Raw genomic sequence first — 72,089 nt, 5'->3', positions numbered from 1 at the left:
AGCACACCAGCTCAAGCACCGCATGGCATCTTTTGGCCTGCGTACTTGCGTAGCCCCTTAAACGGCTACGGAGCACCGCTGGTTCCGAGGACAAAGCACAGGAAGAGGCCATGGAGGAAAAAGAAGAGGAGGGGGTGGAGGAGAGAGGTATGTCACAATCATTAGCATTTTGGAGGCGTGGTGGCGGAACAACCCCCAACACTACTGCACCTTGTCCTGCATCCTTCCCAGCTGCCAACAGAGTCACCCAATGCGCCGTAAAACTTAGGTAACGTCCCTGTCCATGCCTGCTGGACCATGAGTCAGTGGTAATATGCACCTTACCGCTGACCGCCCTGTCCAGCGAGGCATGGACATTGCCTTCCACATGGCGGTAGAGAGCCGGAATCGCCTTCCGTGAGAAAAAGTGGCGTTTGGGTACCTGCCACTGAGGAACCGCACATTCCACAAATTCACGGAAGGGGGCAGAGTCTACCAACTGAAAAGGCAGCAGTTGAAGTACTAGCAATTTTGCCAAGCTAGCATTCAACCGCTGCGCATGTGGATGGCTGGGAGCAAACTTCTTTCGGCGGTGCAGCAGCTGGGGCAGGGAAATTTGCCTGGTACAATCTGACGTCGTTGTACCAAAAACAGATTGCCCACAAGTACTTGGCTGTGACACACCTAATTTTACACCTTCATTCCTCTCAGTGCAGGTCTCAGAGAGGACTGAAGGTATAGTGGGGTTGGAGATCTCAGCTGATGAGGAGCAAGGAGAGGTCCTCTTTGTTCTTTGGTGTGGGTCTTTTAGATACGCTTGCCAATGAACTGCATGGCAGGTCAACATATGTCTGGTCAAGCATGTGGTACCCAAGCGGGAGATGTTTTGGCCACGCGAGATACGCTTGAGACATATGTTGCAAATAGCAGCGGTGCGATCTGATGCACTCGTCTTAAAAAAGGCCCACACCAAAGAACTTTTTGAATAACGCGCAGAGACTGCAGCGCCCTGCACATGTGGAGCTTTGGGGTGTGATGTAGTCAATGTGCTGCCCTTAGGCTGGCCCCTGGAGGGCATCTTGCCTCGTTGGTGATGTGCCGCCTCCTCCTCCTCCTCTTCCTCTCTCCTATCAGGCACCCACGTTGAGTCAGTGACCTCATCATCCCCTCCCTCCTCATCACTGGAGCAAACCTGGCAGTATGCTGCAGCAGGGGGAGCATGACTGCCAGATTGCTGTCCTTCTTGGGCACCCCCTCTGTCCGTGCTCATGTTACTGCCTTCATCGAGCTCAGTATCATCATCAGAGCCTTCCAAACGCTGGGCATCCTCCTGGAGCATGTACCCAACACTGTGGTCAAACAGTTCGAGGGACTCCTCAGGAGGACATGGTGGGGCTAGGGAAGGAGTCACTGATGACATTGAGCCGAGGGAAGAGGCCGCTGCTTTGCCAGACAAAGTACCCTGGGCATGGGTGAGAGAGGATGAGGAGGATGAGGTGGATGAGGACGGCTTGGTCATCCACTCGACCAAGTCTTCCGCATGTTGCGGCTCAACACGGCCAGCTGCCAAAAAAAGGCCAAGCGTGTCCCACGGCCACGTGCTGATGAGGATGCACCGTCTCCACGACCAGCACTAGACACAGAGCCTGCTTGCCCTCTCTTATTGGCTTGTGACTGTCTGGCCCTCCTTCTTGGCCTTCCAGACATACTAATGGCCTGTAGCTGCACTAAGCTGGGATATATATATATATATATATATATATATATATATATATATATATATGTACTGATACTGCAGCTAGCAAAATCAACTGCCTGCCTGTAGTATGAGAACACCACCAACCTTCTACAGGTAGCTTTAGCTGAACACTGTGCAGAGCTCGCAAAAAACTAACTTGTAGCTTTTTTAGCTGCCTGCGGTAGTGATAGGATCAGGAAAACATCACCAACCTTCTACAGGTAGCTTTAGGTGAACACTGTGCAGAGCTTGCAAAAAAATAACTTGTAGGTTTAGCTGAACACTGTGAGGTGGATGCACCACACTAACTTGTAGTTTTAGCTGAACACTGTGAGCAGGACGCACAGCACTAACTTGTAGTTTTAGCTGAACACTGTGAGCAGGACGCACTGCACTAACTTGTAGCTTTAGATGAACACTGTGCAGAGGTCTCACTACACCAACTTGTAGGTTTAACTGAACACTGTGAGCAGGACGCACAGCACTAACTTGTATTTTTAGCTGAACACTGTGAGCAGGACGCACAGCACTAACTTGTAGTTTTAGCTGAACACTGTGAGCAGGACGCACAGCACTAACTTGTACTTTTAGCTGAACACTGTGAGCAGGACGCACAGCACTAACTTGTAGTTTTAGCTGAACACTGTGAGCAGGACGCACTGCACTAACTTGTAGCTTTAGATGAACACTGTGCAGAGGTCTCACTACACAAACTTGTAGGTTTAGCTGAACACTGTGAGCAGGACGCACAGCACTAACTTGTATTTTTAGCTGAACACTGTGAGCAGGATGCACAGCACTAACTTGTAGTTTTAGCTGAACACTGTGAGCAGGACGCACTGCACTAACTTGTAGCTTTAGATGAACACTGTGCAGAGGTCTCACTACACCAACTTGTAGGTTTAGCTGAACACTGTGAGGTGGACGCACCGCACTAACTTGTAGTTTTAGCTGAACACTGTGAGCAGGACGCACCCCACTAACTTGTAGGTTTAGCTGAACACTGTGAGCAGGACGCACTGCACTAACTGTAAATAGTCTAGCTGCCTGACTGTGGTACTAATATGATCAAAAGAACACCAGCAATTTTATTCAGGTAGCTGTAAATACTGTAGCAAGACAAGCCTGCCTGTCAGTAAGAAGATAACAGGAACGGATCTAGCTGAACACTGTGAGCAGGACGCACTGCACTAACTTGTAGCTTTAGATGAACACTGTGCAGAGGTCTCACTACACCAACTTGTAGGTTTAGCTGAACACTGTGAGCAGGACACACAGCACTAACTTGTAGTTTTAGCTGAACACTGCGAGCAGGACGCACTGTACTAACTTGTAGCTTCAGATGAACACTGTGCAAAGGTCTCACTACACCAACTTGTAGGTTTAGCTGAACACTGTGAGCAGGACGCACAGCACTAACTTGTAGTTTTAGCTGAACACTGTGAGCAGGACGCACTGCACTAACTTGTAGCTTTAGATGAACACTGTGCAGAGGTCTCACTACACCAACTTGTAGGTTTAGCTGAACACTGTGAGCAGGACGCACTGCACTAACTGTAAATAGTCTAGTTGCCTGACTGTGGTACTAATAGGATCAAAAGAACACTAGCAATTTTATTCAGGTAGCTGTAAATACTGTAACAAGACAAGCCTGCCTGTCAGTAAGAAGATAACAGATCTAGCTGAACACTGTGAGCAGGACGCACTGCACTAACTTGTAACTTTAGATGAACACTGTGCAGAGGTCTCACTACACCAACTTGTAGGTTTAGCTGAACACTGTGAGCAGGACGCACCCCACTAACTTGTAGTTTTAGCTGAACACTGTGAGCAGGACGCACCCCACTAACTTGTAGGTTTAGCTGAACACTGTGAGCAGGACGCACCCCACTAGGTTGTAGTTTTAGCTGAACACTGTGAGCAGGACGCACCGCACTAACTTGTAGGTTTAGCTGAACGCTGTGAGGTGGACGCACCACACTAACTTGTAGGTTTAGCTGAACACTGTGAGCAGGACGAACCCCACTAACTTGTAGGTTTAGCTGAACACTGTCAGCAGGACGCACTGCACTAACTGTAAATAGTCTAGCTGCCTGACTGTGGTACTAATAGGATCAAAAGAACACCAGTAATTTTCTTCAGGTAGCTGTATATACTGTAACAAGACAGGCCTGCCTGTCAGTAAGAAGATAACAGGAATGGATCTAGCTGAACACTGTGAGCAGGACGCACTGCACTAACTGTAAATAGTCTAGCTGCCTGACTGTGGTACTAATAGGATCAAAAGAACACCAGTAATTTTCTTCAGGTAGCTGTATATACTGTAACAAGACAAGCCTGCCTGTCAGTAGGAGGATAACAGGAACGGATCTAGCTAAACTGAATACAGTGTATATATATATATATGCAACACCTGGTATGCATATATATACACAATACACTGTAAGTGCAGCTAAACTGACTGACTGTTCTGCCTAATCTTTCTAACTCAAATCAAATGACACTGTCTCTCTGTCTATCTCTTTCAACGCCGGAACACACACTACACAGGGCCGCCGTGTAGGCGGCCTTATATAGTGTGGGGCGTGTACTAAATCCCCTGAGCCATAATTGGCCAAAGCCTCCTTGGCTTTGGCCAATTACGGCTCTCTGTTCAGACGGCGCTGTGATTGGCCAAGCATGCGGGTCATAGTGCATGCTTGGCCAATCATCAGCCAGCAATGCACTGCGATGCCGCAGTGATTTATGAGCCGTGACGCGCCACACGAATTTGACACGAACGGCCCATATCGTTCGCAATTCGGCAAACGATCGAACAGCTCATCCCTATTTCTAATACACTTCACACAGTGTACACAGTATCTAATACAGTGTGTACAGTGTCTACTACCCTTTTGGTGGTGTAATACAGTGCAGCTGCTGTACAGTTTCTAATACAGTGCAGGCGGTGTACACAGTATCTAATACGGTGTGTACAGTTTCTCCTACACTTCTGGTGGTGTACACAGTACACAATACAGTGCAGCTGTAATAAATATATATATATATATATACTCTGCATCCATTGATCCAGTGTAGCCTATATCTACAGTGCATTCTGTGGTGTACTGTTTCTAATACACTTCACACGGTGTACACAGTATCTAATACAGTGTGTACAGTTTCTACTACACTTCTGGTGGTGTACACAATACAGTGCAGCCGTAGTACGGTTGCTAATACAGTGCAGGCAATGTACACAGTATCTAATACAGTGTGTACAGTTTCTACTACACTTCTGGTGGTGTACATGTTATAAAATACAGTGCAGTGCAGTATATATATATTTTTTTTAATACACTGCCTGAATATATAGTCTATGCTAAATTCCGAAATATATATAAGGGATCTGAGAGAAAGAATAAAACAAATGACGCTGCAAAAATCTAAACTTAGCCCACCTTAGTGGATATTGTCAGGCAGTAGAGCAATGGACAGAGTCCCCATTTCGCATCAGAGTCCTCATTTCACATCAGAGCCCCCATCATCACATCAGAGCCCCTTCCATCACATCAGAGCCCTCTCCATCACATCAGAGCCCCCATTATCACATCAGAGCCCCCATTTCACATCAGAGTCCCCATTTCACATCAGAGCCCCCATTATCACATCTTGGCCCCCTCCATCACATCAGAGCCCCCATTATCACATTAGAGCCCCCATTTCACATCAGAGCCCCCTCCATCACATCAGAGTCCCCTCCATCACATCAGAGCCCCCATTTTACATCAGAGCCCCCATTATCACATCAGCACCCCCATTATCACATCAGAACCACCTCCATCACATCAGAGCCCCCATTTCATATCAGAGCCCCCTCCATCACATCAGAGCCCTCATTATCACATCAGAGCCCTCATTATCACATCAGGATCCTTAACATTACAAAACTTTTCTGTATGTGAGTCTGTGTTGTGTCTGTGCTGGCAGGCCAGATGCAGTGTCAGTGTGCCTGTTCTAATCTGTGCCCACAGGAGAGAACACTCCTCTGTAAAGGAGCATGTCTCTTACCTGGGTTACAGAAGCTCCTTTCCTGGGCTGCTAATTAACTCAGACTTCTCGCCTCCAGACATTGAGAGCAGGGGAGGGGTGTGGTCTGGGGTCTAGGAAGAAGGCAAACTAGAAGTTGGTCTGGGGTCTAGGAAGAAGGCAAACTAGAAGTTCTGGACTGGATTACAGAGCACAGCTGGGGCCCTGGGCGACACAAGCTGGATCGGACCTGGATTCTGTTTCCAGGATTTTGTTGAAAAAAACAGCATGTACAAAGAGAGCAGGGAGCCAGGGGCCCCCTGGAGCTAAATACAGGGTCGCTATGGCAACTCCGGCACCCCTTCATGCTACGCCAGTGCTCCAGTCCACATCTATGCTCTGCAGTCTTGCACTAAGCCAATGTGCACACCTTGTGTCCCCCCAAACTACCAATTTTACAGTGACAGCATCTCCTACTGTCTCAATATATTATTTGTCATAACATTAATAATTTGAGTCACGTTTAAGATTAGGTTATGTATTAGTGACTTCCGCCTATTGGGTTTCACTGAATGTGGATTTGTAGTCACAGACATGGGGGATATACCTTTTTCTATAGAGGGACGAGAGGGGTGGAGATAGCCATGCTCCGCCAATCACATTCCACTCTGAAGGTATTTAATCTAATCTGCCTAGCGACCGGGACGCTTCCTGATGATGTTGTAAAATGAAACGTACGTCAAGGCGCATCCCAGTCATGTAATTTCTGTTCATCGACTTCCTGTTTCACAATACCACAGTGGTGGAACACACGCCAGTTACCGAGCAGAGGCTGGGAGGCTGCGGATCTCATCACTTGGTGTTTTTTTGCTGTTATTCTCAGTGCTGGGACAAGGCACTACATAATGTGAGCAGCCATTTTTGGCATTGTTTTTATAATATTGTTTTTAATAAACTGTATTTCGCTATGGTCCCGCTTTATATTTGTTTCATAACGGTATACCTATGGTGGAAAGGAGGATCTTAAAGGTTTCCAGCTACAACAGTGCGCATGCGCGGGACTTCCAACATGGCCGTGTAAGCCGGGAGCTCCGCTCTGCCTGAGCCATCTAGCCGACCTAGCTCTGGATCCAGGCCAGCGGGACGCCCGTGCACAGGGGGGATTTGACTGGGGAACACCCTGGGAACATTCCTATGCCAGGCAGCTCAGTCCGCCATGATCTGGGACCGCTATTATCAGCCAAGAGAACACAGGCCGAATCCAAGCTGGCGGCCGCATCTCAGGCACGAGACACACACGCAGGGGGACAAACGGATTACAGGCAAGTCATTGCCTCAGCTACTTTAGCTTTCATCCCCCAAGCTAATCCCAGCGGCTCCCTTAATGCGACCCCATCACCTGCATCCACAGAATCGCTGATAGAACGATCGATAAACAATTACATGCTGACTCCTTTGAATGCTACTCCAGTGCATCCAGAAGTCATTATCCCCTCAGGTGGCCCAGACCATGATATACCCCAAAACGCAGGAGACTTATTCATCAAATTACAGTTACTGTAAAGGGGTCTGTCTATTACGGCCAGCAGGATCACAAATGACATTCAAGCTGACTTTCAAAATCTGGGCTCCAGGATGGAAACAATAGAGCATAAGCTTGATATCACGGTGTCCAGGGCTAACCAAAATACTGACCACATACATGTAATACAAGAACAACTAGATGTGACACTTAACAGAATCGACGATCTTGAAAACCCTTCCAGGAGGGACAATTTCAGGGTCAGAGGTATCTCGGAATCTACCACTGACGCCGCCAAAGCTATACAGAACCTCATTCAAACTCTCATCCCTGCCATATCTCCACACAAATTGGAATTGGACAGAGCACATAGGTCACTGGGCCCCCTCAGAAAGGATGGGACACCCAGGGACATAGTGGTGAAACCGCATTACTACAGTGTGAAAGAAGAGACTATGAAAATCTCTCGACAAAAATCCCATATATCCTCCCAAGGACAGGAAATCCAGATCTTTGCGGACATTTCCCCAATGACTATTCAAAGGCGCAGAGCACTGAAACCACTGCTGTAGGTCCTGTCACAGAAGGAGATCAAATATTGGTGGTCCTTCCCCTTTGCACTTAAATTTAATTTCAAAGGCAGAACATACTCCTTCACCACCCTCCCAGAGTGCGAGCAGGTTCTACTTTCCCTAAAACTTATTTCACAAGAATCGGCAATGGACACCTCTAACACTCAAGCAGGAGCCTCCAAACACCCTACACCTCCAAGTCCAATTTCTCCCACATGGAAGATGAACAAAAGCGAAGGAACCCATGCCTACCTGAGGATTGTTTACTTACTAACTTACTCTCCTTTCCTCCCAGGGCACAGCCCTGCTATGCAAATACTACTGGGTTCTCCTTCTTGACCCGGGAGACCCACCTGACACCACTACAATATCCCATTCAAACCCCTTGACAAGAGCGAATTTCCACCCCGTCGCTGATTCTGCATTTTCTTTATATACAGGTCTGCGGGCAAATGGATCCCATCCTACCAAATGACTCACTTGAGAGGGCTTGATCGCTCCACATAAGAGAACTTAAACTGAACTCTTGTTGATCAGCTTTAAGGGCAGTCACCAATGCCTCAAGTTCATGAAGGGCTATCCTGGATCATTCCTCTCTGGGATAAGGGGCCCCCAAGGGCATATCTCGAGGTAGCCAAGCGTCATGCAATATTTGGCGTCAACCTCCTTAACCTAAGTGCCTTGGACCCCCCTTTCCTAACTCCCCAGTCCCACCCGGTTCAATCCCTTTCCCCACCCGATCCTTCCCCGTCTGGTTTCAAAAGACCAAGTTCGAATTGTCCTGATGGCTTTGTTCCGCTTATGCATTATCATTATGGTTTATGAATCTGTTAAGATTTTTAATTGTTGTCTGTTTTAGCTCCAAGGTTGGCTATTGCTAGGGCAGCAGTCATGTGCCTCCATCCACCTCTCGATAATGTGTTTTCTATCTTCGAGTGATGGAAAGGTAGTCCTCCCGGAGGGCTGCCTAAATTGGTTTCCTGTTGACAAAGGAAGGAAGCTTTTCCTCTCACTTCGCAAGCGGCCTCTGTTAGGCCTATTTGCACTTGTTCTTTCTCTCTACCTCTTCCTTCTCTCTAACCTCTTCTCTCTGGTTGCCAGCCCTCAGAAGACAACAATCCTCCCGGAAGCTCCAGGTCCCAGGTTCCTCACCAACCTGCACCCAAGATCGATCCAACCCATGCAAAAAAGGGTAAGTGATATCCATTTCGATGCACCCCTTCTCACACAAGATCATGCCTACTAAAACCACAAATCCTCTGTTACTCAGAATAGTATCCCATAACGTGCAAGGATTTAACTCGGCAATTAAGAGAAGGATAATTCTCCAGTCATACCACTCCCAAAAAATGGCAGTGGTGTTGCTGCAGGAGACACACTTTCTGATACAATACAACCCCCCTTCCTTCATGCCCAATACCCCCAATTTTATCTAGCAAATGCTAACAATAAAACAAAGCAATATTTGCTAAATCCTGCCAATTTAAGACCATACAGGTTCACAGGGACACCGAGGGCAGATTTATCAAGGTGAAAGGATTGTTGTAAGATCATATGTATTCTTTCATCTCTTACTATACTCCCAATAAGGGACAAGCTCAATTCTTCCGAACAATGTTACAAACTATAGAGCCCATTTTAGAGGGTACAGTGATCTATAGAGGAGACCCCAATATCGCGTTTGATCTAACCCTCAACAAATCTAGACCCCCCACAACCCAACTCACACTCCCCAAGAAAATTAGCACCAGAATAGCAAAAATGATATACCGCTAGGGTCTTGCCGACATTTGGAGGGAAGGAACTTAGCCCATCTAGCAGGGACTACACACATTTCTCGAACCCCCATCAATCTTACTCCAGGATTGACCACATTTTTATCTCTGCAATACATATTCCCACAGTTATGAAACACAAAAAGCCTACATCAGGGACTCAGCCCTCTCGGACCATTCCATGGTTATCCTAGTTTTACAGGGCCACCTTTCCAAACCCCCCTTTCCCCAGTGGAGACTTAAGGAATCTTTACTTAAGGGTCCAGTCCAGGTGGCAATCATTGATAAAGCACTGAAAGAATACTTCCTCCTAAATGACGTAGAGGGAACCTCGGCTGAAACTTTATGGGTGGCCTACAAAGCTACGATCAGGGGAAAGCTAATCCAAATAACAACACGAATTAAAAAAGAAAAAGCCTCAGATGTAGAGAAACTTGAGAATGACTTTTCAGCTTTATGTAAACAGCACAAAAAGGACCCGACAAAGGTCCAAACTTCCCAATTAGACCCTGCGAGAGTGGCAATAAACTTGGTTAATATAGTGACAGTGTAGCGCTACTAAAAGGTGTAAATAAATCACAGAAAGGAAACTAAATAACAAATCTAATGAAACCAAAAAAGTATATTGGCTAGACTGGATATGAGCCAGTGAATGTGTAAGAAAAAATGTCCACAGGAGTGACGAATGGTATATCCCTCAGGTGAAGGTAGTCCCAATCATAGAAAAATAGGTGTGAGGCTTGTCTGTAGTCAATAGCAACGAAACTCAAGAGATAAATGGATACTCTTACCAGCTATAATGGACCCCAGATGTCATACGACAGAGGGGTCAGACAGGCTTAGGATCTTATGCTGTGTTCATCAGATGTTGCTCAGGTACTGGACACAGATGGGTGGAACCGGTTCAAGGTGATATCCTCAGCTCCTGGTCCGTAAAGATTCCAAGTATTCCCCAGCCAGATAGCTGTCTCCCAAGTTGTTCCGTGAAGGCTCCAGGAAATAATCATATGAAAGCAGAAGGAAGGAGAAGGACTCCAATGGTGCAGGTCAAAAACCAATTAGGTTTATTAATAATAAAAGGTTGAATGGTAAACACCAATGTAATAAAAGTGATCACAAAAACAAGTGATAAAATAAAGTAAAAGCAATGTGGGATACAAGAAATGCTAGCCCGACTGGTTTCGACACTAAGGGGTCTTCAACTGGGGCAAAAACAGGAAGACAGGGCTCCGATCAAATTAGGAGGGTGATAGACATCAGCTCTATCCAATCCAGCTGGGACGGAAGCCCCCATCAGGAAGGTCTCCACCTATCATTAGATTTATGAAAGGCCTTCGATTCCCTCTCAAGGACATACTTATTTACAATCCTAAGGTGTTGGGGGTTTGGGGAATGCTTCCTGGGGCTATTACAATCCCTGTATTCCAATCCGGAAGCTAGGGTCAAACTTCAGGGCTTTTATCCCAATCCCATCAAAATTTTCAGAGGCACTAGGCAAGGCTGCCCTCTTTCTCCACTAATCTTTGCAATCAAAACTCTGGCCATCGCAATTAGATCAGACCAAAATATCAAGGGAGTGAGGTGCGGACAATCAGTCTACAAATAAACTTGGTGCTCATGGTCAAAACCGAGGTTTCCCTGCGTTGGAATGTGTCACGGAACGTCCTACACTCCGCTTGAATGCTTCCGTCAGTATACCGCTTCCTAAGTTCTGGAACACGAGTCCAATGGATCTGGCTATAGGAACCCCCAAGAACTAGACAACACCAGTCTTGGAGTACATCAGAACTGTTTATTTGAGATCTCACACACATTTATACACCAGGATGACTCAAAGCTAACCTAATTAACATGAGCTAATTTACTACAAAATTTACCCAGACTAGATGACAGACTTGTGGGCACCGAGCTTCACACAGTAATATAAACACAATAGCTGGAGCTAATTACAATTAACAATACAAACAAAACCTAATTAACATGAGCTCCAATAGGAGTCGTCCCGTCTCCTACATTGTATAGAGGACAATGTGATCAGCTCATTCAATTAACATACATCCTGGTAAATATTGTGGACAAATATTACTGTCCCATTTTAAGTAGTCCAAGATATATTTTCTCACTCACCCTGTGCCAGGATGGCACAGGGTGACTTAGACATAAGATGTATTCTGAGTTCCACGGGCCCTCCCGTCACATCTCTTCCCTTTCGGCAGAAGACTAACACAGGAGGAGACCCCAGACGGGTTGACTCCGAAGTTAGTAAGTAGTTCCAGTCCTCTACTGCCTGTACCCACACAGTACCCCAAATAAATTGTTCCAAACAAAGCATTACTCACCCAGCCAACCTCTGCCTCTCTCAGAGAACATATCTGCCACTGGGGAGAGGCCTGGACTGGCCCTTCTCCCTGGAATCCTTTCTGCCGCTGGAGAGAAGACAGAGTGTCTGGGCTCACTCTGTCATGCTGTTGGGGATCTGGGCCCACTGCCCAGCATCCCTGGGGTATACAGGTGGAGACTGAAGTCCCATCCACGTTCACAGGAAATCCATCCTCTGTTAGTTGAGGGCAGAGTCCAGCAGTCCTCTGCCCTGTTGCCAGCCCTTCTGCTGGAAACCCCACACCATCTGTTCCAGCTAACTGTTGGAGAGGGAGGCCGACTGCCCCGCCTCCCTGGAACTCTGTAGTTGTTGCCGGTGCTGGGCAGAGGTTGGTAGCACTCTGCCCTGTTGCCAGCACTTCTGCTGGGGACTCCGCATCCTCTGCTCCGGCTAACCGTTGGGGCAGGAGGCAGGCTTCCTCCACTCCCAAACTGTGTAGCTGCCATTGGGGAGGTGAGCCAGCTGCTTCCTTTTCCATTCCCTCATCTGGCTGCTGGGACGACATGTCGATGGTACTGTCTCCCAGGTGCATGGATCTTTGCTGGGGAGGAAAGCCCGCTTCCTCCACCCTGGCCAACTGTTGGGGAGGGACAACACACACCTCCTCTCCCTTCTCCCCCTGTATCTGCTGCTGGGAAGTGATTGCCATCTTCTCACCCTGAGCCTCCACAATTGCTGCAGGTGTGGGGCAGAGGTCTTGGACCCTCTGTCCGGTTGCCAGCACTTCTGCTGGGGGTTTGCCAGGTGGTTCCTCCTCTACAGAAACGTCTATTAAATCCCCAGTCTCTGGAATTGGTAAAAGTGTGGGACAGAGGTCTTGGACCCTCTGTTCAGTTACCAGATCTTCAGCTGGAGAAGTTTGTTTTAACTCCATAGATGCTGCTGGCAGAAAATCACATGTCCCTGTCAGTGTTGTGGGAGAAAGGCCAACTACCTCTTCTCTCAAGAAGGCCGAAGCCACTGTTGGTGCTGGGCAGAACACAGTGAACTTTGGCCCTGATAGCAGCTCTTCTGCTGGAGGCTCATCAGGTTGTTCTTCCTCAGCAGAAAAGTCTATCAAATCCCATGTCTCTGCAACTGATGTCTGGGGATAGAGGTTCACCATCTCCTGTCCATGGAACCCAGAAGATGCTATCATTGGGCAGAGGTTAGCAGAGCTCTGCCCTGTTGTCAGCACTTCAGGTTTGGGGACGGCAATCTCGGGATTTTCCACTGCCGATTCTCTGGCATGCTGCTAAACTTGTTCTAGCAGTTTCCTGTATGCCCTTACCAGATGCTGTTCCTTCCTTAGCAAATGGTCCAGATCAGGTTTGAGCTCTGAGACCCCTGCAAGACCGAGCATAGACTCTTTATATTCTCTCAGGTCCTCAAGGTCAGGTTCCCCTTCATCGCCAAACATAAAAAGATCTGTAAGGCTCTCCCACAGCAATCCAGGGCCGCCAAAGTCATATCCCTCCGGAGAGTATTCTGTTGTCTCCCCTAAATATCCCTCCTCTGCGTGCCATTGCAGAGCCCGATAACGATTGTCCAGCTCTATCTCCTGCTGGACCAACCTGTCCAACTCAGTCACCCATTGCTCCTGGGGCTGCTCTCCCAGGAATGCCATCCGCAATGCCCGTTGGTCACTGGCCCGTTGCTCTTGGGTTGGAAAGCACTTGCCCTGTTTTATACCAGCGAGACGGAGGGCTGCAATCCAGAGCTCCACCCGAATTTGCTGCCTAAGCTCCAGGTATTCATCCTCAGACACAGTCCTGGTGTATGTTGAAAGGATGATCCGCAGCAGCCCCGGGAATTCTGATGCCAGGTCCATATCTCCGCTGGGGTGACTGAAGTCTGCTATCCTGATCTTGGATCCAGGTGGAGGTTTAGATTTCCCAGACTGCAGGAAGCTTTCCCGCTGCTTGCCACCAATGTCACGGAATGTCCCACACTCTGCTTGAATGCTTCCGTCAGTATACCGCTTCCTAAGTTCTGGAAAACGAGTCCAATGGATCTGGCTGTAGGAACCCCCAAGAACTAGACTACACCAGTCTTGGAGTACATCAGAACGGTTTATTTGAGATCTCACACACATTTATACACCAGGATGACTCAAAGCTAACCTAATTAACATGAGCTAATTTACTACAAAATTTACCCAGACTAGATGACAGACTTGTGGGTACCGAGCTTCACACAGTAATATAAACACAATAGCTGGAGCTAATTACAATTAACAATACAAACAAAACCTAATTAACATGAGCTCCAATAGGAGTCGTCCCGTCTCCTACATTGTATAGAGGACAATGTGATCAGCTCATTCAATTAACATACATCCTGGGAAATATTGTGGACAAATATTACTGTCCCATTTTAAGTAGTTCAAGATATATTTTCTCACGCACCCTGTGCCAGGATGGCACAGGGTGACTTAGACATAAGATGTATTCTGAGTTCCACGGGCCCTCCCGTCACAGAATGGAGCAAAATTTTATCAGCAGAAAGATAAAATGAGTACTATGTTAGCCTCCAAACTATCTCCCAAACCCCATAACTATTCACTCCCTAAAATCACACAACAGGATCACTTAACTACCTTAAATCCCCAACGAATTCTACAATCATTTCAAGATTTCTATGCTAAATTATACCAGAAAGGCAATTTGGCTGACGAATCTGCTATGGAGGCCTTCCTAGAAGACCTAAATATCCCCTCACTTAGCAAATACCATACAGACCTTATGGAAGCCCCCTTCTCCACAGAAGAAACCCTGGAAGTGATTAAAAATCTAAAAAGTGGCTCAGCTCTGGGACCAGACGGGTTCTCTACCCTCTATTACAAAATCTTTGCTGCCACCCTAGCCCCACGCCTCACTAAATTTTTCAATTCCAAACGGCAGGGAGATGCCATAGGCACCCATCTGAACACGGCTTTCATTTCAGTTATCCCCAAACCAAATAAAGACCCAACACAAGTAGAAAATTATAGACCCATCTCTCTAATTAACAATGATTTGAAAATACTCACCAAAATACTGGCCAAGAGATTTAGCTCCTTTATAAACCAATACATCCACAAGGATCAAGTGGGTTTCATCCCAGGAAGACAGGGCCCCGATCAAATTAGGAGGGCGATAGACATCAGCTCTATCCAATCCAGCCTGGACAGAAGCCCCCATCAGGAAGGTCTACACCTCTCATTAGATTTACAAAAGGCCTTCGATTCCCTCTCAAGGACATACTTATTTACAATCCTAAGGTGTTGGGGGTTCGGGGAATGCTTCCTGGGGCTATTACAATCCCTGTATTCCAATCCGGAAGCTAGGGAAGCTAGGGCTTTTATTCCAATCCCATCAAAATTTCCAGAGGCACTAGGCAGGGCTTCCCTCTTTCTCCATTAATCTTCGCCCTAGCGATTGAAACTCTGGCCATCGCAATTAGATCAGACCAAAATATCAAGGGAGTGAGGTGCGGACAATCAGTCCACAAGTGCGCCCTTTTTGCAGATGATATCCTGCTCTTTGTCACCTCTCCAATAACCTCCCTCCCTAACATAAATAGACTTTTGGAATCCTTTGGGAACATTTCAGGCCTAATAGTGTATATGAACAAATCAGAAGCACTGAATATATCACTACCCCCCTCTTTGGCCAAACAATTGAAACCTTCATATAAATTTAAGTGGAGCAGTACATCAATACGTTATCTAGGAATAAACCTTACCCCCGAAGATTGACCAACTCTATCAGGCAAACTTCCCCCCATGTATCGCAAACTGGAAAACGACCTTCAATCATGGTCCCTACACAACATTTCATGGCTAGGCAAAATACATTCCATTAAGATGACCCTTCTACCTAGGCTTCTTTACTTATTTCGATCTCTCCCAATAGCAATTAGGAAAGATCATCTAAAGTCGTTCCAGGGAAAGATAATCAAATTTATCTGGGGCAAAAGGGATACAGATTGCCAAGATGTATCCTTCCTATACAGCCCCAAAGGCCCCAGGAAGGCCCAAAGAGGCCTCCTGGAACTCTTTAGATACTATCAAGCCGCTAGACTAGCACAACTTTCATTGGTCTACTCTAGACATGAGAAACTGGACTGGATCACTATAGAGAGACAGGCGGTCCCCACATACACATTAGACTACCTGTTATGGTGCCCCCAAAAATCTAGACCCCCAATAATGTCTCCTACCCTATCCCATTCCATGCAATTATGGGATGACATGAAACATTTATCTGCTCTGACATCAGACATTCACCCGTTAGCTCATATATTTCATAATCCCCTCTTCAAACCAGGTATGGAAATCAAATCCTTCCAATGGTGGTTGGATAAGGGGATGTATCGTATTGGCCACTGTTTCTCCCCTTCGGGCCCGATCTCGTTGAGATACTGCAAGTTAGATCTCCCCAATTCGGAGAAATTCAGATTTTATCAGATTTTCTACTTCCTAACCTCTATCTGGAAAAACAAACTATGAACGCTGGTGTGGCCAGGGATCAGAGCAAAAGGGGGGTATATCCATAATCTACACTTCACTATCAGAACCCTCCTCCAAATTCTCATATATGGAAGCTTGGGAAAAGGACTTGCAGGAAACCTGGGACCTGGAGGAATGGCATAGAAGAGGAATGAGAGCATATAAAGGTATTTTGAACATTGCAATGATAGAAGCAAATTTGAAAGTTCTAACCAAATGGTACCGACGAGATTAGCTAAGATGTTTCCCTCTACCTCCCCACTCTGCTTTAGGGACTGCCAAGCCCAGGGATCCATGCTTCACATATGGTGGGAATGTCCAAGAATTAGAGGATTTTGGAATAAAATATTTAAAGGGGTTGTAAAGGTAAAAATTTTTTCACCTTAATGCATTCTATGCATTAAGGTGAAAAAACTTTTGACAGTACCGCCGCCCCCAGGCCCCCCGTTTTACTTACCTGACGCCTCGAATCTTCGCTGCTCGTCCTCGTCATCTTCATTGCAGCTCAGCCTGGTCGCTGATTGGCTGCAGTGGATGGATTGAAAGCAGCGCAGCCATTGGCTCGCGCTGCTGTCAATCACATCCGATGACGCGGCGCGCCGGGGGGCGGGGCCGAGTGATACAGCGAGCGGCTATAGCCGCCGGCTGTATCACGGGAGCGCGCCCGCAAGCACTCACCACCATGCGAGGGAGCTCGCATTAAGGTGGTAAATGCTTGCGGGGAGGAGCTGAAACAGCCGCCGAGGGACCCCAGAAGACCAGGTTCGGGGCCACTCTGTGCAGAACGAGCTGCACAGTGAAGGTAAGTATAACATGTTTGTTATTTTAAAAAAAAAAAAAAATTACCTTTACAACCCCTTTAATTTTATCCGAAGAGTCACAGGAATCACGATCCCAAAAAACCCGCAAATAGCATTACTGAATGCACACATCCCCAAGATTCCTAAATACTCCCAAAGACTGATAGCATTTATGCTTTTGGGAGCAAAAATCACCATCCCTAAGGCATGGAAGACACCAACAGTTTCCCTCTTAGCAGCTAAGAGGAAGATCTCTTGGATCATGTCCCAAGAAAAACTGGTCAGCACCATCCTGGATAACACAAAAGTATTTGAAGCAATCTGGGAACCCTGGGCTGGGCACTTAGACATATCCCTCATACCAGGGAACAACGCAGTTTGAACATTATACACGATTTGGGTACTGGCAACCTCCCCCTTAACCTCCCTTCGTTCTGTTCTTTCCTTCCTGTTCCTTTCTCTTCGATAAGATTAACCCCTTCCCGCCAAGCGTACTCAGATGTGAGTACTTGGCTTTCGGGGGTTATACTGGGATGATGCCTGCAGCTGCGGGCATCATACCGGTACCGTTGTTTAGAGCCGGCGATCGGCTATCCGAATATAACAACCGATGTGGCTAAAAGCCGCTCGGCCGTAATACCGGAGGAGCGTGAGGGGACGTCCTCCCTCCCGCCGCCTCCCGCAGCTCTTACCGGGCCTCCCGTTCGATTGGGAGGCCCGCTGACAAATCCCCCCAGCCTCCGGCGGCTGGGGATGGGCTGAAACGAAGCTGTGGGTGGCTTCGTTCCAACCTTCTAATTGTAAACGCGGAAGCGATGTCAGTATTCAGAATCACCATTTTTGGCGATCTGAATACTTTGAAGTGCAAAGGAGGGTCTAAAAGACCCCTGATCCCTCCATAAAGAGTACCTGTCACCACCTATTACTGTCACAAGGGATGTTTACATTCCTTGTGACAGCAATAAAAGTCATCAAATTTTTTTTTTTTGAAACACAATTTTTAAATATATAATTAAATAAAATAAATAAGAAAAAACATTTTTTAAAGTGCCCCCGCAGCAAAGAAAACGCATATGGAAGTCGCGCCTGCATATGTAAACAGTGTTCAAATCACACATGTGAGGTATTGCTGCGATCGTCAGAGTGAGAGCAATAATTCTAGCACTAGACCTCCTCTGTAACTCTAACCTGGTAACTGTAAAAAAAAAAATTTAAAGCATTGCCTATGGAAATTCTTAAGTACCTTAGTTTGTGGCCATTCCACGAGTGTGTGCAATTATAAAGCGTGACATGTTTGGTATCTATTTACTCAGCGTAACATCATATTTCACATTATACAAAAAAATTGGGCTAACTTTACTGTTCGCATTTTTTAAAATTCATGAAAGTATCCCTTTTCCCAAAAATTTGCGTTTAAAACACCGCTGCACAAATACCGTGTGACATAAAATATTGCAACAATCTCCATTTTATTCTCTAGATTCTCTGCTAAAATATATATATATATATATATATATATATATATATATATATATATATATATATATTTATATATATAATGTTTGGGGGTTCTAAGTAATTTTCTAGCAAAAAATACGGATTTTAACTTGTAAACACCAAAATTCAAAAATAGGCATAGTCATGAAAGGGTTAATAAATTTCAAGATAGATTTAACAGGTTTTATATCAACTGTTAAAGAATACTCATCCTCCATCTTCACTCGGTCAAGAGCATCTGAGCTCTAACCTCATACCATTGGGGTAATTCTTGCATTAAATTACAACAGCAGTTTACAGAACTCCCCCCAGAGGACAGTCATGCTTCTCGGGAAAAGCACTGTTGTTCCCGGGAGTCAGGACAAGTCCTGTCCTCGAAAGAGCACTTATCTGGTCATCTGATAAGGCCAGCACCTGGCACAGTGTGATCCCTTACGGGGTGTCAGGTCTGACCCAAATCTGTAATGCTCGACTGTACTTTGTGTTTTTAATTTGTATTTCTTTTTTGTTTGTTTTCTCTCTTTTATTCAGCGGTTATGTTATTCTCATGCGAAGAATTATGATGGTAATCCGTACTGATTCAGAGTGAAAAGATGGAATTAAGATGTATTATACCGATTTTCAATAAAAGATTTAAATAGAAAAAAAAAAAAAAAAAAGGTTTCCAGCTACAGCTCCACTGGCAGACCAGCAAGCCCACAGTTACATATAACACACAGTCTGTTATGACCTTCTTTTTAACTAAAAAGGTCATGTCCATCTGGTGAGTAGGCAATTTCCATTGGGTAATATTCACAAGATTTTCCTTGGTGACAGTGTATGGATAAGATTCACAACACTCAAAATAATTATTGATGGACTTTGGATTAATTGATTGTTTGATATATGAATTAATCACCAATATTATGAATTATTAAAATTTTTTATATATTATTAGCACAATGCACTTTAATATATTTTGATTTATTACCAATGTATATTATCTAATAATAATATTTTGGTTAGCTCTTTTTATTGCAATCTGTGCCAGAAAAAGAATAAAAAATAGATGCTGAAGCATGGGGGCAATCCGCCCCTAATGTTAGGGACAAATCACCACTCCACCCCTGCCCCCATGCTTCAGCATGTATGCTCTGTTTTTTAACAGTTTTTTTTATAGCGCTGGAGTCGCTGATTTATGCATCGTGAGAGCAAACGCTGTTGCTGTCAAGATACATAAATCAGTGCTGCAGCTGAATGGCGTACCTACAAAGAAAATAATGATTAACAATAAACCACAGTAAACAGTAAAGTATAAAAGAATTACATATCTGCAAAGCAAACATGATAAAACATAGTAACAATAAAACATTGCAGTTAAGCTTAAAATATAGTAAAACAGAGCAGAACAATAGAGAGAGAACAAGAGAGAGAGAATAGAGAGAGAGAAGAACAAGAAAATTACAACTATTTTTGGCTTTTTCATTTTCTACTGTATATATATATATATTTTTTTTTTTTACTTTTTTTTTTACACTTTTTTTTGTAACTGTAAAGGTTCAAGGTTCGGGTTTCTAAAAATGTGATGGCATCTTTGGAGACCCTATGAAAGTGTGCCCTAGGACTGTGCAGTGCTGTTCCCTATGCTAATATTGTGTGGTAGCGTTGGAAACATTCACCAGTGCAAAGACCAGATTGGTCAGGATAGGAGAAGAACAAGAAATTGACAACTATTTTTGGCTTTTTCATTTTATATATTTTTTTCTTTCACTTTTTTTTTGTAACTGTAAAGGTTCCAGGTTCAGGTCTCTAAAAATGCGATGGCATCTTTGGAGACCCTGTGAAAGTGTGCCCTAGGACTGTGCAGTACTGATCCCTGTGCTAATAGTGTGTGTTAGTGTTGGAAACATTCACCGATGCAGAGACCAGGTTGGTCAGGACAGGAGGGACAATAAAAGCGTGTGTCACTTCTGTATCCGTGTTTCCTACAGACACATCTTCTTTGGGGTGCTCGTTGGGTAGGGGTACCAGGGAGGACATACAGAAAATTAATCTCATGCAGCCAGCTCAAGTTGGGGCACAGCACCGTCTGGAAACAGAAGGGCTGTGATGACCTCTTCCTGGAATTAAAAAAAAGAATCCTGTTCATCCTGACGCTTTGTATAGCACATAAGCATTTAGCAGAGCCAATTGAAATAGGTATACAGACACTTTTTTATACCAGCATCTGGCTCTACAATTAAGTACGCCTGTACGGGCAATTGGTCATTGAAGTCCACCCCTCCCATATTAGGTTGTATTCGTGGACACAGAGGGGCTTCACAACAACTCCAGTCGCCATTGGAATTTGGACAGTCGTATCTGCGTGAAGGGAGGACAGAATGAAAACATTCCGATTATCCCTCCACTTCACTTCGAGCAAATTATTACATCTCAAACAGGCTCTCTCCCCCGGGAATCTGCAAGCCATTGGGGCCAATTCCAAAATCAAAAAGGTGACTAAAAAGTGGCACGCTTGTATAATAATTGTCCATGTAGAAGTGGTACCCCTTTCCGAATAAGGGTGACACCAAGTCCCAAACAATCTTGCCAGCGCTCCCTATGTAGTCTGGGCAGTTCTCAGGCTCTACCTGACTATCTTTTCCCTCTTAAACCATAAAATTATATGTATAGCCTGTTGCCCTGTCACAGAGCTTATACAACTTGACCCCATATCCGGCACGCTTGCTAGGAAGATACTGTTTAAAAGACAAGCAGCTAGAAAACATAAGTAATAAGGCTGCAAACTGTTGGTTGAAGTGAGGGGCTGAATTTTGTGGAGCCGATCAAATCCAGGGTAACCCCAAGGATGACAGAGTTCACTGTTGTTGAAGTGCATAAACCACAAGATCTGCTCATATCTATCCCTGGTGATGGAAGCAGAGAACATGGGCATATGATGAATTTGGTCAGTGGACCTATATGACCACAACTCACTCTTTTTAGTTATGACCATGATGAGGGATAGGCCCAGAAAGGTCTTAAATTCGGAAGCCGTAATAGGTTTCCAATATCTGGCAAGACTCATCTGGGGATTAGCGGTGATGAATTGACCAGCATACAAATTGCTTTGGCCCACAATAGAGCTATAGAGATCTTCCATGAAAAACAGCGAATAAAAATCAAGTGACTTAAAATCAACTGTGTCCACCTGAATTCCAGTTTGGCCAGTGAATAGGGGAAGTACGGGCTCTGCAGAAGCGGTGGGCTCCCAATTAGGATTGGCAAATACAGCAGGAAGGGCACTATGGGCTCGACGGGCCTGTCTTTGTCTTCTTGGTGGCTTCAGGACACTACTTGTGCTAGCCACTGCACCAGTTGAACTGCACTTATGGGACTCACCATGTCACCACGTGATACTGCAGTGCTGGTTTGACTACGACCAGGGTGTACTAGGCCGCTGGTGCTTGCCAGTTCACCAGAAGGATGAGCGGCACTAGTACTGGCTCTTTGCTCCATACGAGAGCCCATGCGGTTCTTGCACCTCAACAACAGAAGAACGGGGTCGGGTACACCTGACCTCAGAAGGGATAACTACTCCATCGTCAGAGCTATCTGTCAGGGTGCCGCTGCTGTCTACTGGTTTGTATACTGAGCCTGAATCTGCCAGTGAGGTGGCTTCCCTTTTGCTCTTGTCTGTCATGCTCAGCAACATGTAGGCCACTTCACTAGTGTACCTCTGATTGCAAATTTTGGCCTCTGAATTTAAAAGTACAACTAGTGCAACTCATATGCAAAAAGAGCACCTGATTGTCAGAGCCTGCTTCAATCGCTACCAAAAAAACTGTTAGCATTCGCAGGGATCAGGCCTGACTCTGCGAACACTGCAGTTATGTGTGTTGTGTTTTGTGACAGTGATCGATTGATACTGCACTTGGGTGGGGTGGGCTGGGCTGGGGCTATCAGGTATCTGGGCTGATCCCCCTAACGCTGCCTTTTTGGGAACCCTAAGCTACTGGGGAAACTAGTATAGATCTGATCAGATCAAATATATTGATCCGTTCAGACATTATATTAGTAAGGGAGTTGTATGATGCATGCGTCAGTGTTAGCGCTACTGGCTCTAAGCTGACGCTGCCTGGGACTGACACTAACCCTAACTGATGCTAAAACCTAACTGATGTCACCTGCTGGGTGATCAGGGGGTTAAACCTTTATTAGGTAATATATGGCGGGTGCCCTGATGCTATAAAAAAAAACTAACTAACCAGTGTCACACGTGACACTAATACGATGATCACTGGTGACAGGGGGTGAAAGGGTAACTGGGGCGATCAAGGGGTTAAAACCTTTATTCAGTAATATATGGGGGTACCCTGACGCTATAAAAGACTGACAGTGAAACTAACTGGCTAACTAGCATCACCCGTGACACTAATACGGTGATCAGAACATAGATCTATACACTATATTAGTGATACTGATGCCAGGGGGTGAAAGGGTTAACTGGGGGTGATCAAGAGGTGAAATCTTTACTAGGGGGGTTTAGGGGAGAAAACTAGAACTACCTGGGCCTACTACTAGCTTCCCTAACACTGATTAGTGTCACAAATGACACTGGTACAGTGATCAGTGAAAAATCTGAAAACTGCACTTGGTGACACTGTGACAGGGAGTTAAGGGGTTAACTGGGGGTGATCTGGGGGTGAAATGTGTGCCTACATGTACTGCTGTAAGTGTAGTGTTGGTGAAACTCACTTTTAGATGTTCTCCCTCCTCTCTCTGGAACTGAAAAGGATTCAACGAGGGGAGGTGACATCACTGTCAGAAACCATGAAATCAGACCGAGACAGAAGTACAGTTAAATCACACTTGTTTAATAATAAAAGTAAATAGAACAAAATGTAGTCAAAATATAGCCAGAGTTCAGGAACCAGAATGGATAGTCAGACAAGCCAAACATCAGGGAGCATGATCTGGAGCCAGAAGATATGTCAGCCAAGCAAGTTTTTTAACAGTCTTCTCCTCAGTCTTCACAAGGGAATCGGATGGCTTCGGTAACCAAAACTGCAGTGTTTATCCTCATGACACATCACAGGAAGCACCTCCATGGTTAACAAAGGACAGAATTAAAATTAGGCTTGGGTAACTTAACATTAATAAATCACCGGGACCAGATGGCTTGCACCCGAGAGTACTTCGGGAACTCAGTCAAATAATTGCCAGACCATTGTTCCTAATTTTTACTGACAGTCTGCTGACTGGAATGGCACCAACTGATTGGAGAGAAGCCAATGTAGCACCAATATTTAACCACTTCAGCCCGGAAGGATTTTCCCCCTTCCTGACCAGAGCACTTTTTACAATTTGTCACTGCGTCGCTTTAACTGCTAATTGCGTGGTCATGCAATGCTGTACCCAAACAAAATTTGCGTCCTTTTCTTCCCACAAATAGAGCTTTCTTTTGATGTTATTTGATCACCTCTGCGGTTTTTATTTTTTGCGCTATAAACGGAAAAAGACCGAAAATTTTGAAAAAAAATGACATTTTCTACTTTTTGTTATTAAAAAATCCAATAAACTCAATTTTAGTCATACATTTAGGCCAAAATGTATTCGGCCACATGTCTTTGGTAAAAAAAATGTCAATAAGCATATATTTCTTGGTTTGCGCAAAAGTTATAGCGTCTACAAACTAGGGTACATTTTCTGGAATTTACACAGCTTTTAGTTTATGACTGCCTATGTCATTTCTTGAGGTGCTAAAATGCCCCCCCCAAATGACCCCATTTTGGAAAGTAGACACCCCAAGGAAATTGCTAAGAGGCATTTTGAGCCCATTGAATATTAATTTTTTTGTCCCAAGTGATTGAATAATGACAAAAAAAAAAAAATTACAAAAAGTTGTCACTAAATGATATATTGCTCACATAGGCCATGGGCTATGTGGAATTGCACCCCAAAATACATTCAGCTGCTTCTCCTGAGTACGGGGATACCACATGTGTGGGACTTTTTGGGAGCCTAGCCGCGTACGGGGCCCCGAAAAGCCTCACCTAAAGATTGGAATAATATATGACGCGTGAGCTGGGATGCAAGAAAAACTTCCCTTTAACAGGACCGTAGGTCAAGAGGGTCATACAAAGCCATGAGAGACGTTAATATTTCAAGCATCCCTAGAACTGGGATCCTGGGTGCGTAACAAAGGAGTCACAATGGCTGTGTACAGTGATCCTCGGCCGGCTCAGCGTCAGGAAGCTCTAAGGCTCGATCGCTGTACACATCCATTGTGACTCCTTTGTTACGCACCCAGGATCCCAGTTCTAGGGATGCTTGAAATGTTAACGTCTCTCATGGCTTTGTATGACCCTCTTGACCTACGGTCCTGTTAACGGGAAGTTTTTCTTGCATCCCAGCTCTCGCGTCATATATTATTCCAATCTTTAGGTGAGGCTGTCTGTCACCCCCTGTGTCCGCCGCAGGGGGAATTTTATGGGGTCCCGCATGCCCACAGAGATTTCCTGAACTGGATATGGTTCTACTGAAGAAGCGGTGTTAACCGCGAAACCGGTCGAGAAATAAAGTTGTACACATATGTGCCATCTAAATTGTGCGGAATCCACTTGTTCAGACTATGTGGTACCTCCCCCTTTTTATGGTTATATGTAGTGTTGTTGCTTTTGTCGTTTACAATCGCAATTGTATGCGATATTGTAATTTTATGAAAATTGTTTCTATTAAAATTAAACTTTTATAAAACATTTCATTTTTTTTATTCCTTACCCTTACTGTATATCTATACTGAGTACCGTAATAGTCCCCTTCTTTTCCCCTGTTGGGGGGCGGAGACGCTGGCTGACAGTAGCAGCAACTGCGACCATCGCCCTACCCTCCCCTTTTCCTTGATCTACAAGTTGCGGGAAAGTGACACATTTTTTTTTTTTTTTGCACAAAGTTGTCACTAAATGATATATTGCTCACACAGACCATGGGAATATGTGAAATTACACCCCAAAATACATTCTGTTGCTTCTCCTGAGTACGGGGATACCACATGTGTGAGACTTTTTGGGAGCCTATCCGCGCACGGGACCCCGAAAACCAAGCACCGCTTTCAGGATTTCTAAGGGCGTAAATTTTTGATTTCACTCTTCACTGCCTATCACAGTTTCGGAGGCCATGGAATGCCCAGATGGCACAAACCCCCCCCAAATGACCTCATTTTGGAAAGTAGACACCCCAAGCTATTTGCTGAGAGGCATGGTGAGTATTTTGCAGCTCTCATTTGTTTTTGAAAATGAAGAAAGACAAGAGAAAAAAATTTTTTTTCTTTTTTCAATTTTCAAAACTTTGTGACAAAAAGTGAGGTCTGCAAAATACTCACTATACCTCTCAGCAAATAGCTTGGGGTGTCTACTTTCCAAAATAGGGTCATTTGGGGGGGTTTGTGCCACCTGGGTATTCCATGGCCTCCGAAACTGTGATAGGCAGTGAAGAGTTCCCACAAAGTCGCACACATGTGGTATCCCCATACTCAGGAGAAGCAACAGAATGTATTTTGGGGTGTAATTTCACATATTCCCATGGCATGTTTGAGCAATATATCATTTAGTGACAACTTTGTGCAAAAAAAAAAAAAAAAAAAATTTGTCTTTTTCCCGCAACTTGTGTCACAATATAAAATATTCCATGGACTCCACATGCCTCTCAGCAAATAGCTTGGGGTGTCTACTAATGCACTAAAACACACTATATTGCCCAAATGTTTGATGAAATAAAAAAGATGATCTTAGGCCGAGTACATGGATACCAAACATGACATGCTTTAAAATTGCGCACAAACGTGCAGTGGCAACAAAATAAATACATTTTTAAAAGCCTTTAAAAGCCTTTACAGGTTACCACTTTAGATTTAGCCCGGGTTCACACCTATGCGTATTAGGTGTGCGTTTCCGCACATCTAATTCGCATAGCAGGAGAATGTGACCGGCTCCCTATGGAGCCAGTTCACATATCTCCGGGGTGGCTGCGGAGCGCACTGCACAAAAATGTTGTGCGTCTTTGGCTCCGTTTCAGGGCCGAATTCAGGTGTAGAATCCGCCCTGATTCATCCCTGAAATGGGGAACAGGGACGCACAGCGCTCCTGTGCGATCCGCAGCCCGTTGTAGTGTGAACCCGGGCTTACAGAGGAGGTCTACTGCTAAAATTACTGCCCTCGATCTGACCTTCGCGGTGATACCTCACATGGTGCTGTTTACATTTGACGCCAGACCGACGCTTGTGTTCGTCTTAGCGTGAGAGCAAGGGGGGACAGGGGTGCTTTTTTTTTTTCCTTTATTATTTTTTTGCTTTTTTTCTTATTTTTAAACTGTTCCTTTCATTTTTTTTTTTTATCATTTTTATTGTTATCTCAGGGAATGTAAATATCCCCTATGATAGCAATAGGTAGTGACAGGTACTCTTTTTTGAAAAAAATTGGGGTCTATTAGATCCTAGATCTCTCCTCGGCCCTCAAAGCATCTGACCACACCAAGATCGATGTGATAAAATGCTTTCCCAATTTCCCAATGGCGCTGTTTACATCCGGGGAAATCTAAGTCATGAAATGCTTGTAGCTTCCGGTTTCTTAGGCCATAGAGATGTTTGGAGCCACTCTGGTCTCTGATCAGCTCTATGGTCAGCTGGCTGAATCACCGGCTGCATTCTCAGGTTCCCTGTTGAGACAGGAGAGCCAGGGAAAAACACACGGAAGATAATGGTGGGGGGGGCATTCCCTCCCACTGCTTGTAAAAGCAGTCTAGAGGCTAATTAGCTGCTAGGATTGCTTTTACATGAAAGCCGACCTCTGGCTGAAAAGAATGATACCAAGATGATACCTAAACCTGCAGGCATCATTCTGGTATAACCACTCAAAGTCGTGAATTGTGTACCTGAAGACAAAAAAATGGTTAACAATAAAACACAGTAAACGGTAAAGTATAAAAAATTGCATACCTGAAAAGCAAACATGATAAAACATAATAACAATAAAACATTGCAGAATAGAATACAGTAAAAAAGAGCAGAACAATAGAGTGAGAATAGAGAGAGAAAACGACAACTATTTTTTTTTTATGTTATATATTTTTTTGTGTTTTTTTTTTTTACACTTTTTTTGTAACTAACTTTTATAACTGTAACCGGTTCCAGGTTCAGGTCTCTCAAAATGCGATGGAATCTTGGGAGACCCTGTGAAAGTGTGCCTAGTCTGTGCAATGCTGTACCCTACGCTAATACTCAACTAGTGAATGGTAGCGTTCAAAACATTCACCAATGCAAAGACCAGGATTGTCAGGACAGGAGGGACAATAATAGCGGGTGTCACCCCTATATCCGCGCTTGCTGCAGACACGACATCTTTTTGGGGGGGTTCGTTGGGTAGGGGTACTCGGGAGGACATAAAAATGCCTCTCATGCAGCCGACTGCATTTGGTTGGGGATGTGAATGGGGGAAGTACGGGTGCTGCAGAAGTGGTGGGTTCCCAATTAGGATTGGCGAATGCAGCAGGAAGGGCACTATGGGCACGACGGGCCTGTGTTTGTCTTCTTCTTGGTGGCAGCGGAACACTACTTGTGCTTGCCACCTCACCAGCTTGAGCTGCACTTATGGAACTCGCCACGTCACCAAGTGTTACTGCAGTGCTGGTTTGACTAAGACCGGGGTGTACTAGGCAGCTGGTGCTTGCCACTTCACCAAAACGCTACCAAAAAAAACCTGTTAGCGATCGCAGGGATCAGGCCTGACTCTGCGAACGCTGCAGTTATGTGTTCAGTGTTTTGTAAGTGACAGTGATCGATCGATACTGCACTTGGGTGGGCTGGGCTGGGCCGGGCGGAGGGGCAAAACGCAGGTGCTAGTGGGTATCTGGGCTGATCCCGCTAACACGGCATTTTTGGGAACCCTAAACTGCTGGGGACGCTAGTATAGATCTGATCGGATCAGATATTGATCCGTTCAGATACTATACCACTAAGGGAGGTGTACGGTGCGTGCGTGGGTGTTAGCGGTACTGGCGCTAACCTGACGCTGCTTGGGTCTAGTGCTTGCCAGTTCACCAAAACGCTACCAAAAAAACTGTTAGCGATCGCAGGGATCAGGCCTGACTCTGCGAAAGCTGCAGTTATGCGTTTAGTGTTTTGTAAGTGACAGTGATCGATCGATACTGCACTTGGGTGGGCTGGGCCGGGCGGAGGGGCAAAACGCAGGTGCTAGCAGGTATCTGGACTGACACTGCATTTTTGGGAACCCTAAACAGCTGGGGACGCTAGTATAGATCTGATCGGATCAGATATTGATCCGTTCAGATACTATACCACTAAGGGAGGCGTATGCTGCGCGCGTGGGTGTTAGCGGTACTGGTGCTGATCTGACGTTGCCTGGGGCGACACATATCACCGCCGGGCGATCAGGGGGCTAAACCTTTATTAGGTAATAAACAGCGGGTGCCCTGACACTATAAAAAATAAACGAACTAACCAGCGTCACCAGTAACGGTTATACGGTGATCACTGGTGAAAGGGTTAACTAGGGGGCAATCAAGGGGTTAAAACATTTATTAGATAGTATATGGGGGTCCCTGTCGCTATAAAACGCTGACGGCGAACCTAAATATTTACCTCACTAACTAGCGTCACTAGTGACACTAATTGCTTAGTGACACTGGCGACGGGGGGTGATCAAGGGGTTAAAACTTTATTAGGGGGGGTTAGGGGGGTACCCTAGACCTAAAGGGGGCTAATACTAACTGCCCTACCGCACTAACTGTGACAAACTGACACCATGCAGTAATCAGAAGAAAAAAAAACTGCTTGGTGTCAGTGTGACAGGGGGGGAGGGATGATTCGGGGGTGATCGGGGGGATCGGGGGGGATCAGGGGTGTAATGTGTGCCTGGCATGTTCTACTGTGTGTGTGTGTTGTGCACTCACAGTGAAGTCTTCTCTCCTCGGCGCCGGAACAGAAAATACAGAGCCGAGGAGAGATGACATAATTTCCTATCGGACCCCCCGCCCGCGGGAGGCAGATCACGTACAGGTACGTGATTCTGCCTGCCCGTGCCATTCTGCCAACATACATCGGCGTGAGGCGGTCGGCAAGTGGTTAAAAAGGGCCCAAAATACATACCTGGGAATTACAGACCAGTTAGCATAACATCAATAGTATGTAAACTCTTGGAGGGGATGATAAGGGACTATATACAAGATTTTAGTAATGAGAACGGTATCATTAGCAGTAATCAGCATGGATTCGCGAAGAATCGTTCTTGCCAAACCAATCTATTAACCTTCTATGAGGCGGTGAGTTGCCATCTAGATAAAGGAAGGCCCGTGAATGCGGTCTATCTGGATTTTGCAAAAGCATTTGACACAGTCCCATATAAACGTTTACTGTAAAAAATAAGGTCTGTTGGCATGGACCATAGGGTGAGTACATGGATTGAAAACTGTCTTCAAGGGAAAATTCAGAGGGTGGTGATAAATGGGGAGTACTCGGAATGGTCAGGGGTGGGTCAGTGGGGTCCCCCAGGTTTCTGTGCTGGGACAAATCCTGTTTAATTTGTTCATAAATGACCTGGAGGATGGGGGAAACAGTTTAATCCCTGTATTTGCAGATGATACTAAGCTAAGCATGGCAATAACTTGTCTGAAGGATGTGGAAACCTTACAAAAATCTGAACAAATTAATGGGGTGGGCAACTATACGGCAAATGAGGTTTAATGTAGAAAAATGTAAAATAATGTATTTGGGTGGCAAAAATATGAATGCAATCTATACACTGGGGGGAGAACCTGTGGGGGAATCTAGGATGGAAAAGGGCCTGGGGGTCCTAGTAGATGATAGGCTCAGCAATGGCATACAATGCCAAGCTGCTGCTAACAAAGCAAACAGAATATTGCCATGCATTAAAAAGGGGATTCATTCCAGAGATAAAACGATAATTCTCCCGCTGTACAAGACTCTGGTCCGGCCGCACCTAGAGTATGCTGTCCAGTTCTGGCCACCAGTCCTCAGGAAGGATGTACTGGAAATGGAGTGAGTACAAAGAAGGGCAACAAAGCTAAGGGTCTGGTGGATATTAGTTATGAGGAAAGGTTGCGAGCACTGAATTTATTCTCTCAATTTACAATTTTCAATTTACAAATACTGTACTGGTGACCCCACAATAGAAACTTGTTTGTGGAAGGGAGTTTAACAAGATTTGTGACCACTCATTAAAATTAGAAGAAAAGAGGTTTAACCTTAAACTACGTAGAGGGTTCTTTACTGTAATGCCCCGTACACATGGTCAGATTTTCTGATGGAAAATGTGTGATAGGACCTTGTTGTCGGAAATTCCGACCGTGTGTAGGCTCCATCACACATTTTCCATCGGATTTTCTGACACACAAAGTTTGAGAGCAGGATATAAAATTTTCCAACAATAAAATCCGTTGTCGGAAATTCCGATCGTGTGTACACAAATCCGATGGACAAAGTGCCACGCATGCTCAGAATAAATAAAGAGATGAAAGCTATTGGCTATTGCCCCATTTATAGTCTTGAAGAACGTGTTTTACGTCACCGCGTTTAGAACAATCGGATTTTCCGACAACTTTGTGTGACCGTGTGTATGCAAGACAAGTTTGAGCCAACATCCGTCGGAAAAAATCCTAGGATTTTGTTGTCGGAATGTCCAAACAAAGTCCGACCGTGTGTACGGGGCATAAGAGCGGCAAGAATGTGGAATTCCCTTCCACAGGTGGTGGTCTCAGCGGGGAGCATCGATAGTTTCAAGAAACTATTAGATAAGCACCTGAACGACCACAACATACAGGGATATACAAGGTAATACTGACATATAATCTCACACATAGGTTGGACTTGATGGACTTGTGTCTTTTTTCAACCTCACCTACTATATATGTAGCAGGAATGCAGGAGAGCATCTCTGTGATGTTGACTAAGGTGAAGGGAGAGATCCACTGGGCTGAACAGTTTAAGTAGGCAGGAATGACGAGCAGGATATCATCAACAGCTGAGTAACTGTGTAGAGATAGGAGCTGGCAATTAGCCAACAGCTGAGTGGCCAGCTCTGAGAAGGAAGGGCTGAGTCCAGCCCTGACAGTACCTCCTCCTCAACAACCCTTCCCCCTTGAAGGACCACCAGGCTTGAGGGGAAAACATCTTTAGAAATCACAGAGGAGGACAGGATCATGTACGTCCGAGGATGAGCCGCAAGAGCGTTTCTCCGGACCATACCCCTTCCAATGTACCAGGTACTGTATGTGCCCACGGTACCTATGGGAGTCAACAATGGACTGTACTTCATACACCTCATGGTTCTCAACCTGTACAGGGTGAGGACGAGGCATCAAGGAGGTAAAGTGGTTGCAGACCAAAGGTTTTAATAAGGAGACATGAAATACATTCGAAATACGCATGTTAGAAGGACGGTCTAATGTGTAAGCCACTGGGTAATCCTGCAAAGAATACAGAAAGGCCAATAAACTGAGGTGCGAACTTCAGTGAAGGAACACGAAGTCAAAGGTTGTGAGATCACAGCCAGACCCTGTCCCCAACCTGGTAGGAAGGCACGGGCAGGTGTCTGCGGTCAGCATGGAGTCTGTACCTATGCTTAGCATGTCGCAAAGCCTCCCGGACATGTGCCCAAGTGGAACGAAGAACAGAGATGCTCCTCTAACGCAGGAATACTCTGCGGAACAAACAAGTCCGGCAACATGAAAGGTTGGAAACCATAGTTCGCCATAAACAGGGACAATTGGGAAGCAGAATTCAAGGCAAACTCTGCCCACAGTAATAGATCTGACCAGTTTTTATGATGGTCAGAAATATAGCAATGTATGAATTGCTCCAGGGACTAATTGGTTCGTTCTGCGGCCCCATTAAACTGTGGGAGATACACAGAGGAAAAAGCAAGCTGAATTCTCAACTGTGCACAAAAGGCTCGCCAGAACCGGGACACAAACTTACTACCCCTGTCCAAGACAATCACCTTGGGTAGTCCATGTAAGCGAAAGATCTCCCGAGCAAAAATGTAAGCCAGTTCCTTAGAAGTGGGCCACTATTTAAGTGGAATACAATTAGACTTTTTTGAGAACCAGTCAACCACCATAAGGATAACTGTGTTGCCCTGGGAGTCGGGTAACTCCACAATCAAATCCATAGACAGGTGGGTCCAGGGCCTCTCTCCATTGGTTATGGGTTGTAGGAGGCCCACTGGAAGACATTGTGGAGTCTTGCTCTGAGCACACACGGAACAGGCAGCTATGAAGGCAGTTGCATCAGCACACCAGAATTGGCCACCAGAATTGTTGGGAAATGGCTCAAAAGAGTTGATTCTTCCCACGGTGGCCAGCAGCCTTGGAAGAATGGTAAGTCTTGAGCACGGCAATACGGAGACTCTCTGGGACACAGCAATTGTCACAAGGTTTCTCAGGAGCATGGACCTGAGCAGCAATAATTTTGTCACCTGAAGGAGAAGTGAGACTGATGCGAATCGTAGCCAGAATATGATCAGGAGGAATCACAGGAACCGAACCGACTCCAACTTGGAAGTGGAGGAAAATTGTTGTGACAGGGTGTCAGCCCTTACATTCAATTACAATGTAATTGAAACTAGACAAGAAAAGAGCCCATCGCGCCCTTCTGGGAGAGAGGCATTTAGCCTTTAGACAAGAATGTGAGATTCTTATGGTCAGTAAAAATGAGAATCGGCACAGTGGTACCTACGAGGAGATGTCTCCATAAAAGGTAACATAGGATCAGGATTTGCCAACACAGGAGCAGAAACAAAGGCAACCTTGAGATTCTCAAAAGCTTTAATGGACTCTGGAGACCAACTCTGTGGGTTACCGTCCTTTCTGGTCATATCAGTCAGGGGCTTGACCAGAGATGAGAAGTTACGAATAAACTTCGGATATTAGTTGGCAAAGCCCAGGAAATGCTGCAGAGGACGTAAACCCACGGGTCAGGGGCCACTGTAGGACTGCTGAAAGTTTCTCTGGGTCCATCGGAAAACCAGCAGTGGAAATTACATAACCCAGGAATTTAACCTGTTCATGATGGAAGTCGCACTTCTCCAATTTACAATAGAGATTGTTCTCTCTTAGTTTCTGAAGCACACAACAGACATCTGTGTGATTTCTCTCCAGGGACTTGGAAAATATAAGGATATCATCGAGATAAACCACCACACATAACTGCAACAAATCTCGGAGGACATCGTTAATGAATTCCTGGAAAACTACCGGGGCGTTACAAAGGCCAAAAGACATTACGAGGTACTCATAATGGCCTGTTCTGGTATTAAACGCAGTTCTCCACTCGTTGCCCTCCTTAATCCTCATGAGATTGTATGCCCCTCTCAAATCAAGCTCCGTGAAAACCTTTGCTCCCTTGAGGTGGTCAAATAACTCTGTAATAAACGGAATCCTATAGGCATTCTTAATCGTGACACGATTGAGACCCCTATAATCAATACAAGGTCTCAGTTCACCACTCTTCTCCTTCACGAATAGGAAACCAGCACCAGCAGGGGACGAGGATTTGCAGATGAAACCTCGAAAAAGTGCATCTGCAACACACTCTTCCATGGCTTTATTCTCCAAGACCAACAAAGGGTAAACCTGGCAACAAGGGTGTATGGCACCAGGTTGAAGGTCAATTGCGCAATCATACGGCCGGTGTGGAGGCAAACAACCGGCTTGACCTTTGTCAAAGACATCACTAAAATTGCGGTACTCCTCCGGCAGGGAGGAGAGTGAAGAGAGTGCACAGAACCTTGGCTATCTTCTGGAAGCATGTCTTACTGCACTGTGGTGGCCAGGAGAGAACCTCAGCATGGAGCCAATCCAAAGAGGGGTTCTGCCTCTGTAACCAAGGATAACCAATAACTAGTGGAAACTTAGGTGAGGAAATAACTTAGAATTGGGTTATCTCATGGTGAAGAGCCCCTACGGCCATGGACAATGGAACCGTCTCATGAGTCACATGGGCAGGCTGTAGGGGTCTCCCGTCAAGAGCGTCAATGGCAAGTGGAATGTCACGCAGCTGCAGCGGAATCGAGTGCTTTGATACAAAGGCAGCATCAATGAACAGGCCTGCAGCCCCAGAGTCGATTAGAGCCTGTATCATGTACCTGATCGGAGGCTGAAATGCTGGGAGGGCTTCCCTTGCGACTAAGTGTAGAGCGCCCCCTGAAGGTGGCACAGGGGGTGCTATACTCAAAGCGGCAGGGGTTGCTGGCTGCGGCAAGCTGAGATGAAGCAGAGAAGTCCACTGGTGGGCAGCTGACGAGCAGGGTAGACTGCTAGGCAGGGGTACCTCGGAAGTACCAGATGAGATTGTGCAGAAGGGAGTACCAGGAGCAGTGTCAGGAGCCAGGCCGGGGTTCATACACAGGACAGCAAGCAGTAGCAAATCAATGAAACAAGCCAGGGGGTCATGCACAGTGCAGCAGATCAGAGCGGAGTAACAGGAACAAGCCAAGGGTCAAGCCGGGGTCAACGTAGATCAGATAGGTCAAGACAAGCCGGGTCGTTAACAGGTAATCCAAGACAATAGGAACAGGAACTCAGGAATGTACAAGAAGCTGAAGATCATACAGCAGTTGGTGACTGCTGCAACATGCTTTAAATAGTATACTGGTACCTGGAGTCTCTCACGTAGTGCGTGTGCTTTGGTGCGCGCTTTGGTGAGCACGAGCACACTGAAAATACACTGTCCTGACAGCTCCCTCCCTCCTCCTAAAGGTTCTTTCATCAGCAGAGAGATGTGTGAAGCCCAAGTGCATGGGTCCATCTTCACTGACCAACTCGGTACCAGGAGGCATGGGAGGTGAGGGAGTCTCAGGTGGAACTGCAAAGCTCGGAGGCAAACGTACAAACAAACGTTTTGCAAGATTTAGCCAAGCTTCCTCCCAAAAAGACATATAACCAGTCCTTTCCAATGCTCGGGTTCAAATCACTGTGCGAGAGGAAAGATATTGTAGTCTGTCCTGCCGATAAGGGCGGAGGCATAGTCGTGCAGGACAGACTGGACTACATTCTAGAAATGTATAGTCTTTTATGTCTTTTATGAGAGGTTTTTTTTTTTTTTTTTTTTTTTTTTTTATAAGTATTTTTAAATGTTTTTATGAAGGTATTTTTATTAAATTCTTATAACATGTATTTTAGATTGTATATTTGAATATATACTGGTTTGGTCCCTATCACAAATATCAGCTTGATCCAACCAATAACGTGTCCTTTCTGAGGGGTGCCATCATTTGTCACACCTTAGTATCATATATATATTTTTTATATATATTACATTATTTTATTTATTTTTTTCTACCTCCCACATGGAATCTCGGGATTCGAACCGGTGGCCCTTTTGCTGCTGGGTGGGAGTGCTGGCTGCTACACCACTGCCCATGTTCAGGCTAGAGCAATGTGTGGATGTATTATATTGTTTTTCATTTTTGCTGCCAGAGGGTGATACCTTGTAACTTAGTGTATTAATATACATGTCCTTATGACAAACTGCGCCATGTTGTAGGTTATATACAGCGGACATTGTGCCGTTTTAAGCCACATTTGCCCCTATATGTCCCCGAAAATAGCGGTGCCATGTTTTTGGCTGTTTAAACCAGTCACTGTTCCACATGATGTCACATCCTCTTTCACATGTTAAAATGAGGCTTGGAACTCTTGTCCGGGCGCCATTTTGGCAGAACCAGGAAGTAATCCTCCTCTACACATGAAAACGAGGCTTGGAATGCAAGCCCTGGCGCCATTTTGGAGGAACCAGGAAGTAATCTCCATAATTTGCACTTTCAATCAGATGGAGCTCCCACTTGTTATGGGGGTAACCAGTACCTATAAATACTCAGCCAGTACAGTGGTCCAATACCCCAGATGATGACTTCTAAGTCGAAACGCGTCGGAAGGATATGCTGAGACCACTGTCTGCTTTTATACAAGCGCTTGATTTTACTGCTTAACACGTGAGTGTATTTCCTTTGCTTTTTATGTATTAAAATTTCCATACGGAGTTACACTATATGCCTTCCTCTTTCTTTTAATTATGGGGCTGACTGCCTATATCTACTGAGTCCATCCATACCTTGCACTTGTTCGGAGGTCCATCTGGAGGTCATATCTGGATAGAGCATCTGATCCCCTTGGTATATTATACCACAAAGCTTGATTGACTCACTAGGTGTACACCTATTTGAGTTCAATCCCTCTGGTAAGCAGCTTCTGGTGTCTTTGGTGGTGGACCCACTATTAACTGTTATTACATCATACATATTTGAAGTTAAAGACTGTCACTATATTATATCCACATGTGGTTGAGGATTATCATCACACATGACTGAAGCTTGTCACTGACTTTTTTCTTTTTTTTTTCTTTTTTGGACATCACACGTCCAAGTTACTCTGTTTATAGACATCACATGTCATAATAGAGGACTGCTTGGAGTATTTTTGAGCACATCATTTATTATTCAAGTTTTCTGTACTAATATTATTTGTTATGGTTTATATGATCACATAAGCGCTGCACATTTCACCCTATTTGTCATTTTTGCAACTTTATCCACTGCTGTGCTGGCTGCTTTAGTTTTTTTTTTTTTTTTTTTTTTTGAGACAGCGCGGTATATATTTGTTTATAACTTAAACGTACAGGAGGCTTCCACAAGTGCTCCTTAAAAAGAGAATCTTTCTCTGAGTCTGGAGTCAATGAGGATGGCAAACGTGATCAACTTCTCCAGCTCAGTGGGTATATCTCGGGCTGCTATCTCATCCTTGATGGAATTCGAGAGACCAAGAGAAAATGCAGCCACGAGGGCCTCATTGTTCCAAGCAATCTCTGCTGCCAGAGTACAGAATTCAATGGCGTAGTCGGCAACAGTTCTTGTACTCTGTTTGATGGACATGAGGCACTTGGCAGCAGAAGCGGAGTGTGCAGGAACGTTAAATACCCTTTTAAAGAAGGCCACAAACTCAGAGTAACTCAAGACAACAGGGGTTTGCCCAGGCCAAGGCTCTCTCAGAAAGCAAAGATATCATGAAACCTACTTTGCTTCTGTCCATGGGAAATGCCTGGGGCAGCATCTCAAAGTATATCTCAACCTGGTTGAAAAACCCTCTGCATTGAACTGGATTACCCCCAAATTGCTGGGGAAGCAGAGCGAAACCAGACATACCTCTTATAGAGGTAATAATCGAGGCGGGCGCCTGCACAGAGACTGGCGCAACAGCAGAGACAGCTTGCAACTCAGGTTGTACCGGAGCAGCCACAGTGGGAGACTCCAGGTGAGCTGTGTGACTCAGGAGCATTGGCAAACTGATCCATGTAGTGATCTTGCTCATTCAATCTGGAAAAAATATTACCAACAAGTGGATTGACTGCCTCCTCTGAATTTATGGCCTTCACCTACTGTAAGAAAGCATGAAATCAGACCAAGACAGAAATACAGTTAAATCACACTTGTTTAATAATAAAAGTAAATAGAACAAAATGTAGTGAAAACATAGCCAGAGTTCAGGAACCGGAACGGATAGTGAGACAAGCCAATCGTCAGGGAGCCAGAGGTGAGAGTAGTAAACCAGCAAGCAGGATCTGGAGCCAGAAGGGATGTCAGCCAAGCAAGTCTTTTAACAGGAATGCAGGAGAGCATCTCTGTGATGTTGACTAATGCCTCGTACACACGACCGGACTTTCCATCAGAATAGACTCCGACGGTCTTTCCGATGGAGTTCCGAAGGAGTTCCGCTGAAACGGACTTGCCTACACACGATCACACCAAAGTCCGATCATTTAGAATGCGATGACGTACGACAAGACTAGAAAAAGGAAGTTCAACAACCAGTAGCCAATAGCTGCCCTTGTGTCGTTTTTGGTCCGTCGGAACAGCATACAGACGAGCGGTTTACCCCATAGGAACTGATTCCGTCGGAAAGATTTGAAACATGTTCTATTTCTAGGTCCATCAGAATTTTAGAAAGAAAAAGTCAGATGAAGCCCACACACGATCGGAATGTCCGACGGAATGATTCCATCGGACCTTTTCTGCCGGAAAGTCCGGTCGTGTGTATGTGGCATAAGGTGAAGGCAGAGATCCACTTGGCAGAACAGCTTAAGTAGGCAGGGGTGACAAGCAGGATATCATCAACAGCTAAGTAACTCTTAAGAGATAGGAGCTGGCAATTGGCCGACAGGATAGACAAAAAATGCAGCGCTCATGGGACCGCAATAGAAATAATGGTGAATGAGGTGAACAGTCAAGTTCATTTAATGGATGCACATAAAAATTAAAAACAAAAAACAACAACAGCTGGCAATGAGATAATAAAATCAAATCACACTGTTTAAAAGCAGATCATTGCTAGAAGTACTCCAAATATGATGAAAGCGATACCGCCATAACTCCAGAAAATGAGGGGTTAATAACAGCAAGTGTGCCTGGTGAAACAATCCTCAATAGCGGACCCTGTGAATGGGATGTGTCCGGATGAGATGGGGGAAAACCATTCTTTGTAGCGTAGCAGTAACTAGAATACCAGACTCACTTGGGCGGGGATTGTCCTGTGGAACACGCCATGAGAACCTCACAGTCGGGCTGGCTTGACAGTCGAGCTAGAGCCTGGCTTCCAGTCTGACATTGTGGAACATCCATGGTGGATAAAAGAACCGGAACCCGCTATCAGAGTCGGGATTTAGGAGGAGGCAGATGCTGGGCAGATCCTCAGCTTCGTAGTGTTGCCGTGGCGACTGAGACTAACATGTTTCGCGCGCCTGCGCTTTGTCAAAGTATAGGGCGCCATCGGCAAAGGCAGATTTAAATAGGCTTGTGAGTATAGAGGGAAGGAGAATGTCAGCTCTTGTGGTATTAACCCCTTATCTACACATGAATGATGAAAAACAAAGGTACACAGGTTGCATAGACCCATAAATATAAATGCCAAAAATATATTGCAATCTCAAAACAAAGACAAAGTGAAAATATATTGTAATAGATGGATAAAAAAGACAAATGAATAAATAGATTCCAATGCAGAGGGAAAAAGGAAAAATATCTATATATAAAAATAAATGAAATATAGACATTGAAAAAATAAACATAAAAATGAAAATAAAAATAATAATAAAATAAATCTAATTAAAATTTGAAAAATATGATGGAAAATGAAAAATGAAAAATAATCAATAAATAATGATCAAAAAATATTAAATAGTAGATAATATTATGAATAATGAAGATGGTGATAATATTCAAATTAACCGTTGTTGTGTGGCAATCATGCGATATGCTAAACAAATCGCATGTGGACAAGAATGTATAAGGTTGTGAATCTATGTTTTGATAGATTAAAATAAATAAATGTAGATGAATATTAATTTGATAAAAATGGTGTGGGTGCAGGGGGGGGAGAGGTGGGGGAACATAGGTCATCAACATGAGATCAATAAAAGACATGGGGGATGAATGGTAAGAAATAATAAAAATGTAGTGGCAGCCCAAACCTTTTTGTTGTTTGATAACACTGAGGACATCAATTTCCTCATTGAGGCCCTCAGGCGAAAGGAACCCAGTAAATATATCCAAAAAGTCTCCCTCATACAAAGAAGGGAGAACCTCTCATTTTCGGTTAGGGTCCCCCTAGGAATGGCCTCAATTGCGAGTACTTCCATATGTCTAAAATCTTTGTAATGTGCTTGGCGGAAATGTCGCGGAACGCTATGTTTAATGCACCCCTTCTTAGTTAGTCTAGGATGTTCACCCATTCTGGTTCGCAGAGTACGTATCGTGCGGCCAACATATAAAAGATCACATGAGCAACGTAAAACATGCATAACAAATTCCGTGGAACACGTGATGAATTGTTTTATCTTAAAAGACTTGCCTCTATTGGTAGTTATTTCTGAACGACCATGGTGAACCGATTGGCAGGTGAGACAGCCTCTCTTGCGACACTGAAATATCACAGTCCTGTTGTCAAAAAAGGTTCTAATGTCAAGAAGGGATCCATTGTTAGGTTTTGTTAATTTACTGGGGGCAATGATGTTCTTTACCGTGCTTGACCGTCTATATGTGACTTGTGGCCTAGAAGGAATTGTGGGAGCTAGAACATGATCGAGTTTCAAAATATTGTAATGTTTGTGTATTATTTTGGTGATGGTCCTATATTTGCTATTAAATGTTAATACAAATCTTACTGTAGAGGACCTTTAATTTGTATTTTGATTTTTAGGCAATGGGATCATGTTCTGGTGAAAGGCATCCATCACTAGATCCTTTGGATATCCTTTCTCCTCAAACTTTTTTTGCATGTGTCGACCTTGTGCCATGTAGGGATGAGTTTCGAGTTCAAGTCAAACTCATGTTCGACTCAAACATAGGCTGTTCACCAGTTCACCGAACAGCGAACAATTTGGGGTGTTTGTGACAAATTGCAAATTCGAAAGCCGCGGAACACCCTTTTAAAGTCTATGGGAGAAATCAAAAGTGCTCATTTTAAAGGCTTATATGCATGGTATTGTCATAAAAAGTGTTTGGGGACCTGGGTCCTGCCCATGGGGACATGTATCAATGCAAAAAGAAGTTTTAAAAACGGCCATTTTGGGGAGCAAGTGATTTTAATAATGCTTAAAGTGAAACAATAAAAGTGTAATATTCCTTTAAATTTCATACCTTGGGGGGGGGGGTGTCAATAGTATGTTTCCCGTGTTTAGAACAGTCTGACAGCAAAATTACATTTCAAAGGAAAAAAATAATTTAAAACTACTCGCGGCTATTAATGAATTGTCGGTCCGACAATACACATAAAAGTTCATTTTCCTTCCGCCCAGTCTATTTCTGGATAATTAAAATCCCCCATTATAATGACACTTCCCATCCTTGCTGCCATTCCAAACTGTGATAGAAGGTCCGCATCCCCGTCCTCCCTCTGGTTAGAGGCCCTATAGCATACTACCAGTATTACTTTCCCTTTGGTTTCCTCCCTTTGAAGCTCTACTCATAGGGAATCCACCTCCTCCCTTGCTCCATTAGTGATGTCGTCCCTCACAATTACTTGTACATCATTCTTGATATACTCCTCCCCCTTTTTTACCCTCCCTATCTCTGTGATATAGGGAATACCCTTGAATGGTTGCCAGCCAATCGTGAGTGCTGTTAAACCAAGTCTCTGAAATTCCCACAAAATCTAAATCCTCCTCGTACAACAGCAGCTCTAGTTCTCCCATCTTGTCAGACAGACACCTGGCATTAGCGAACAAGCCTTGTAGTTTTGTCTGGTAACATACTAGCTCCTTGTTGGTTGTTCTGAGGGTCAATCTTGGATTTGTTAATTTACTTACCTCGGGTTTAAGTACTTTAGTCAACCTACCACTAATGCCCCACTACTACCCTCTGAAATTTGTTCCGCACTGGCTATCTCTACATCTGGACCCTCCCCCGTTGCCTAGTTTAAAAGCCCCTCTAACTTTTTGGCCATCTTCTCTCCCAGCCAAGCTGCACCCTCCCCATTTAGGTACATTCTGTCCCTTCTATAGAGCTGGTAACCGACTGAGATGTCAGCCCAGTTCTCCAGGAACCCAAACACCTCCTTACTACACCAGCTCCTCGGCCACTTGTTTACTTCCCTAATCTCCCTCTGCCTTTCTGGTGTGGCTCAAGGTACCAATAGTATTTCTGAGAATACTACCTTAGAGGTCCTTTTCCTCAATTTAGCTCCCAAGTCCCTAAAGTCGTTTTTTTTAGGACACTCCATCTTCCTCTGACTTTGTCATTGGTGCCAACGTGCACCATGACAGCTGGGTCTTCCCCAACCCCTCCTATCAATCTGTCCACCAGATCCGGGCTGTGCCGAACAACATACAGTGTGGCTCTTCCGGTCTTTGTGGCAGATTACCCTCTTTGTACTTCTAATAATTGAGTCTCCTACCACCAGAATCTGTCTTTCCTTACCCTCTGCTTTACCCCCACCCTCACTGGAGGAGTTTTTCCCCTGGCAGCTAGGGGCGTCTCTCTGCTCCAGCAATGCTGGTCCCTGACTGGTGTCCCCAATCTCACGCAACAGTGCGTACTAATTGGAATGTTCTAGCCCAGGATCGACCTCCCTCACTCTTTCCCCACTACCCTTCCTGACTGTTACCTATCTACTCTGCTCTGGTGCCTGCACCTCTTTGTCTCCACCCACCTCTGTGATGGCCTCTGCCGGAAGCTTCCGGGTACGATCCCAACTCTCCTTTAGTATGGAGAGTCTTCTCAGTGTTGACAGTTGCTTCCCTAGATTCAGAACCTGGACTTCCAGGGAAACAACGTTCTTACATTTTGTGCAGCAGTATTCGCCCTCGGTCGGACGATCAAGGAACGCATACATGCTGCAAAATGTGCACCGAGTCGCTTCTCCAATCCCGCCATGCATCGTACCCACTAATTTAATGGGGATTGGGAATTTTACTCTGTCCAATTAACTAACAACTAGCTTCCTGACTCTAATACTCAACAATACACGGGCACTCAACAATACTCGAGCACTCACAGTACTCGGCACTCACAGTACTCGGCACTCACAGTGCACGGGCACTCACAGTACACGGGCACTCACAGTACACGGGCACTCACAGTACACGGCCACTCACAGTACACGGGCACTCACAGTACATGAGCACTCACAGTACTCGGGCACTCACAGTACATGGGAACTCATGGTACTCGGGCACTCTCAGTACATGGGCATTCACAGTACACGGTCACTCCCAGTACACCAGTAATCACAGTACACAGGCACTCCCGGTACATGGGCACTCACAGTACACCGGTACTCACAGTTATATCACAATACTCAACAGTACTCAGTTATACCACAATATACCACAATACTCAGTTACTCAACAGTACTCAGTTATACCACAATACTCAGAAATGTTCTAACTCTTGAAAATTCCTATAAAATACTATATAGGTGGAACTACACTCCAACTCTGCTTGCCTTCTTTATATCAACTTACTAGACATGTGCGCCATCAATAAATTTGTTTTGTTTCGAGCGGTTTCATACGAAAATTAATTTGTATTTCTTAATTTGTGTCCGAAATTTAATTCGGATTCGTATGAAATACAAATTTTCGTTAGGTTTGTAAACTTTTCACAAAGTAACGAAACTTCGTTATGATGAATTTATCATTATGAGGGGCTCCCACCATCCCTGTGCTGTGCTGACTTCCTGGGTTTTCAACCTTTAGGTTCGTTAACTTTTCGTAAAAATAACGAATGTTCGTTATGATGAATTTATCATTATGAGGGGTTTCCACCATCAATGTGCTGTGCTGTCTTCCTCTGATTGGTGAACAAAACACCAGTCATGTTTCTGTTGTAACTGAATTTGGATCCGAAATTCCAAAATTCATTAACGAAATTTCGTATATTGCGTATAAAATTTGTAAGCATAAAAAAAAAAAAAAAAAAAAATTTGTAAGCATAGAAATTCCCATAGGGTTCCCACCATCCCTGTGCTGAGTTCCCAGGTCTGTACACCTGCTGTGTCCATTATGAGGGGTTTCCACCATCCCTGTGCTGAGTCCCGGGTCTGAGTGTACACACGCTGTGCCCATTATGAGGGGTTCCCACCATCCCTGTGCTGACTTCCTGGGGTTTTAACTTTTAGGTTTGTTAACTTTTCGTAACAATTACGAATTTTCGTTATGGTGAATTTATCATTATGAGGGACTCCCACCATCCCTGTGCTGTGCTGACTTCCTGGGTTTTTAACTTTAGGTTCCTTAATTTTTCGTAACAATTACGAATGTTCGTTATGAATTTGGATCCAAAATTCGTAAACGAAATTTCGTATTTCATACAGAATTTGTATGCATAAAAATTTGTATTTCAGATTCGTACGAAACTAATCGCACATGTCTACAACTTACTTAATAACAACAAACCTCCATAAAACACTTTTGAAGCATTAGTAAATAAACCCATCCTCAAACTCTTTTGTACTGAATGAATTCTGATCCTTTGCATTTTCACAGGCACTAGACTCTCAATAGCTAGAGCCTGCAAAACTCCTTCCTTAAGTTTTGATACTGTAAATAATAGACTAAATGATATTATGATAAATTAGAAGCTAACAGCAATGGCTGATACTAATTCAACGTTTCTTACTATTTGGCAACAGTGGGTTTCTTATTCCCAGCCCTCAAAATTTCAAAACTTTCTATTATCCATTTACCTTTATGGAAGTCTGACTCCATTGGGACCCTCCCTTTAACTCTACTCTCAACCCTTTGCAGGGCTGTCCCAAGACATTGTGCTGCCTGGGTCCAAGAATGAAATGATGCCCCCCACCCCACAAAAATAATTTCACCCACCAAAGGGCCCCCACATCCATTATTTTATATTATGATAATTAAAACTAAAATTAAATTTACCAGGAAGTGAGAATTACATGCAACTTCATCCTGTCTGTATGCAAATATGATATATCATTATGTTCAGTTCCAGACCACAAACTTCATATCACAGACTCCCCACATCAAAGACTATCCCATCAAAGACCCCCCACATCACAGACGATCTCATCACAGACCATCCCATCACAGACCCCCCCCCTATCACAGACTCCCCTCATCACAGACCATCCCATCACACACTCCCCACATCACAGACCGTCCCATCAGAGACTCCCCTCATCACAGACCATTCGATCACAGACCATGCCATCACAGATCCCCCCATCACAGACTCCCCTCATCACAGACCATCCCATCACAGACTCCCCTCATCACAGACCATCCCATCACAGACTCCCCTCATCACAGACCATCCCATCACAGACTCCCCTCATCACAGCCCATCCCACCACAGACTCCCATCATTACAGAGCATCCCATACAGGCCCGGACTGGGATAAAAAAAAGGCCTGGGCAATTTAGACTGAGCTGCCAACTTTTCCAGGGATCGGGGGGGTGTGGGTAGACATTCGCGAGGGTGGCTGGTGTCGGTCCTCCACACTGTAATGTGCAGGGACACTGTGATATAAAGGGGACTGCACAGTAAAGGCAGCACTGCAATGATTACAGTGCCCCTTTACAGTGCAGTTCCCTTTATATTACAGTGTTCCAGTCCTATTGTGGCCATACAATGCTAGTACTGCCTGTCTCCTATTATGCCCACACTGCCCAGTGACATTGACCTGCTCTCTCTCTGGTGTTGCGGGTACAGCGTGGCTCTCTCTGGTGGTGCGGGTATAGCATGACTCTCTCTCTTATGGTGCGGGTACAGCGTGGCTCTCTCTGGTGGTGCAGGTACAGCATGGCTCTCTGTCTGGTGGTGTGGATACAGCGTTGCTCTCTCTGTCTGGTGGTGTGGGTACAGCATGGCTCTCTCTGGTGGTGTGGGTACAGTGTGGTTCTATCTGGTGGTGTGGGTACAGCATGGCTCTATCTGGTGGTGCGGGTATAGAGTGGCTTTATCTGGTGGTGTGGGTACAGCGTGGCTCTTAGATAAATTGAAAGAGGGTGAAGTTGTGGCTCTGTTCTGATTGGAAAGTACTTAGATGTTTGGTTTAAACCTACTATGGTAATGCTTCTGTGTTGCACCCTCTGTAGGGTGCAAAAAGATTTCAGAAAGGATGAAAAAGAAAAATTAAGCATAGCTCTATCTGGTAGTACGGGCACAGCGTGGCTCTATCTGGTGGTGCTGGGGCTATTAGTTCCCCCAGCACAGTCCTCTCTTTTTTTTCCCGTGTCTCTTGTAATTGCTGCTACAGTGTAACACTCCTCAGCTTGTTTTCGGGTTTTCTCTTTTCCCCCAGCAGAGTGCATGCTGGGGACTGAAGCCAGCAACCTGCTGAGAACAATTGGGCCACCAATCTTCGGTCTATATTTCCCATGATGCCCCTCTAGTTTATTCTGATTGGCCAATGGGGAAGGAAGAAGAACAGACAGGAGGTGTTCTCTTCTCCTGTGCTGCTGACATGAGAAGGGGAGGTGGGCGAGCGGGGGAAACATCCTGACAGCGTCCCGCAGCACTCCCCCCATTGCCCCACCGCACGGACTCCCATGGCTGGAGGAGGCGGAGCAGTCCATAGGAGCAGAGAGCAGAACTGTCAATGTTGGCTCTGAGGCTGAGCTGTGTGTGAGAGAGACACACAGCTCAGCCCATGCAGTCGCTAGTTCTGCCAGAGAAGACATGGCATAGCCACATATTGGTATGTGAGCGGTGGCCGCGACCTGTGTTGACCCTGTCCAGGCCACGACCGCCGCTTACCTCCCGCTGTGTGGCCTGATCATCAACATGCCACGGAGCGAGTGGCGCGGGCCAAAGGGCAAATTCCCGGTCTGTCCAATGTCCAAGCCGGGCCTGATCCCATCACAGATCCCCCATCATAGACTGCCCTCATTACAGACCATCCCATCACAGATTACTCCATCACAAACTCCCCTCATCACAGACAGTATCATCACAGACCCCTCTCCATCACAGATCCCCCATCACAGACCATCTCATCACAGATCCCCTCATCACAGACCATTCCATCACTGATCATCACTGTGATCAGTGACAGTACTGGGGGGTTGATGGGATTAGTGGCAGTGCTGGGGGGTTGATGGGATCAGTGGTAGTGCTGGGGAGTTGATGGGATCAGTGACAGTGGTGGTGAGGGGATGGGATCAGGGGCACTGCTTGAAGGGTGGCATCATTTGGCACTGTGGTGTTAGGGATTGGGTTCAGTGGCAGCTTTGGGTGTCGGGATCAGTTACTTGCTGTAGCTTTCCACTCCTTTTCCTCTGCAAAAGTTGTCTCTCTGGTCCTTCTGCTCCACAGACACCTATTAGGAGATTGTCTTCTCACACAGCATCTATGACCTTCTCCAGCTCTCCCCTCTTTACTGTACCGAGTCAGCTGATTTGTGTTCCCATGCAGCTCCCCCTAGATAGGCCCATGACTTCCCGGGCAAGGAGATGCACCTGGCCGCCCTCTAGGCTGAGCCCTAGCTTTTCCCAGGCTTCTGACAGGGAAGAGAGGGCTGCCAGTTCCCTGAAAGCCACTGGCACTAATGGTGCTGGCTCCCATCCCTCCACAGCTCACTGATCCTGTGCTCACAGCCCCTGGGGTTCATCCCAGAGGGTCCCTTCATCTAGTGAGACCAGGCTGTTCCCTGTGGATTCCCGCTCTAGGAATATCAGGGTTTCTCAGCCTCCTATGTTCCTCCCTGCTGCCAGCCCTGGTACCTGGACATTGACAGGAACGAGCAGCCCCCTGCGCTTGCTCTGGGCTCTTGTTATAGGTGACCAGTTCTCTCCCCTGCCATTCCAAATTTAGATGGAGCTGTCAGTGGTGTTTCACAGCTCCCTATGCCCTGCAGGGCTCCTCCTTCAGCTTATCTCCCTTTACTGTACCAGGTCTGAATGCAGGTGAAAAATTTAATGGACAGACTCTGAGGAGAGGCTGTGTGGGCAGTCCGCTATGTGGTGCAGTGAGTGTTTCCCCTGTCCAAACCTGAGCTAACTAGAGAAGTCAGTGAGCCCCCCATAGTGGTGAAACATCAGGGCCCAGTCACAAGTATGATCCTGGTTGTTCTGCCACGGCTCCATGTGTGCAGAGTGTGACAGGGCATAGTGAACCCCCCCTGCCCTTTGGACCCATGTACACTGCACACATGGATGATACGCCACTGCTTCTTGGGTGTCAATTTGCCACCCTTCTTAAAGTTCCACCTGGGTCCAATGGATCCAGTTGGTCCCATGGTAGGACCGGCCCTCACCCTCAGTTCTCATTTCCTATTGCCCTGTCCTTTTTGTGACGAAAATGTAAGCGTAGGATAGTTTTGCCTTAACAAGATGTGGTGTGATCTGTAGAAGTAGTGTAATTGTAGATGTAGTTTAATTCTGGGTTATTAAAAATATGGTATTCTATGTCAGTCATGCACATATGTTTTTTCATTAGCATTTGAAAAGGACAGAGACAGTTTTTTCTAGAATTGAAGTGACACCTAGATGCCAATAAAAGTTTCCATTAGAGTAAACAGGTTGCCACCATCCTGAGGCTTCAAAGAAAACTGCTAGTCATTTTGGCTACATTGATCCGCAGGGGGCATTCGCAAGGCTCCGGACACTCTGTAAAGTTTGATTAATACCAACAGATCTAAGGAACCTAGTTTATCGCTCATAAAAGCTAAAATATTAGCGTCAGAGAGATGAAAATAATTCCTTTTGATCGTACACCTGATGGGTTATGTGTACATGTAACTCTGTACGTTTAGCAGGTGTGGAATCCTGGAGAACCACACAAAACTGTTATATGGCGCCTGATTGCAGCAGGCAGGCAGTGATTGGTACGGTTGCAATCGGACTGATGCACTGGTATCGGAAATCCTATCCATGACCCAGCAATCAGCGCCGTTCTGGGCCAATTTGACTCTGGTCATTGCAGAACACAAAACATTTGTGGGCTGAGACAGGAACACCCCCCAGGGTTGATTGGCCAAGGGCTAAAGTCCAGCCCACATCCATATTTCAATAAATTGGGTAGCCTGAGATGTGGACATTGTTCTTCCACGAAGCCAGTTCGAAACTGGGGAGTTCCCACATGTTACAGTATGCTTCTACAAGATAGACTTGGGTAAAGTTTATTTCTGTTTTTATGCCTTTTTATTTTCATAGCAAATTGCCAATTTGTGTGTCTTTCTGCATTTTTTTTATCTTTTTTGGTAAATCCTTTTTTCTTTGTATATCTTATATGCACTGCCCCCTTTCGGGATATTAAATGATAAAATTAATAAGTGACTTCTGTGTACTAAGCTAGGACTCATATCTCTGGAGAGGTTGTTGTATTTTGGTGCCTAAGTACTCGGTCTAAGTTATGTGCCAATTGGTATGCAATTGCACTGCGTGTTGGCAGATTGCATGCAGATTGTAAGCTAACAGATCTTCCAAACAGAGATCTGTGTGTGTGGTGGCTCAGCAGACCAGTCTGTGGACAAACTGTTGGGTGGTGGCAGGCTATCGTTTATTGTGTGGGTGTGGGGACAGTGGGAAGAGTGATTAACACCGGGGTTCAAGCTTGCAGGATAGCTGGAGGAACCCTAGAAGTGTGTAGTAATTGCTAGACTGCTCCCCAACCCTTAGAGTGCACCAGATTGTATGTAAGATTTGTATCTGCCTGTGTGTGGTCACCTAGCTGGATTGGAGTGGAGTCTCCCTCTAGTGGTGGCCAAAGGTAGTGCAGGCTGTGAAAGTACCACAGCCAGTCTTACATGCGCAGTATAAGTTCCCCCTTCTTCCCTTAGCTCCTCGTATACCCCGGTCACGGAACGCACGTCGTGGTTAGTTAGTCACCGTGGGCGTGTGGAATTCGTGACACCTTTATCCTTCTTTTCTTTCTCCTAACCTCTTTTCTCTTTCAAGTTCTGAAGCTTCACGCCTACTATGGTTGTCAATGTTGTATTATTATTATTATTATTATTATTATTATTATAATACAGGATTTATATAGCGCCGACAGTTTACGCAGTGCTTTACAGCATTAGGGTAGACAGTACAATTACAATAAAATTCAATACGGGGGGAATCAGAGAGTCCTGCTCATTAGAGCTTACAATCTAGGAGGGAGGGTCAAGTTATACAAAAGGGTAATAACTGTGGGGGATGAGCTAATGGAGAAAATAGTGCAGTTGTTAGATGGAGGCAGGATAGGCTTCTCTGAAGAGGAAAGTTTTCAGGGATCTCCTAAAAGTGGATACATTTGGAGACAGTCTGACAGATTGGGATAGCAAATTTCAGAGGATGGGTGAGGCTCAGGAGAAGTTCTGGAGGCGGATATGGGAGGAGGTGATGAGGGAACCAGATAGTAGGAGGTCTTGAGGGGAACGAAGAGGGTGATTAGGTTGATATTTTGAGACTAGGCTAGTGATGTAGCTGGGGGCAGATTTGTGGATGGCTTTGTAACTTATTGTTAGTATTTTGAATTTAATTTGTTGGGCAAGTGGCAGCCAGTGGAGGGATTGGCAGAGAGGGGTAGCAGACACTTTGTGGTTTTTAAGGTGGATGAGTCTGGCAGCAGCATTCATGATGTACTGAAGGGGAGATAGTCTATTTAAAGGTAAGCCAATGAGGAAGGAGTTGCAGTAGTCAGGGCAAGAGATAACCAGGGAGTGAATTAGGAGCTTTGTGGTTTCATTGGTTAGAAACGAACATAGTTTAGAGATGTTGAGGCAGCAAGCTTTGGAAAGTGATAGGATGTGGGGCCAAAAAGAGAGTTCAGAGTCCAGGATAATACCTAGCACGCTGACACGTGGGGATGAGTGGACGGTTGTGCCATTGCTCTTGACAGATAAGTCAGGGGAAGAGACACGTGGGGGAGGAAATATTATAAGCTCGGTTTTGGACAAGTTGAGTTTGAGGAAGTGGTGTGTCTGTTAGTAAGTTAGTGATGCATGAGGAGACTGATGGAGTGAGTTGAGGGGTGGAGAGATAGATTTGTACGTCTTCAGCGTAGAAATGATATTGAAAGCCATGAGAGGCTATCAGCTGACCCAGGGAAGAGGTGTAGATTGAAAATAAAAGAGGTCCAAGAACAGAACCTTGGGGGACCCTGACGGAGAAGGGAAGAGAAGTGGAGGAAGTAGAATTGTAAGTGACACTGAAGGGGTGTTGGGATAGGTAGGATGAGAGCAACTCAAGAGCACAGTCACGGAGACCAAGGGAGTAAAGTTTTTTGAGGAGGAAGGGGTGGTCAACCATGTCAAAGACAGCTGAAAGGTCCAGAAGGAGGAGTACAGAATAGTGTCCGTTGGTTTTTGCAGTTAGTAGGTCATTTGTGAGTTTTAAAAGAGCAGTCTCTGTGGAGTGTTGAGGGCGAAATCCAGATTGAAGGGGATCAAGAAGGTTATACTTAATGAGGTGGTCACTCGGTTGTAAACCAGGCGTTCAAGGAGTTTAGAGGAAAAGGGGAGCAAGGAGATAGGGCATAGGTTGTTAAGATTGGTAGGGTCCAAGGACAACTTATTAAGTATGGGGTGACCAGTGCATGTTTTAGAGCATTGGGGAAAATGCCAGAGGTGAGGGAGAGATTGAAGATGTGGGTTAGAGAGTGTAGGATAGAGTCAGAGGGTGACCGTAGTATTTGAGAGGGAATAGGGTCCAGGGGAAAGGTGGTTAGGTGGGCGTTAGAAAGGAGTTTAGCAACTTCGTCTGTAGTAGAAGATTTGAATAAGGGGAGTGTCAATTATACCTGCTGACATGGGGTCTTAACTGGGGGAGATACCTGTAGAGTGGAGATTTCATCACGGATTGGTTCAATCTAGTTTTTGAAGTGATTAGCAATCTCCTGGGCAGTAGTGAGTCAGTAGGTGGAGGCGGTGGAGGACGAAGTAGAGAGTTGAAGGTAAAGAAAAGTTTACGGGGACTGGATGAAAAGGTGTTAATAAGAGCTGTAAAATAGGGCTGCTTGGCAGTGTGGAGGAAAGAATAGTATTTTTGGAGGGCAGATTTGTATTGGTTGAAGTCTTTGAGAGATTTAGTCTGGTGCCACAGACGCTCAAGAGCGCGACTACGTTTTTTGAGAATTTTAGTGTCATCTGTTTGCCAGTGTTGTAGGGGTTGAAGCCTGATTCTGCGTGTAGTGAGGGGAGTGAGCTTGTCCAGGGTGGAGGACAGGGATTTATTGAAAATGGAAGTGCCATGGTTGGGGCAGGACCGGGGAGAGATTTTGTCATAGAGGTGGTCAGTAGCAGAATAGAGGAGAGAAGAGTTGAAGTAGTGAAAGTTTCTATGGGTGATGGTTAGGCGATTGGAGGAAAGGTGGTGGAAGACTGGGAGAGAGAGAAACTAATAAGGTGATGGTCGGAGAGAGGAAAAGGAATGTTTGAGAAGTTGCATGGAGTGCATAGATAAGAGAATACAAGGTCAAGGGTGTTACCATCAGAGAGAGCAGAAGCCTGTACCCATTGCTTCAGGTCAAATGAAGAGGTTAGACTAAGAAGTTTAGAAGTAGCAGGAATGTTTGTATTAGCAGGGATGTTGAAATCACAGAGAAGGATTGTGGGAATTTCAGAAGAGAGAAAGTAGGGTAGCCAGGCAGAAAAATCATCAAGGAAAGTCGATAATAGTCCAGGGGCTGGCAGATTACAGAAATTCTTAGGGAAGTTGGAGAGAATAGACATATACAGTGAGCTTCAAATGATGAGAGGGAAAGAGAGGGGGGGAGTGAATAACCTGGAAGGTGCTCTGGGGGGATAGGAGGGATCCCACTCCACCTCCCTTGTGTCCATTAGGCCTAGGGGAGTGAGTCTAGTGAAGGCCACCCTGGGAGAGGGAAGCAGGAGAAGGGGTGTCAGATTTGTGGAGCCAGGTTTCGGTGACAGCAAGAAGATTAAAGGAATTAGTGACAAAGAGGTCATGAACAGCGGTGAGTTTGTTGCAGACTGAGTGGGTGTTCCAGAGGGCACAGGAGAGGGGGAGGCTGGCATTGGGAAGAAGAGGAATGGAGACTAAATTGCATAGATTGCGACTACTGCCAGAGGGTGTAGGGTGATGGGTGTGTTGGGTACAGTTAAATAAGGGAGGTCCAGGGTTTGGGGAAATATCTCCAGCGGTTAGGAGAAGCAGAAAAGTAAGGGGGGTAATATGAGAATACGATTTGAATGAGGGGACATGCTTCAGTATCCTGGGGGGTTTGTTAGCAAGTGGGCTTAGAGTTAGAAAGAGGTGATGAGTGCAGTAATAGGGGGAGGGGAAAAGTGAGGGTGATATGTACAGATTGTGGGGTGGAGGAGAGGGGGTGAAGAAAAGTGAGTTTTAGGAAAGAGGCTGCAATTGTGAAAAGGAGGAGAGGTAAAGAGTGCATACTTCAGAGAGCAAGGTGAGATAATCTGGAAATGAGGTCACCTGCAGTCTGCTCTGGTTTGCTTTGTGCAAGTCGCTGAAGTGCAAGAGCAGAAGTGCCACTTATTTAAAGAACCCCACTAATATTAGGCACACAGCTAGCAGAGCAAAACTTTTCACACCACAATCAAACTGCAAGAGGACCAAAAGGCCAAAATTCTAAAGATAAGGGAACCCATTATTTAGGTAAGACTTATTAGCTAAATAAACATGGAAATAATGTGAGCATGGCTACAGATGAAGTTGAAACAGCGGTGATAAACACAGAGTTACCAAATATGCATTTCAGCAGTTGGTCAATGTTCAGTTTAAAGTAGATGGGAGTATAAACACAGATTTACCAAATATGCATTTGAGCAGTCAGTCAATGTTCAGTTGATGTTCACTGTTTTATCGTAATCTCGTATACAACATTATTTTGTTATTACTTACATCTAACAGAGACCCATTAATAAATTTTTTGGACTTTTCAAAAAGGATACTTTTTTTAAACGACTAAAAAGAGTTATTGTTGTTATAAACCCAATTCTATATTGCCCCCCCAAAAAAAATTATTCCCACGAAAAAGGCCCCCACATCCATTATTTTATATCATGGTAATTGAAACTAAAATTAAATTTACCAGGAAGTCAGAATGACATGCAACATCCCCCATCACAGACTCCCCTCATCACAGACCATCCCATCACAGATTTCCCCCATCACAGACTCCCCTCATCACAGACCATCTCATCACAGACTTCCCTCATCACAAACCATCCCATCACAGACTCCCCTCATCACAGACCATCTAATCAGACTCCCCTCATCACAGACCATCCCTTCACAGATGCCCCATCACAGACTCCCCTCATCACAGACCATCCCATCACAGATTCCCCCATCACAGACTCTCTTCATCACAGACCATCCCATCACAAATCCCCCATGTAATGACACCCCGAGTATGAAAGGGGTTAAAGCTGTTTAGGACATTCCATTTCCGAACACAAAGGCAGCTACCGAACACTCTAATCAGCCAAAAAAGAAACCCATACGAATAATTCTTCCCCCCCAAGAAGAGGCTCCGTACGGAGGGTCAAACAGGAATCAGACTCTTTTATTAGAACCAAAATTACAAGTCTTTATATACAGTTAAAGAAGAGGTTCCCCCCTCCTCAGCCTAGTAGGCAACAAACTATAATAGGAGTAGACTGTCTGGCTCCTACTCAGTTCTAGAGGCCAATGTGATCATCTCTCTCAACTAACATGTTGAGTTCAGAATCAAACAAACCAAGAATAGTCTTTACATATATCCTGGGAGATATTGTGGATAAATATTACTGTCCCATTTTAAGCAATCCAAGACATACCCTCCCAGTCACCATTTCCAATATGGCATACACAGGGTTCATTCTTTTCTTGGTCACCCTGCGCCCAACAGTGACTCCCAACACATGGCTCCCTCCTTGTGGGACACTCCGGCAGACCCGGCTTGATCCTTCTCGGGTCAACTAGGAGGCCAGAGTGACATCTGTTTGCCGGGACAAGCCATCAGCATTGCCATTTTGCTTACCGGGTCGGTAGCTGATGGTGAAATTGTAAGGTTGCAAGGCTAAGCTCTACCACAGCAACCTGTCATTGTCTCCTGAGATCCGATTAAGCCAGACCAATGGGTTGTGGTCAGTGACTAATGAAAATTCCTGTCCATACAAATAAGGGTTCAACTTTTTAAGGGCCCAGACCAGGACCAAGCACTCCTTCTCCACTGCCGCATAGCTCACTTCCCGGGGTAATAGCTTTCTGCTCAGGTATGCAACAGGGTGTTCTCCTCAATCCTCCCCAATTTGGCTCAGCACAGCCCCCCAGTCCAAACATGGAATTGTCCGTGTGGACAAGGAAACCTTTGTTAGGTGCTGGGGCAGCCAAGACAGGGGCATTTACAAGTGCTTGCTTGAGGGCTAGAAACGCAGCTTCACAAGCTGGAGACCACAGGACCTGTCTAGGTAAATTCTTTTTCATCAGGTCAGTCAGGGGCTTGGCAATAGTAATATAATCAGGGACAAAATGTCGGTAGTAGCCTGCAGTCCCCAAGAAGGCTAATACTTGGGTCTTAGTATGAGGTGTAGGCCAATTAGCTACTGCCTCTACCTTGGCTGGCTCTGGTCCTCTGGTCTCTGGTTCCCACACCCTACTCGGTGTCCCAGGTACTGCATCTCCGCCATACCTAGATGGCACGTGTCTTTTTTCAAGATCAGGCCTGTGGCCCGAATCTTGTCCAGAACCACCCCTACATGAACCAGGTGCTCCTCCCAAGATCCACTGCAGATCGCAATGTCATCCAGGTATGCACATGCAAAATCCTGAAAGCCATCGAGGAGTCTATCCACCATATGTTGGAAGGTAGCTGAGGCATTTTTCATCCTGAATGGCATGACCTTAGACTGGTACAGGCCAAACGGGGTAACAAATGCCGACTTGGGGATAGCATCCTCGGCCAGGGGATTCTGCCAATGGCCCTTACACAGGTCTATTGTAGTTAAATAATGTCCCCTGGCTATACGATCTAGCATTTCGTCTACCCTGGGCATCAGGTAGACATAAGTGGTGGTCTTCTCATTGAGTCACCTGTAGTCCACGCAGAACTGGGTAGTTCTGTCTTTCTTAGGCACCAGGACTACAGGCGAGGCCCAAGGGCTGTCAGAGGGCTCAATGACTCCTAACTGAATCATCTCCTGTATCCCCTTCTGCATTCCTTCTCGGACTGCTTCAGGGTAGGGATGAGCTTTGAGTTCAAGTCAAACTCATGTTCGACTTGAACACCAGTTCGCTGAACAGCGAACAATTTGGGGTGTGCGTGACAAATTCGAAAGCCACGGCACACCCTTTAAAAGTCTATGGGAGAAATCAAAAGTGCTAATTTTAAAGGCTTATATGCAAGTTATTGTCATAAAAAGTGTTTGGGGACCTGGGTCCTGCCCTAGGGGACATGGATCAATGCAAAAAAAGTTTTAAAAACGGCCGTTTTTTCAGAAGCAGTGATTTTAATAATGCTTAAAGTGAAAAAATAAAAGTGTAATATCCCTTTAAATTTCATACCTGGGGGGTGTCTATAGTATGCCTGTAAAGGCGCATGTTTCCTGTGTTTAGAACAGTCTGACAGCAAAATGACATTTCAAAGGAAAAAAAAGGAAAAATTTAAAACTACTCGTGGCTATTAATGAATTGCCGGTCCGACAATACACATAAAAGTTAATTGATAAAAAAAACGGCATGGAAATTTCCCACAGGGAAACCCCAAACCAAAATTTAAAAAAAAATGACGTGGGGGTCACCCTAAATTCCATACCAGGCCCTTCAGGTCTGGTATGGATATTAAGGAGAAGCACGGGTAAAAAAAAAAAAAAAAATGGCGTGGGGTCCCCCTCAAAATCTATACCAGACCCTACAGGTCTGGTATGGATTTTAAGGGGAACCCCACACCAAAATTATCCGAGCACGCAACCTGGCAGGCTGCAGGAAAAGAGGGGGGATGAGAGAGCGCCCTCCCTCCTGAACCATACCAGGCCACATGCCCTCAACATTGGGAGGGTGCTTTGGGGTGGCCCCCCAAAACACCTTTCCCCATGTTGATGGGGACAAGGGCCTCATCCCCACAACCCTTGCCCGGTGGTTGTGGGGGTCTGCGGGTGGGGGGCTTATTGGAATCTGGAAGCCCCCTTTAACAAGGGGACCCCCAAATCCCAGCCCTCCCCCCTGTGTGAAATGGTAAGGGGTTACAAAAATACCCCTACCATTTCACAAAAAAAGTGTCAAAAATGTTAAAAATTACAAGAAACAGTTTTTGACAATTCCTTTATTTAAATGCTTCTTCTTTCTTCTGTCTTTTTTCTTCTATCTTCTTTCTTCTATCTTCCTTCGGTTTCTTCCTCCATCTTCTTCTTCTGGTTCTTCTGGTTCTTCTGGTTCTTCCTCCGGTGTTCTCGTCCGGCATCTTCCTCCGCGGCGCTGGCGTCTTCTTCCCTTCGTCTTTTTGGCCGCTCCGCATCCAGTATGATGGGATAGGATGGGATGAGAAGCTGTGTGATGCTTCTCCTCTTCTGACGGTTCTTAAATAATGGAGACCCCGGTTCTTATATAACGATGCGGGACCACCTGGTGACCCCGCCCCCCTCTGACACACAGGGACTTCCCTGTGGCATTCCCCGTGACGGCAGAGTGGGGCGGACAGGGAAGTCACCGTGTGTCAGAGGGGGGCGGGGTCACCGGGTGGCCCACCCTCCATTATTTAAGAACCGTAAGAAGAGGAGAAGTGTCACACAGCGGGAGCCTCCCATCCCATCATGCTGACCTGAAGGGCTTGGTATGGAATTTAGGGGGACCCCCAGGTCATTTTTTAAAAAATTTTGGTTTGGGGTTCCCCTGTGCCGTTTTTTTCAATGAACTTTTATGTGTATTGTCGGACCGGCAATTCATTAATAGCCACGAGTAGTTTTAAATGACTTTTTTTCCTTTGAAATGTCATTTTGCTGTCAGACTGTTCTAAACACGAGAAACATGTGCCCCTTTACAGGCGTACTATAGACACGCCCCAGGTACAAAATTTAAAGGAATATTACACTTTTATTGTTTCACTTTAAGCATTATTAAAATCCCTGCTCCTGAAAAAACGTCCGTTTTTAAAACTTTTTTTTGCATTAATCCATGTCCCCTGGGGCATGACCCAGGTCCCCAAACACTTTTTATGACAATAACTTGCATATAAGCCTTTAAAATTAGCACTTTTGATTATTCATGTTCGTGTCCCTTAGACTTTAACGGTGTTCGCGTGTTCGAACAAATTTTTTGCCTGTTCGCATGTTTTGGTGCGAACCGAACAGGGGGGGTGTTTGGCTCATCCCTACGTCAGGGATACGGTAGGGGGGCTGCCGAAGGGGTGCTTGTCAAGGGGTCTCTACCTTATGCACAGCCAGGGTCGTGTAGCCAAGTTTTTGGGAGAAAGTCACCTGTTACTCCAACAGAAGCCGCTTAGCCTGTTATCTCTTTGTGGGGCTTTACCGATCCTCTAGCTGTACGATGCTAAATAGGTCAGTCTGGGGGTCTCTCTCTAGTAAGTCAGGGAGGGGTAAACTTTCAGAGTCGGGGCAGGGGTACATACTGCAGCAACATCCTCCACATGAAAGGTTTGCTGGATTCTTTCATCTGCACAGCTGGCAATAACATAGGTAGTATCACATACCTGGGCTACTACTTTATATGGGCCCTGCCAAGATGCCTGCATCTTGTCGGTCTTCACAGGCTTGAGCACTAAGACCTTCTGCCCAACCTGGAAGATACGCTGTCGGGCCCCCTGTTCTTTTTCATCTCTTCTGTCTCCCTTGGGCCGCCTGGAGATTCTCCCTTACCATCAGAGACAGTTGCTCCATGCGGTCTCTGAGTTCTAGAACATAGGGCACTATGGGGGTCCCCTCCTGCTCTGTCTCTCCCTCCCAGTGTCCTCTAATGAGATTGAGGGGTCTGCGGACCCTTCTCCTATAGAGTAACTCGAAGGGAGAGAACCCAGTAGATTCCCGGGGTACCTCTCTGTAAGCAAATAACAGATGAAGCAGGAATTTCCCCCAGTCTCTGCAAGCGTCCGAAAAGGTCCTCAGCATTTGCTTGAGGGTCCTGTTAAAGCACTCGAAGAGACCATTAGTCTGGGGGTGGTAAGGTGAGCTCTGCAAGGGCTTAGTATTGTTCACCTTCCACAACTGCTGGGTGAGCACAGCGGTAAACTGGGTTCCCTGGTCAGAGAGAATCTACTTAGGGAACCCCACTCTAGTAAATATCTTAACCAGGACATCAGCTACTGTCTCTGCTTCAATGTTGGACATAGCTAATGCCTCTGGAAAACGGGTGGCATAGTCCACCATGGTGAGAATATACTTCTTCCCAGATGGACTAGGCCTGGCCAAGGGACCCACAATGTCAATGGCTATGCGGTAAAAGGGCTCCCCAATAATAGGCATGGACATAAGTCTGGCCTTAGGGTGGTCCCCCCGCTTACCTACCCATTGTCATGTGTCACACGTTTTACAGTACTGTTGCACATCCTGGTTAAAATTGGGCCAAAAGAAATTCTGTGTAATTCTTTGGGCTGTGAGACGGGACCCTAGATGTCCTGCTAGTGGTACATCATGCCCGATTTGCAGAATCTCCAGCTGGTATTTCTTAGGTACCACCAGCTGTCATTTCTGCGAAGGGGCTTTACTTCTTGGGCATGGCTTAGGGATCCTATATAGTCTATCCCCCACCCATTCATAAAGCTCTCCATCTATTCCCCTTTCCTGAGTATCTGCCTTAGCCCTATACTTGTGTAAGGCCGTTTCCCTCCTGAATGCCTCTGCGGTATCCCAGCCTAGGGGAGCCTGATCTAAGGTACATGTCGGGGAAGATAGTCTTACCTGGGTCCCAGCAGCAAGTGGGCCGGTTCCAACAGCACGGGTCTGGGCACGGGTAGTCACTGGGTTGGCTTCAGCAGGGCCCATCAGGGCATAAGCAGAAATAAGGGGGGCCAAATCATTCCCCAGTAGTACATCTGCTGGCAAATCCTTCACCACCCCCACATTCATGTGTCCCGAACCAACCCCCCAATCCAGGAGAACACGGGCAATGGGTAGCCAGGAAACTGTGCCTCCTGCTACCCCTATGGCTACAGTGTCTCCGGTGTGTTGGCTCTCTGGGATGAGGTTCTTCTGTAGTAGGGCCAAGGTGGTGCCAGTACCCCGTAAGCCATTGGCTACCTTTCCATTAACCCGGACAGTCTGCCTGTGTTGCTGCCTGTTGTCTTGGTTGGCTGCTTGTAGTGGATCAGCCTCATGCAGGATGCCCCAATGTTCTTCCTCCTCAATGCAGTGAGCCGCAGGCATGGATGTGCAGGGATTACCCCCTGCTGCCTTTCTTCATGACTGGGACTGCCTGGCTGGATTCAACGGACAGTATGGCTTTTTGTGCCCAAGCTGTTTACACCCAAAACACCTGATGTGTTGTGAGTAGTCTTGGGAGTTGAACCTGGGCTGCTGAGAATAAGTGGCCGCTGGAGGTGGTGCTGTAGGGCGGTACGACTGTGGTTGGTAGGCGCCAGCTGGAGGGGGTGCTGCTGATCGATAAGCCACCCGAGCTGTTGTCTTGACCACAGGGTTATCGAGTTTGTGGGCGTCTGTGTATTCGTCTGCCAGGTGAGCTGCTTCAGACAAGGTGAAAGGTTTATATTCCCGGACCCACTCTGTGACTTCTGGGGACGGCTTATCAAAGAAGTGCTCCAGCAGGAACAGCTGCAGCACCTCTTCACCGGATAGTGCTTGGCATCCAGCGACCCAGTGGGATGCCGTGCGGTGTAGGCAGCATGCTCACTCGGTATATGAGTCTGCTTGCTCTTCTCTCGGGACTGCCTCTGGTATGCCTCCGGTGTGACTGCATACCTGGCCAAAAGTGCTTCTTTTACCAGCCCATGGTTCATAATCTCCTCATCTGGGATGGTCCTGAATGCTTCACTGACCCTGCCGGACAATCTCCCAGACAAAATGGTAACCCATTCCTCTGTGGGCACCCGGTGTAGGGCACATTGCCATTCAAAATCGGCAAAATCTCCCCTTCTGTTTTCATGAAATTTTTAAAAGCAGCAAAATGTACCCTTCTCCTTTCAGTTGGTGCTGCTGTGAGTCCTGCTGCTGCAGCACCTCTTTTCTGTAGCCAATTTGCCTCCACAGCTGCTATAACTTGGTCTATGATCTCTGCTGTAGGGTTAGGGCCATAATGTGCCAGTCTTATGTTAACAGCCCGATCAAAACTTGTCTCTTCGGTGTCCTGTCTGTCACGCTGGGCCTTTTGGTTATGTTGAGTCTTTTGGCTCTATTCATTTTGACTAGTTCTGCAATAATGTCCCTCTTCTTGCGGCTGTTGGCCGGTCAGCCCTGGTTCTCCAGTAAGTCTTTGAGGGTATAGCGCTTTAGCCATTCATACTGTGCTTCCATTGGCCTGTGTCCTCTTGTAGCTGTCCTTCTGGGTTGTGGAAATCATCCCGCTACTTGCCACCAATTGTAACGACACCCCAAGTATGAAAAGGGTTAAAGCTGTTTAGAACACTCCAATCAGCCGAACAAGAAACCCATACGAATAATTCTTCCCCCCAAGTATGAGACAAGGCTCTGTACGGAGGGTCAAACAGGAATCAGACTCTTTTATTAGTACCAAAATTACAAGTCTTTATATACAGTTAAAGAGGAGGTTCCCCCCTCCTCAGCCTAGTTGGCAACAAACTATAGTAGGAGTAGACTGTCCGGCTCCTACCCAGTTCTAGAGGTCAATGTGATCAGCTCTCTCAACTAACATGTTGAGTTCAGAATCAAACAAACCAAGAATAGTCTTTACATATATCCTGGGAAATATTGTGGATAAATATTACTGTCCCATTTTAAGCAATCCATGACATACCCTCCCAGTCACCATTTCCAATATGGCATACACAGGGTTCATTCTTTTCTTGGTCACCTTGCGCCCAACAGTGACTCCTGTCACACCCCCACCACAGACCCCTCTCCATCACAGATCCCCGCCATCACAGACCATATCATTCCAGATCCCCCATCACAGACTCCCCTCATTATGAACCCACAGACCATCCCATCACAGATCCCCTCATCACAGACCATTCCATCACTGATCATCACTGTGATCAGTGGCAACAGTGGCGTACCTACGGGGGGGCAGGGGGCGGTCAGGCCCAGGTGCCACACATGGGGGGTGTTAGGCCAGCTATTAGAGCCGGGACAAGGCAATGGTGGGTGCAAGAGGTGCTCTGTAGCTGTGCTGGCTCCATGTGTTCATGTGAGTCGGCAGCTTGTGTTGTTCAGTGTCATTGAGCTCACATCGGGCTCTATACTGACACCTCTGGATGCTTCATGTTTGTGCACCCCTTGTGTTACTGCCAGTAATGTATCTTCACAGGGACATGTGGAATCAAGACCTGGGACAAGGAAGACCACCTTACAAGTGGGGGCTGTGAGTACAGGGGAGGAGGCTGTTTGTGTACAGGGGGCAGAGCTGTGTGTGTGTTTACAGATGTGTGTGTGGGGGGGCCTGAGGGGGGGAAGCTGAGTGTCTACAGGTGTGTGTGCAGGGGGGCAGCTGAGTGTCTACATGGGTGAGGGGGCAGCTGAGTGTCTACAGATGTGAGGGGGAAGGGCAGCTGAGTGTCTACAGGTGTGTGGGTGGGCTGAGTGCGTACAGGTATGAGGGGGCTGAGTGCGTACAGGTATGAGGGGGCTGAGTGCGTACAGGTATGAGGGGGCTGAGTGCGTACAGGTATGAGGAGGTTGAGTGCTTACAGGTATGAGAGAGGCTGAATGCATACAGGTATGAGGGGGGATCAGTGCATACAGATATAAAGGGGGCTGTGTGCGTACAGGTATGAGGGGGCTGAGTGCGTACAGGTATGAGGGGGGGGTGAGTGCGTACAGGTATGAGGGGGCTGAGTGCATACAGGTATGAGGGGGCTGAGTGCATACAGGTATGAGGGGGCTTAGTGCATACAGGTGGGTGGGCTAAGTGCTTACAGGTATGAGGGGGCTGAGTGCATACAGGCATGACCAGTGAAGGGGGTGCCAGATATAGAATCCGCCCTGGATGCCAAATGCTCTAGGTATGCCCCTGAGTGGCAGTGCCTGGGGGGTTGATGGGATCAGTGGCAGCTGTGGTGGTAGGGATTGGGTTCAGTGGCAGCTCTGGGTGTCGGGATCAGTGACACTTACTTGCTGTCAGTTTCCACTCTTTTTTCCTCTGCAAAAGTTGTCTCTCTGGTCCCTCTGCTCCACAGACACCTATTAGGAGATTATCTTCTCACAAAACATCTGCAACCTTCTCAAGATCCCCCTTCTTTACTGTACTGGGTCAGCTGATTTGCGTTCCTCCGGATAGGCCCACAACTTCCAATGCAAGGAGATGCACCTGCCCACCCTCCAGGCTGAGCTCTAGCCCTTCCCAGGCTTCTGACAGAGAAGAGAGGGCTGCCAGTTCTCTGCAAGCCACTGGCACTGATGGTGCTGGCTCCCATCCCTCCACAGCTCACTGATCCTCTGCCCACAGCCCCTGGGGTTCATCCCAGGGGGTTCCCTCATCTAGTGAGACCAGGCTGTCCCCTGTGGATTCCTGCTCTAGGAGTCCCAGAGTCTCTCAGCCTCCTATGTCCCTCACTGCTGCCAGCCCCAGTACCTGGACACTGACAGGAACGAGCAGCCCCTGCGCTTGTTCTGGGCTCTTTTTCTGGGCCACCAGTTCTCTCCCCCTGCCCTTCCAACTGTAGATGGAGCTGTCAGTGGCGTTTCCCAGCTCCCCGTGCCCTGCAGGAATCCTCCTTCATCTTCTCCCCCTTTACTGTACCAGGTCTGAATGCAGGTAAAAATTTAATGGGCAGACCTTGAGGAGAGGCTGTGTGGGCGGTCCGCTGTATGGTGCAATGAGTGTTTCCCCTGTCCAAACCTGAGCTAACTAGAGAAGTCAGTGAGCCCCCCATAGTGGCGAAACACCAGGGCCCAGTCACAAGTGTGACCCTGGTTGTTCTGGCACTGCTCCATGTGTGCAGAGTGTGACAGGACACAGTGGACCCCCCTGCCCTTGGGGCCCATGTACACTGCACACATGGATGATACACCACTGCTTCTTGGGTGTCAATTTGCCGTCCCTCTTAAAGCTCCGCCTGGGTCCAGTGGATCCAGCGGGACCCATGGTAGGGCCGGTCCTGACCCTTAGTTCCTGTATTTGCTACTGCCCTGTCCCTTAATCCCTTTTTTCTTTCCCCTAACCTCTTTTCTCTTTCAAGTTCTGTAGCTTTGCGCCTACTATGGTTGTCAATGTTGTTTTATTGTTTTATCGTATTCTCGTATTCAACATTATTTTCTTATTACTTACATCTAACAGAGACCCATTTATACATTTTTTGGACTTCTCAAAAAGGATAAAGTATTATAAAAAACTAAAGAGTTATTGCTGTTATAAACCGAATTCTATATTGCCTGTAATAATTATAGTTTTACCCCTGTTAAACTTGAACACTGTTGGCCATCAGTCTTTAACTACTTTAATTAATACATTGTAACTGTCAATGATGTTATTTTAAATGATTACTAAACAAAATCCTTGTAAAAGAAATCAAGGGGAGCTTAATCTGTCAAATTAAAAATGCCCATTTTCTGGGCTAATAGGCAAGGGAGTGTAAAAAAAAATCCTTTAAATTACATGCCCAATCCCACCTGTGAAGGAACACATCTCTGTGATGAAAATAAAGTGCTGTAGCAGCATTGACATTTACAAAGGGAAAGCTTAACAACTCCCTGCTATGTATTTTTGGGATCAGGAAAGGGGCATGTGTGCTGTTTTTCTTTTTTTCCTTTTTTTTCTTTTTTTTTTTAGAAGCTGGCAATGAATGTCATGTGCCAACAATTTAAACTGTATCCTTTTTTTTCTTTGTAGATATCACTACAGGAGGATAAACCTGGTTTCCTGTATATGCAAAGAGTGGGCAGTGACCTTAACTTAAACTCTTTTCTTCTCCCACTCTTTCAGTCTCTACCCTTCTTGAAACACCTCTACACCACTTTATACAGTATATACAGTCAGGTCCATAAATATTGGGACATTGACACAGTTCTAATCTTTTTGGCTCTATACACCACCACAATGGATTTGAAATGAAACACACACAATGTGCTTTAACTTTTCAGCTTTAATTTAAGGGTATTTACATCCAATTCAGGTGAACGGTGTAGGAATTACAACAGTTTGTATATAACCCTCCTACTTTTTAAGGGACCAAAAGTAATGGGACAATTGGCTGCTCAGCTGTTCCATGGCCAGGTGTGTGTTATTCCCTCATTATCCCATTTACAGGGAGCAGATAAAAGGTCCAGAGTTCATTTTAAGTGTGCTATTTGCATTTGGAATCTGTTGCTGTCAACTCTCAATATGAGATCAAAAGGGCTGTCACTATCAGTGAAGCAAGCCATCATTAGGCTGAAAAAACAAAACAAACCCATTAGAGAGATAGTAAAAACATTAGGTGTGGCCAAATCAACTGTTTGGAACATCCTTAAAAAGAAAGAACGCCCCGGTGAGCTCAGCAACACCAAAAGACCCGGTAGACCATGGAAAACAACTGTGGTGGATGACCGAAGAATTATTTCCCTGGTGAAGAAAACACCCTTCACAGTTGGCCAGATCGAGAACACTCTCCACGAGGTAGGTGTATGTGTGTCAAAGTCAACAATCAAGAGAAAACTTCACCAGAGTGAATACAGAGGGTTCACCACAAGATGTAAACCATTGGTGAGCCTCAAAAACAGGAAGCCCAGATTAGAGTTTGCCAAACAACATCTAAAAAAGCCTTCACAGTTCTGGAACAACATCCTATGGACAGATGAGACCAAGATCAACTTGTACCAGAGTGATGGGAAGAGAAGAGTATAGAGAAGGAAAGGAACTGCTCATGAAACTGCGAAAGCAAGCAAAGAGTTTTTTAAGGGAAAGAAGTGGAATGTTATGCAATGGCCAAGCCAATCACCTGACCTGAATCCGATTGAGCATGCATTTCACTTGCTGAAGACAAAACTGAAGGGAAAATGCCCCAAGAACAAGCAGGAACTGAAAACGGTTGCAGTAGGGGCTTGGCAGAGCATCACCAGGGATGAAACCCAGCATCTGGTGATGTCTATGCATTCCAGACTTCAGGCTGTAAGTGACTGCAAAGGATTTTCAACCAAGTATTAAAAATTGAAAGTTTGATGGATGATTGTTAATCAGTCCCATTACCTTTGGTCCTTTAAAAAGTGGGAGGCACATATACAAACTGTTGTAATTCCTACACCGTTCACCTGATTTGGATGTAAATTAAAGCTGAAAGTCTGCAGTTAAAGCACATCTTGTTTGTTTCATTTCAAATCCATTGTGATGGTGTATAGAGACAAAAAGATTAGAATTGTGTTGATGTCCCAATATTCATGGACCCGACTGTATATATATAGATATATATATATATAGATATATATATATATCTATATATATATCTATATATATATATCTCAAATACACTGCCTGAATTCAATACCTGAATAACCCGCCTGCTTAATCTAACTCGAGCTGTCTCTCTGTCCACGCCAACAACACTACACACGGCCGCTCTGTAAGCAGCCTTATATAGTGTGGGGTGTAGATTTAGTCCACCTGAGCCATGATTAGCCAAAGGCACCCTGCCTTTGGCCAATCATGGCTCTCTCAGCAGAGCGTGCTGTGATTGGCCAAAGCATACAGGTCAGGTGCCTGCTTTGGCCAATCATCATACAGCAATGCACAGCGCTCTTGCAGTGCATTATGGAGCATTTCACGGAATTCAGATTTTCCGAGAACGCCCCATATGTTTGTTCGTTTTAGAACAAACGAACACCCGATGTTCGAGTCTAACTTACGTTCGACTCAAACCAAGGGCTCATCCCTAATCCTCAGCACTATTCCTGCCTATATACTGAAAGAAGGAACAGAAGTGTATGGACTAATAAGTAAAAAAAAAGAAATACACAGAAATGTAGTTAGATCAAATGTGTCAACTTTCCCTGTCAAAGGGCAGACAGCTGGTTAGTGCCATTATCCCACACTACTATTTCTGGCTCAAGCTTCCGTGGCGTGAACCACCTCTGGGCCTGCCCCTGCAGAGCTGAAAGAATCTCTGCTTTGATTTTCCACATTTTTTTTCACTGATGTTTCACAGTTGTACATAAATGCCATTTTTGGCCAGATAACATCCTGTGCTCTGAATATTTATGTAGGGTTATGGTTTTTTAGCACTGGTAATACCCCAAACCTAAATTTTCTTTAGCTGTTTTACAGCTACAAAGCATTTGCATTTTTGGGGCAGGTGACATCCTGTTCTCTGCAAGAATATTTGTGTTACTTTCTGGTGTGCTGGCACCAGTAATGCTCAGAACCTAATGTTTAGACAGCTGTTTCCCAAAGATAAAAAAAATACATATTTTTGGTTGGGTAACTACTATATTGGCCATTAATCTTTGAATTTCATTATTGTGCATCATCATTATATATAGACAATACTTTATGTTTCTACAATGATGAGAAAAGTATATAGTGGCGCTAGAGGGATGTATCTCAAGCGTAAAATCAACAAGACATCATATTGTAATAAATAAGTCCATTATAAAAGTCTATGGGGTGAAAGTTGATCAGACAGCACCTGGCGGCAGCATCCTTAGAGTGAAGCAGACAACTCTGTGTAATAGAAAAAGGAACAGACTAAGTGCAGTATTAAAATCAGCAGTTGAATAGAGTTAAATCAAATGGCAGCTCACGTGATAGATGAGTAATACAGGCACAATTAATGAGAGTCATCGAGCTCAGAGCCTTTCTGAGCTGTCTCGGTTTCATGGCAGCATCGAGCAATGGGTGCGTCACCAGGTAGTAGCAGGAAGTGGGCAATCGCCACTGAAACCAGTATGGAGAGCAAGATAGTGTCGGGCCGGACGTGATGTCACTACGGAGGGCGTCCTGGCATACTGATGTATAGGTGGGCAGTAACGTCTTTTGAAGCTTCCACTTCTTCTTCAGACCTGATTGGCTGATGAGCAAGTCAGTCTAATATAGGGAAATGGATGGAGGGCCGGACTTGGTTCGCTGACAGATATGTCAGTTCGCTATAGTGAAACAAATGGAGGGAATGGGCCTGAAGGATTACTAGGTAGTCTATTGCATGAAATGGACTCTGATACATCTACAAGGCCAAAATAGAAACATAGCATACAAATACACATAATACAATTGTGTGCATTTAAATGAATTAATTATCTGGTCTAACAATGGAATAGTAGGAAATGCTCAAAATTGATGTTATTTATACAAATAAATAAAATAAGCCAATAGCTAGTTTAAGGTTCATGATTGTAGTATATATGTACTATTTTAAATGTAAATTCATACTAAATAATGTAATAAATAAAAATACATAAAAAATACATCTAAAAAAGGAGAAGTTTTTTATATATAGAGGTTCTTAGTGATGATCACGTCATAAGGTATAAAAGACTTATTTACACACCCCTGGGTATATACATGATATAATACTAAAAATCATATTTTTATAAAAATGTATATTATAATTATTTTTAGGAGACATGTGTATATATAAATAACTATATATCCTTTTAAATTATGTGAGAAATGATCTACAGTGGGGCAAAAAAGTATTTAGTCAGCCACCAATTGTGCAAGTTTCTCCCAAAAATATGAGAGAGGCCTGTAATTGTCATCATAGGTATACCTCAACTATGAGAGACAAAATGTGGAAACAAATCCAGACAATCACATTGTCTGATTTTTGAAAGAATTTATTTGCAAATTATGGTGGAAAATAAGTATTTGGTCAATATCAAAAGTTCATCTCAATACTTTGTTATATATCCTTTGTTGGCAATGACAGAGGTCAAACGTTTTCTGTAAGTCTTCACAAGGTTGTCACACACTGTTGCTGGTATGTTGGCCCATTCCTCCATGCAGATCTCCTCTAGAGCAATGATGTTTTGGGGCTGTCGTTGGGCAACACGGACTTTCAACTCCCTCCAAAGGTTTTCTATGGGGTTGAGATCTGGAGACTGGCTAGGCCACTCCAGGACCTTGAAATTCTTCTTATGAAGCCACTCCTTCGTTGCCCGGGCAGTGTATTTGGGATCATTGTCATGCTGAAAGACCCAGCCATGTTTCATCTTCAATGCTCTTGCTGATGGGAGGAGGTTTGCACTCCAAATCTCACGATACATGGCCCCATTCATTCTTTCATGTACACGGACATATGACAGTGCTAACTTCTATTTCTTCATTCATGCCATTTGGTGCCAGGGTATCTAGGGGAAATATACAGTATGTTTTCCTGTTGGGGAAAACATATCTGGAATGGATTTGAGAACCCAAACCTTGAGCTCTTTGGAGAATTTCTTATGGTACTCTAGGAGATGGCGGGGTACACTATTTTTAGGGAGACCTGCCTCTACAAATCATAATAAATATTAAAGAATAATTCCTGACCATGCTGAACATGTGCACATGTCAGGCATAGAGATTTTTTATATAGGAACATAACATCTAGAGGAATAGGTGTCAACTGAATATTTTCTGTGCCTGATCTAATAGGTTTGATTTTTCCTTTAATATTTGGTGCCTTCCTATGGGTGAATTGGGGAATTGCAGAAATAGTAGTTTTTAGATGGGGTCCTGCTGTAACATAGACCAGTGTTTTTTGAACACACTTTTCATTTTCAGATGCTTGCTGTGATATTATGTGATAAATCTAGTACCTTGAGCTTCTTGTGTTCGTGATTTTGACCAAAAAGATATATTTTGCATTTTGGTAGCTAATTTGTAAATTTGTTTTCTCATTTAGCCACAGCAGGAATACTATTTTTATTTTTAACATGAAGATGGAACCTGTCTAATCTCTACCTCTTCAATTGCCTCCTATGGAAAATATTTTTTTGTCCAACTGATCTGTTTAATTTAAAGATTATGTAACCTAAAAAAAGAACAGTACAATTGAATATTTTGTCCTAAAATATTACTTCTCTACTTTCTCTAAAAATCCTTGAATCTTTGTTAAATCCTTGAATCCTTGTTAAAAGGTTGATATGTGCATTAAATCCTTACAATTTTTAACCTCTCTCTAAAATATATATTACGGTGTCATTATTGTTCTGACTGTATTAGGAATACTATCTCCTATTAAAAATAAGAGAGTCAGTGCAGCATATCAGTACCATTATAATACATAGGCTTTGAAAAAAAAAAGTCTCATTGTTTATTTGTGTGTTTATTTGTGACTGAAATATATTTCTGAAATTTCCTTGGATTAAAAAAGATGTAATTCCATGCTTCAAATAAATTCAGTTTTATATAATCTTTGAATAACTCAATTTTAATTATTATTTCTGCATGATAAATGCCTACTCCTTGCCTCCCATATTGCATCCTATTAAAAATTATGAGCTTCTGCGCCTCAAATGTGTACAATGTTCATACAGTGTATCTGAAAAAATAAAGTTTCACCTAACATGTCTGGGTGAAATATGCCTGCAGAATCCCATCTGATTCTAATAATATGATTCAGTTCACATTCAGCAAGTAATTAATTGCATTTAAGTATAAAATGCTTTTTTCAAACAATACAGTTTAAGTTAAAATTTGTGACAAATATGCCAACATTTTGCCTTTTGGTTGTTTCTTTTTGTAATGCTGAAATAGGACTGATCCTGTCTCCAAGATTATTTATCATTACAATGGATTATATTCTGTTTAGCTAATCCATACAATTTTCATATAGTGTCTTTCTAGAAAATACACTTTTTATTCATTATTCTAGTTGAAAGACTCCAAATATGCCTCATATTAAAAAGTAAAAGATTATGTACCACAGATATGTGCAATTTTTAAAACCTGTGTCTGAAAAAAATACAATTTCGGGTAATATTTTTAACTGAAATATTTCTAATCTCTGCCCCCAAATTTTTCGCCCAATAATAAAGATGAGATTTTCTGCAGCAAATCTGTACAATATTTATATCATGTCTATGCAAAGCTTCCATCTAATTTTATATACAGTATTTCACAAAACGCAAGTACACCCCTCACATTTTTGTGACAACACTGAAGAAATGACACTTTGCTACAATGTAAAGTAGTGAGTGTACAGCTTGTATAACAGTGTAAATTAGCTGTCCCCTCAAAATAACTCAACATACAGCCATTAATGTCTAAACCGCTGGCAACAAAAGTGAGTACACCCCTAAGTGAAAAAGTCCAAAACTTCTGTCAGGAAAAACATAACCCTTATTTAATTTCTTAAATGCAATCTGCTCGTTGTTTGGCTGTCATCCAAACAGACTTAAAAGCTAAGGTGGTAAAGTGTACATCCTCGATTCATTCTTTGAAGAACAGCACAAAATTAATTGCTCATGTGAAGCTGCAATCTATCTGTTTTCTCTCTCAGAAAAAGTGGTTTGCCCGAAAAGCTTAAGCTTAGCAGGTAATCTGTCAAATTTTTCTTTATTCAATTTACGAAAAACAAAGGTTTTGTTTTTTTTTTTTGTTTTGTTATTTTTTTTGCTTGTGGATTCAATCTGTTACTTACAATTTCATTCTTAGAATTTGTGCTGTATTCCAATAGGCTTAAAAAGTGTGGTGCAATTCTGTTTCTCTTATTTTTAGTTGTACACAATTGATTGGTGCACTCTGGATTGACATTTTATTAAACTATGCATACTACAGTGTGAAAAAAGGAAAATCGCAAGCTATGCTATATAGCCTGGGATCTGGTGTCACGTCGCTACACGTGCAGACCATGGCCATCTTGTGGGTTGGAAACATCCATCCTTTTCACCTTATGACACGCTTGTTTTACTCGTTTGA

The sequence above is a fragment of the Aquarana catesbeiana genome, linkage group LG01 (assembly GCF_042186555.1).
Source record: "Aquarana catesbeiana isolate 2022-GZ linkage group LG01, ASM4218655v1, whole genome shotgun sequence".
Classification (NCBI taxonomy): domain Eukaryota; kingdom Metazoa; phylum Chordata; class Amphibia; order Anura; family Ranidae; genus Aquarana; species Aquarana catesbeiana.
The sequence above is the reverse complement of the archived record's forward strand: the minus strand, read 5'-3'. Positions refer to the sequence as shown.